The sequence below is a fragment of the Dipodomys merriami genome, unplaced genomic scaffold (genome assembly GCF_024711535.1).
Source record: "Dipodomys merriami isolate MVZ:Mamm:240054 unplaced genomic scaffold, mDipMer1.0.p SCAF_3, whole genome shotgun sequence".
Lineage (NCBI taxonomy): Eukaryota > Metazoa > Chordata > Mammalia > Rodentia > Heteromyidae > Dipodomys > Dipodomys merriami.
In genome coordinates this window covers 14,230,001-14,291,885 of record NW_027204492.1, presented here as the reverse complement: position 1 = coordinate 14,291,885, position 61,885 = coordinate 14,230,001, and the positions used below count along the sequence as shown (strand labels likewise).

General features: G+C 40.4%; 2 protein-coding genes across 4 annotated transcripts in view; one reads left to right on the top strand and one right to left on the bottom strand.

The window, feature by feature from the left end:
• Nucleotides 1-1,783: 1,783 nt before the first annotated feature.
• On the bottom strand, nt 1,784-47,052 carry Mmgt1 (membrane magnesium transporter 1). 2 transcript variants are annotated; one of them, XM_070039666.1, is made up of 5 exons: nt 46,787-47,052; nt 44,334-44,386; nt 6,706-6,892; nt 2,706-2,799; nt 1,784-2,069 (listed from the first exon to the last, which is right to left on the bottom strand). In XM_070039666.1, exons 1-5 carry the CDS (start codon nt 46,863-46,865, stop codon nt 2,057-2,059), a joined length of 426 nt encoding a protein of 141 aa, XP_069895767.1. In that variant the 5' UTR covers nt 46,866-47,052; the 3' UTR covers nt 1,784-2,056. The 2 variants fall into 2 exon arrangements, with proteins under 2 accessions (XP_069895767.1, XP_069895768.1); XM_070039667.1 differs by lacking the exons at nt 1,784-2,069; nt 2,706-2,799; nt 6,706-6,892 and adding exons at nt 35,052-38,328; nt 40,601-40,704 and having other exon boundaries at nt 46,787-47,044.
• A 9,965-nt stretch (nt 47,053-57,017) lies between these two features.
• Nucleotides 57,018-61,885, top strand: part of Slc9a6 (solute carrier family 9 member A6) — a 69,444-nt gene continuing 64,576 nt past the window's right edge. Inside the window, exons 1-2 of one of the 2 annotated variants that reach the window (XM_070039664.1) lie at nt 57,018-57,057; nt 57,199-57,423. In XM_070039664.1, the coding sequence (XP_069895765.1) occupies nt 57,255-57,423 (169 nt within the window). In that variant the 5' untranslated portion in view covers nt 57,018-57,057; nt 57,199-57,254. Of the gene's footprint in view, nt 57,424-61,885 lie in introns of both variants that reach the window. The other variant, XM_070039665.1, reaches the window with a different exon arrangement.

Genomic DNA, 61,885 nt, shown 5'->3' with positions numbered 1-61,885 from the left:
ATTGAGGCTGCCATAGTTACAGCCAACTGTCCAATCCATCACAAGTATAGACATATACACACACTCAACCCTGTGTTTGGTACTATATCCTAGGGTATTTAATGAGATCCAGGTAGTAGGCTGATTTGGTCTGCTTCCATGAGGGAAAAGGCACTTCTGTTTTCAGTTGAATAAATACTCACTGTGGATTTAAATTTTCATTACCATGTTTGGGACAACCATTTGCAGTCTCAGGAAGGAGCATGTCTTCCACAATAGTATCCCACATTACATCACTTCTAAACATGGCACTCTGTCAGAGAATGAAGTACAGTAATAGACTCATGCTAACATTGTGTAACTAACTTGTCATGCTCCCCACTATGCTGAAATGCTATCTCAAACATGGCTTGTTTGAAGCATCACTGTTAGTCTTAGCCTTGTCAGTACTGGGGTCTGACCTAGCTTTATGCTTGCTAGACAGGTACTCTACCACTTGGACTACACCTACAGCTTGTTCTACCTTGTGGCATCAGTGCTCTGGGCTTCATGCAACAATGTAGGAGGGGGAAATGCTCTTTCTTAATATGTGCTATATGGATCTGATTCTTCCATATTCGTTTAACATCTTCAGCAAGAAGGGGTAATTTGGATGACTTTCAACATTATTTGTCCACATCCAGTAGCAAAATTTGCATCCATTCTTAGTAAATTATGGTTTTAATATCACTGGTCATTGTTTCAACAGAGAAATGGATTCAGGGTTTGAGCATGGTGAAATGCTTTTCTCAGATAAGACTGATAGCACAATGAGTGGGCAAAAGTGGCTCTATCATGCCCAGTGATACGTGGAAGTTCAGTAGGAGGATAACACCTAGACAAACTAAGTATTAAAGGATATCTTACAAAGAAAATAACCAAGGCCAATGCTGGGAAGGTGGCTCAAAATTGACTGTAGGCATGACTCAAGTGAAATCCTGAGTACTGTCTCCAAAAGAAAACACCAATAAAGCAAACAAAGACCACCACTCAGTTGGATAAGGCATGTTAATGTATGTCCTTAATGTAACAGTCAGAGGCTGAGGCAAAAAGATGAATTCAGAGCCAGCTTGGGCTCCACAGCACCTTGCATGCAAGCCTGACCTTCCAAGTGGGCCCAAGTCACAAACAACAAACAAAAAACCCAACTGAATCTGTGTGGAAATTGAAAATCTCATCAACAAAATGGTCTACAAGAAAATCTTGCCCAAAGGAAACCGGGAGTCAGTACAAGAGCTGAGCAATAACATGCCTGGAGTGTTTGGAACCCTTCTCTGAACTCTTGACTTTTTTGATAAAGGGAAATTTTAAGCAAGACAATTCAGAAGACATTTCATGATCCAGACTCTTCAGTAGAGTGTGTGAATAATCCCATGGTGCCATGCCAAGCAACTTGTCCTGCTGAAATCTATCTCGGGGCCATGGGGATATGAAATGGATCCTGAGGCCAGTGATGGGCTGCCAGACCTTTCATTACAGCACTTGAGAGCCTAAAGCAAATGCATCATCAGGGTTTCAGGTTAGCTGGGACTACACAGTGAGTTATATGTATCTGGGGGTACACAGGGAAAAACTTGTCTCAAGAAATACTAGCAAAAAAGAATAAAATGAAAATGGACAATCCTAAAAAAGACTGTTATGCATACCACCCTTGACTTTCACATCTACTGCAGAGAACAGGATGGTAATAGGATCAACCAATAACAAAATAACACCCCTGATACAGGTGGAAAACAAAAGAACACAACACAATAAGCTATACATTTAAATCAAACACATAGGTCCAAAGGAGCTTTTATTAATAGAAATTTACAACAAAGGTTTCACTTCTTTTTCTTAACCTCCAGAATGCAATTCTCTTAACTAACACAGGCTAAGAGACTTCAGCATTAACCTGTTACCTTCTCTAACACAGCAAACTACTTCTCCCATCATACTGATCAATTTCATAACAGAACTACATGTTTAAGGCTTCAAATTATCTGTTGAGGTCGTTGTTCAGTTGTTTCAATATCTTCTCAGAGTGCTGAATTAAATCTCAGCATTTGAATCTGAAAATAAAGAGAAGAATAATCAAATAAAATACAACAAAAGAATCAATGACTTAGGAAGCTGTGGAAGACAGAACAGAAAAACACTGCCTATGAATAAGTACTGTGTCCACACTGTAATGTCACACAACCAAGGACAAAGGCTTTCAGCTAAGGATTAATGCTCTGCTCAGCTCAAACTTCAGAGATACCAGAGGGCTGATTGGGCTGGAAAGCTAAGTCAGGCTGAGAAGACACTAATAGAAACATTACTTAACAATGAGTAGAGCAAGCGGGGCACCGGTGGCTCACGCCTGTAATCCTAACTACTCAGGAGGTGGAGATCTGAGGATCTTAGTTCAAAGCCAGCCTGGGGAGGAAAGTTTGTGAGACTTTTATCTACAATAAACCACTAGAAAACCAGAAGTGGTGCTGTGGCTCAAGCGGTAGAACGCTTGCCTTGAGCCGAAGAGCACAAGGACAGCACCCACACCCAGAGTTCAAGCCCCACGACCAACAAAAAAAAAAAAAAACACAAAAAACAAAACAATGAGTAGAGCTAGGGACTGAGGAGAACAGAGCTCTGTACATACCTACTCTTGGCCCTGCCAGGGCTAGGTTACTGAAAAAAAATGGACAGTTTCCATTACCACCCACCTTATTGCTTCCTTGATGGCATTTTCAAAAAGTTCTCTTGTCATTTCTAGAGTTCCCGGTTCTTTATCAAATACTTGAAAGATTTTTTCATATTCTAAAAAGACAAAAAAAAACATATCAGTGGTTCTCAAAAATGAAGAAAGAAGTCAATCTTACTATAGGCCTCCCTCAGTAAGTATGAATCATGACAGAATGTTACGTGTTCTGTGAGTGTATATACAAACATGTTGTTTGTGTGTGTGTGTGTGTGTGTGTGTGTTTTACATCCTTCAGTTCAGATACTGCCCTATATTAATCTGGAAAGTGTAACAATGATCAAATAAGATTAGAATTGCAAGGATGAGAGAAATCTATGAAACATGTTAGTAGCAGTGCAAAAGAACCAAAACAAATTGCATAAACAATGCAAATCTAGCTGGGCACCAGTGGCTCACACCTGTAATCTTAGCTACTCAGGAAGCTGAGATGTGAGGATTGTGGTTTGAAGCCAGCCTGGACAGAAAAGTCCCCATGAGACTTTTATCTCCAGTTAACCAGTCAAAAACTGGAAGTGGCACTGTGGCCATCTCTTATGGCAGTTGGCCAGATACTTTACATGATCACATGGCCATCTTCTCCAGTTCATCATGAGCCATTCTTCCTCTACTTACTTTATCCGAACATCTCAATTTCCTTAGTGAGTTCACATTTTATATTACCTTTGATTTCCTTGTATCCTGCTAACAAGGAATCAAGCACCATAGCTGGTAAAGCTTTGATGTTACTTGGACAGAGGCTGTTGTTCACATCCTCTACATCAACTGTATTACCACCATCTCCACTGCTACTAGGAGAGTGTTCACACACAGAATTCAGTGGACTTGGGGGAACACTGCCTCCTGTCAACCGCATAAGCTTTGATGGAAGATGTTTCCATAAAGAGCCTTCATGTGAGCCCTCACCTTCTTCCATGAGATGCTCATAGCCATGGTGGCTAACAGCAGCAACTGCAAACCAAATGGTGAGCTGTAGGTGGGAGGATTTCATGCCACCTCATGCATCTCAGGGTGCTCCTCATGGGATAATTTATTTCAGAAGATGAGGGCTTACAAGAGAAAACCCTCATGTTTGATAGCTGCCATTAATACACATAATAAAATAAATTCCCCTGATAACCTCTGGCTCCAAGAAACTGCAGAAAGCAAGGTGGACAAAACATCATTAATTATCCTTTCACAAATTCCTGGAATCTGTAATTAACTGTCTCGACAAAATTTTCATGCAGAAAAGATCACATTGTATCTAGATGCCTGTAAATCGTATGATAGCACATAAAATCCCATGGGAGTGATTCAGCTTATGCTACCCTTCTGTGTCAAAGTTGGGTGCTTTTCACTTCAATCTGATGCCTCTATGTCACTTGAACATGTCTGAAGCTTCAGGTACTCTGTAAGAAGCTGGATATCCCTGTCTCTGCTCTGCCATTTCCTCCACATGTGAAGAGCAGAACAAGGCCTTTTGGTGACACCTGTGGAAAGTCTGTTTGGTCTGTAGAAGATGGAGAAACAGGTGTATCCCACTTGGAAGGACTTGGTCTTGAACCTGCATGCTCAAACCCGGGATATCATGGGTGGCAATTGCCAACAGAAGCTTAGTCCCAGAGGAACCTGTGTCCCTCTCTGGCCTTCATAGATAAGGAGATCCAATTGCCTTGAACATCATAAAACTTGGGTTTAAAAGGATAATCTAGTTCTAACCATTTTATGGATGAAGAGTTGGTAGCCAGAAAGAAAAAGTGTGTTGTCCAAGACCATGGAGTCCACATGACTCAAGCTGTCATTCAGGTAGAGCTCAACCCACTGCAAAGGCCACCCTGCCAGGTCCACATTGCTGTTGGCCAAGGGTTTTCACATGGCTGATGAGGGCATTGTACAGGGACAGCTTCCCTTTGCTAGGAATCCTTATGTGAATGAGACAATGGCAACCCTGGAAATAGCATCACAGTCCCAACCACAAAACAGTGGTCTACTCTTTTGTATGGGTATACTGGTACTGGAGCTTGAACTCGAAGCCTGGGAACTGTCCCTTAGCTTTTGCACTCAAGGCTGGTGGTCTACTACTTGAGCCACAGCTCCACTTCCAGCTTTTCATCAATTACTTAGAGAAACACAAAGGCACAACACTTATGTGCCTCTGAGCATATAGAATAATATATCTCAAAATGACCTCCAAGAAATAGAAACGAAGAGTTTTTTCTTTGTTGTTATTTCTGTTTTATTTTCTTTCTAATTGTTCATTTGTCTATATTTGGGAGGGGAAGCACAGAACTCAAGGGGAAAAGAGTGAAAATGTACAGCAGTGGTGCTCACTGGACGCTGTTTTGAAAGTAAACTATACAACTTGCAGGTGGAGATGGGAGGAAGGAACTGGGAGAGAGAAAAGGGATGACATTGTATGAAAGGAAATGTATTCATTACCTGACATATAACTGTAATCCCTCTGTGCATCACCTTTGTAATAACAACAAAGTGAATTAAAAAAAATATTTTGGACATCAGCAGTGAGCAATACCAACAGGTGCTGCCCATGTACCCTTATGAAGTATACACTGTCATGGTGGGTGAAGTCACACAGGAACCACATAGCTGGACTCATGCTGATTAACACTCAAGCAGAGATGTGAAACAAAGCAATGTAGAGAATGTCTACAGCTTTCTGATAGTGGCAATCCCTTCTTAGAGGTATCCTTTAAACAGAGTCCAAGGGGAAATACAACTGGCTTTAGTCAGAATGGGGTAAGGATCACAGGACCAAAAAACAATGCCTACAAAGTGAAGCTCAGAGGCAAAGGGAGAAGGGTGAAGAAAGAATGGTGGTCCAGGAGGTACACAGCTTATTTAGTCTCTGGTGGCAATCAGAGTGCTTAAGACATGAAAGATTGTTTCAGAATAGCCTGGAGTGTCTTGGTCTAAATACTTGCTTATGACATTATGGTTAAAGTTTGAGAGAATACATGTAAAAGAGAAGCAGGAATTAAAAGTAGTTTGATCAGGCTGGGAAGGTGGCTCAATGGTAGAGTGCTTGCCTTGTATGCATGAGGCCCTGGGTTCCATTCCTCAGCACCACAGAAAAAAGCCAGAAGTGGCGCGCTGTGGTTCAAGTGGTAGAGTGCTAGCCTTGAGCTGAAGAGCTGAGGGACAGCGCCCAGGCCCAGAGTTCAGGCCCCACGACTGGACCCCCCCCCCAAAAAAAAAGAAAGTAGTTTGATCAAGAAGTTTTGGAACTAATTGATGATACATCAAGCCAGAGTACACTAGGAAGTATAGAAAAATGCGTGGTTTAGAAATTTTTACAATTGTATTAGAGGAAAATAAAAAGGGAAAGGCAGAAAAAGATCATAATACACATTTACCATTAAGGGGGAAAAAAAGTAGAATTGAAGTCCTAGAAAGTTGCCACAGACGGGTCAGTGGAAAACTGGACAAAAGTCTGCTGAGAAACAAAAAGCTATGTCAGCTTAGACTGTTATTCTTGTCCACAACAAATGTGTGAATGAAGAGGCAGGATCTCCGTGTATGACACCAGGCAGGAGAGCTGGTGATGGGAGAAGGTAAAGTATGAGAAGTTGATCATGGGCTGAAGAGAAATCCATTGCTTCCTGTGTAAAAACTGTCTCTATCCCACCTATAGGAAGTTCTTTATGCTCATAGCAATTCCCAAGACTTTCTTCATTTCAGAGAGGTTCTTTCAGGCTAGGAAATTGGCTCAGTGGTAGAGTGCTTGCCTCGCATGAATGAGGCCCTAGGTTCAATTCCTCAGTACCACATAAGCAGAAAAAAGCCAGAAGTGGCGCTGTGGCTCAAGTGGTAGGGCGCTAGCCTTGAGTTGAAGAGCTGAGGAACAGTGCCCAGGCCCAGAGTTCAGCCTCCATGACCGACAAAAAACAAAAACAAAAAAACAGAGAGGTTCTTTCCCCTTATAGACATGCAGGTATCTGTCCACCCATTAAATATGTAATTACCTTCTTTCTCTTTCTTGGCCAGGGTCTCAGTACGGGATTCTCCCTCATTTGCTAGTTCATTCTTGGATGGAAGAACTTCAGTGCACTTCCTTTTAGGTGGTGGTGGAATAAACATGTCTTCATTTGCTGGGTTCTCTTCAGCTTCAGGTCTTCCCAGATTCTTATTTGCTTCATCAGCCATCGTTTCCTGGAAAATAGCCATGACAATATTCCATTCATGATAACATTCAAGTTTCACAACCTGGAAACAGGACTGAAAGCTTCCAGGTTAAGATGATAAAGGATAAGAAAAGGGCTGGGAATGTGGCTTAGCGCTAGAGTGCTTGCCTACCGTGCATGAAGTACTGGGTTTGATTCCTCTGTACCACATAAATGGAAAAAGCCCGAAGTGGCACTGTGGCTCAAGTGGTAGAGTGCTAGCCTGGGCAAAAGAAGCTCAGAGACAGTGCCCAGGCCCTGAGTTCAAGCTCCAGGACTGGCAAAAAAAGGACAAGAAAAGTTTCTTCCATGTGGCTACATTATTGAACATTCAGCAAATCATAAAGACATGCAAAATATGACAGAGCAAGGCAAGGTGCTTCTCCCAATGTTTGTAATTACTATGTAAGAGAATATAAGATAAATTGGGTGCCTGTGGCTTACACCTGTAACCATACCAACTTAGGAGGCTAAGACCTGAGTATAGTGGTTCAAAGTCAGCCCAGGCAGAAAAGTCCTCGTGAGAGTCTTCTCTCCAACTAACCACTCAAAAATCAGAAGTGGTTCAAGCACTAGCCCTGATTACAAAGAGGCTCAGGGACAGCTCACAGGCCATGAGTTCAAGCTCTACAACTGAGAGGAGAGAGAGAGAGAGAGAGAGAGAGAGACAGAGACAGAGACAGAGACAGAGACAGACAGAGACAGAGACAGAGACAGAGAGGGAGGGAGGGAGAGAGAAACAAGAGAGCAACAAGTGAGAGAGAAACAAGAGAGAGAGAAACAAGAGGGAGAGAGAGAAACAAGAGAGAGAGAGAGAGAGAGAGAGAAACAAGAGAGATAGTCCAAAACTACAGAAAATAGTTTTGTTCAGCCATAAAGAAGAAAGTGATAGCTGGGCACTAGCAGCTCACACTTGTAATCCTAGCTACTCAGGAAGGCTGAGATCTGAGGACTGTGGTTTGAAGGCTGCCCAGCCTTTTGAGTATCGGAGATTACAGGCATTAACCACTGGTGCCTGGTGATGAGTTTATTCTTATTAAAACAAAACATATGAAGGGGGGACCAAGATGGTGACGGAACAGTAGGGAAACGCCACAGCTCTCTCCAACCAAATAGAGAGTTTGAGTTCCAACGTTCCGTTTCTTCAAGAGACCAACAACAGGAAAAAGGCGAATACCCCGAGAAATATAGGAAGTGAAAGCAAGAAAAATACATCAGAACTTACATAAAGATGAAAAAGTGTGAAGACCCTTCCCCTACCCCTTGCTGGTGGCATAGGTCTGTGCCAAACTGTCCAAGTGGCCCAGCCCGGGGCCACTGGGGACCCCTGAGCCACAGTGGCCAATTGCAGAAAAGCAGTGCAAAAGATTCACAAAATGCTGGTGCTGGTGCCAGTGCCAGACCCGGTGATTATAAACAGAGACAGAAACCTCAGAGCTCAGGTTCCGGGAAGATGGCGGAGGAGAAGCTGGAATCTGAACAAGCTCTCGCATAGAAAGCAGCTTTAGAGTTCCAGTGAACAGTCCTAAGCCAGAGAATCACACCAAGTGTGCCATCACAGGACAGAGAGTTAGACAAGAGAGGGGAAGCCAAGGCAAGTGGTCGCCAGCAGCCGCCACGGCGGCAGCGGCGGCGACAGGGTCGCAAGCGGCAGAGACCACAGCCTGGGGCCATACCTGAGCGCTCACACAGAGAGTCCGGGACGAAGGAGCCAGACGCAGCGGCCGAGCGGATTCTACTCAACACCAGCAAGAACCAACAAAGAGCGGACATCTTCACCCTGCAGCTTGCAGACCAGAGACGACCCAGGATCCAAGACTCGGCACCAGAGACGACCCAGGACCCAAGACTCAGCGTGAGTACAAGCCCGACATCCTCACTCCTCAGGGAGCAGAGGAAGGAAGGCCACCCCTCCCCCCCCAGCACCGGTGATCTCCATCTTGGATACCGACAAAGCTCGGAGTTGCTGCTAGCTTCAGCTCAGGCCTTGGAATAAAATGAGTCATTTAGCAGGTCACAAGAACTTAACGCCGAAGTGACCTGCCAGACTCAGCTCCATCCAGGGAAAAGTCACCCAGCACAGGCGCCAGCCTAGCCTCACTGGGTAACCAGAGCCAGAGGCTGCCCCTCCCTCTAGCAGCCACCACAATCAATTGAAAAACAGAAACCCTGAGAATGGCTCCAGGCTGGGCGCTGTGAGTTATCACAAAATAGCCCCAGGGAAAAGCTACTGTTTGCTGAAAGGCCTCAACTCCACCCAGAACCTAGCCTCATCACCACATCCCCCTCTTTTGTGACTCTCAAAGCAGACCACCCTCCCAGAAAACTAACCTGGGAGGGGGATCTCAAAATCTTGGGTAAAGCAGAGCATTTTTCTGCCTCTTCCAACCAACTGACTTAAGAAACCAATCAAGCCACAGGACCTCAAGCTGACCAGAGACTCCAAGAGACTGGTTGCAGACAAAAGGGAGATACAGGATTCTTCCCACTCCTCCCCCCCCAAAAACAAAAAAACAAAAAAAAAAATCAAAAGACTTTTTTTTTTTCTTCTTTTTTTTTTTTTTTTTCTTTTTTTTTTTTTTCTCTTTTTTTTCTTCTTCTTCTTTTCTTTTTTTTGCTTGTTTTTTGTTTTTTGTTACCTTATATATATATATATATATGTATATAAATTTTTTTCCCTTCTAAAACTTTTATCAATCTTTAATTTTTGCCTCTTCTGAAAAAATAATTGTTTTCCAGTAACTTTTTTTTCTCATCTTATAATTTTTATTTCAGAATTACGTGAATGAGAGTTTTCCTTTCTTTTCTTGTCTTCTTTCTCTTTTTCTTTCTTTCTTAATTATCTTTTTGTTTTTTATCTAGCTCTACTGAACTTCTGATCTTTTCTTCTCCCTTAAAGCTTTTCACATCTCCTCAATGTCCCTCCCCTTCTCTGAACATATTCACATTCCTCTCTAAATAGACGGTCTTTTAACCTCTATAATAACATTAATTTTTACGTTTCTATTCTTTTTCTGGTCTCTCTTTATACCCCTTTCCGTCTCTTCTTTTTCTCTCTCTCTCTACTTGCATCCTACCCAACCCATTTCCTGCACTGTGAGTAGGACATAGTTAACTCTCCTTGTGCCTCCCCACACCAATCTATTCCTATTTTTTACCCACATCTCTCACTAATCCTAATAATTTCTGGTTTTCCAAATTCTTTTCTGCGGTTCGAAGTCCTTTAACATATAGTCGTTTGATGTTGAATAGATGTATCTGTTGAACTAGATTGTATCTGTAGACTATTGACTGTACAAATGCAAACTTTGGTTGATGGTTGCCTTAAGATAGTGTTCTAGCACAAAACTGGTGCAATCTTTATCTCAAATGGGCCGAGTAAGCCGGAAAAACACAAGAAAAATGGCAAATTCGGGTATCTCAATTCCCAACCTTGATAATCAGGGATTAGAACATATAAAGAATAACCAAGAGGAGAGTTCCCAAATAGCTCTACAAACACTAATAGCAAACATGATAAATGAGAAGTTTGACAATGTACAAAGGACTCTGTATGAGCGTGATAGGGAGAGAGAGGAGGCATCCCAGAAGTTTATACAGGAATATCATAAGCGTGAGGAAGCTTCTCAAAAACTGATACAGGATTTGCATGAACAACTTGAGAATACTCAAAGAGAAAGGGAGGAATGGCGTGAGCAGGCAGAGAACACTCAAAGAGAACTGCAGGAATCCCACAGAAGGGAGGAAACTAATCAAAGAGTAATTCACGAATTAAGAGACCAGGTAGAGAATACACAAAGATCACTAAAGACATTCATGGAATCCATTAACAAAGAGCTGAAGGAAGTCAGGGAGACCACAAAGGGAATGTTGAATGGAACCCAACAGAAGGAATGGGAGTCCAAAGAAACCATAACCAATCAACTAAGTGATTTGAGAACAAACACTGAACACCAAATTAAGGAAGTAAAGAAATTCATACAAGACCTAAAACAGAGCTTCAACAAAGAACTTGAAGCCATCAAAGCTGACCAAGTAGAAGGAAAAGAGATAAAAAACAAAGTAGAGAGTCTTGACAGCAGGTTAGACCATGCAGAAGATCGAATCTCAGGGATTGAAGACAGCCTAGATATTATAGAGAAAGAACATACAACCATCCAAGACAAGTCCAAGAAATATGATAGGTCTATCCAACACCTGGAGGACACCATCAGAAGGCCCAATTTAAGGATAATGGGTGTAGAGGAGCACCTAGAAACAGAAGTTAATGGTCTAGGAAATTTGTTTAACAGGATCCTAGCAGAGAACTTCCCAAACATACAAAAAGATAGGCCTATTCAGATACAAGAAGCTTTTAGAACCCCAAATAGACCAGACCAGAATAGGACATCCCACCGTCACATTATAATCCACACAGGATCAACCCAGACCAAGGAAAAGATCCTTAAAGCTGTCAAGGAGAAAAGATTAATCACCTATAAAGGGAAACCAATTAGAATTACCTCAGATTTCTCAGCAGAGACAATCAAAGCAAGAAGAGCCTGGAATGACGTATGCCATGCCCTAAAAACAAACAACTATCAACCAAGAATACTGTACCCAGCTAAACTCTCCTTCATAACTGAAGGCCAAATAAAAACCTTCCATAGCAAAGAAAAATTGAAACAATACATCTCCACCAAACCAGCCCTGCAAAAGATTCTTAAAGATGTCCTACACATAGAAAACCAACAAGAACGCAACAAAGGCCAAGAAACTGCACCCAAACTGAGAATCCAAGAACCTTAGGAAGAACCCAGTTTTCACAGCCCCCAAGAAGGTGGATAACATGGCAGGAACTCCCAAATACCTCTCAGTCCTATCTCTTAACGTTAACGGACTGAACTCTCCAATTAAGCGACATAGACTGTCTAGTTGGATTAAAAAACAAGACCCTTCTATCTGCTGCCTGCAGGAGTCACATCTTGCCCGTAAAAACAAACATATTTTCAAGGTTAAAGGCTGGAACAAAATCTACCAAGCAAACGGCCCTCATAAACAGGCGGGAGTTGCAATCCTAATATCAGATAAAATAGACTTCAAATTAAAATTCGTGAGAAGAGATAAAGAAGGTCGCTACATACTAATTAAAGGATCTCTCCTTCAGGAGGATATTACAATTCTAAATATCTATTCGCCAAACAATGGAGCACCCAAATTTATCAAAGAAACACTACTTTCCCTCAAATCCCAGATAGATCCAAAGACATTAATCGTTGGGGATTTTAACACACCACTCTCCCCACTAGATAGATCAACTCGGCAAAAACTCAACAGAGAAACCGCAGATCTAAACAGCTGCATAGATCAACTAGACTTAACAGACATTTACCGAACATTTCACCCAGCAGCATCAGAATACACGTTCTTCTCAGCAGCACATGGAACGTTTTCTAAAATAGACCACATTTTAGGCCACAAAGCAAACTTGTCTAAATTCAGAAACATTGAAGTTATACCTTGCATTCTCTCTGACCACAAGGGAATAAAATTAGAACTCAACACCAAAAGCCACCAAAGAAAGTCCGGTATCACATGGAGGCTGAACAACACACTACTGAATCATGAGTGGGTCATGGAAGAGATTAGAAAGGAAATTCAAATGTTCATGCTATTCAACAAAAATGAACACACAAATTACCAGCTCCTCTGGGACACAGCAAAGGCAGTACTCAGAGGAAAGTTTATAGCTCTGAGCTCCTACATCAACAAATTGGAGAGATCGGAAACTAACAATTTAATGACACATCTAAACCTCCTTGAAAAAGAGCAGCAAGATAAACCCCAATCCAGTAGACGGAAAGAAATAATCAAAATTAAATCAGAATTAAATGAATTAGAATCCAAAAAAACTATAGAAAGAATCAACAAAACAAAGAGTTGGTTCTTCGAAAAACTTAACAAAATCGACAGACCCTTAGCAAACCTTATCAGAAAAAGGAGAGAGCACACCCAAATTAATAAACTCAGAGATGAGAATGGAAACATCACCACGGAAACAACCAAGATTCAGAACATTATAAGGGAATACTTCTCAAAACTTTATGCTAATAAGTTTGAGAACTTGACAGAAATGGACCTTTTCCTAGCAAATATTGACATGCCAAAACTAAACCAAGATGAGTTAAACCAGCTTAACAGGCCCATATCAAGCATTGAAATAGAAACAGCAATAAGAGACCTCCCAGCTAAGAAAAGTCCAGGACCAGATGGTTTTACAGCGGAATTTTACAAGGCCTTCAAAGCAGAGCTCACACCAATACTCCTCCAACTCTTCAATGAAATTGAAAGAGAAAGCTCACTACCAAACACATTCTATGAAGCCATCATAACCCTCATCCCAAAACCAGGCAGGGACTCATCAAAGAAAGAAAACTATAGACCCATTTCTTTGATGAACATTGATGCAAAACTTCTCAACAAAATTTTGGCCAATCGACTTCAACAATTCATCCAAAAAATCATACACCATGATCAAACAGGATTCATTTCAGGGATGCAAAGCTGGTTCAATATACGCAAATCAATTAATATTATTCATCACATCAACAGGAGCAAGAATAAGAACCACATGGTTATCTCAATAGATGCAGAAAAAGCATTTGACAAGATCCAACACCCCTTTATGATGAAGGTTCTGGAAAAATTAGGAATCCATGGAACATTCCTCAATACAATAAAGGCTGTATATGACAAACCTACAGCCAGCATTATACTCAATGGTGAAAAACTAAAGCCATTTCCTCTTAACTCAGGAACAAGACAAGGATGCCCACTCTCTCCACTTCTCTTCAATCTAGTATTAGAATGCCTAGCTACAGCAATAAGGCAAGATGCAGACATAAAGGGGATCCAAATAGGGAAAGAAGAAATAAAACTTTCCCTCTTTGCAGATGACATGATCTTGTATTTAAAGAATCCCATAGACTCCACTCCCAAATTACTCAAGCTGATTCAAAACTTTGGCAAAGTAGCAGGTTATAAAATTAACCCCCCAAAATCAATGGCTTTTCTATATGCCAACAATGAGAAAAGTGTGGCTGAAATTAGGAAAGCAACTCCATTTGTAATAGCCCCACAAAAAATAAAATACCTAGGAATTAACTTAACCAAAGAAGTGAAGGACCTCTATGATGAAAACTTTAAAATCTTGAAAAAGGAAATCAACACAGAACTTAAAAAATGGCAAAACCTCCCATGCTCCTGGATTGGCAAGATTAACATCGTGAAAATGGCAATACTTCCCAAGGCTATCTACAAATTCAACGCGATACCTATCAAAATTCCACCCTCATTCTTCAAGGAAATAGAGGAGGCAATCCAAAAATTCATATGGAACAATAAAAGACCCCGAATAGCAAAAACGCTCCTCAACGGAAAGAACACTGCTGGAGGAATATCAATACCAAATTTCAAACTCTACTATAAAGCCATAGTAATCAAAACAGCTTGGTATTGGCATAAGAACAGACCTCAGGACCAATGGAATAGAATTGAAAACCCAGAAATGAACCTACAGACCTATAGCCATCTAATCTTCGATAAGGAAGCTAAAACAATAGAATGGAAGAAAGACAGCCTCTTCAGTAAATGGTGCTGGCAAAATTGGTTAACTACATGTAGAAAACTAAAGCTAGATCCTTATATATCACCCTGCACCAGAATCAACTCCAAATGGATCAAAGACCTTGAACTCAAAGCAGACACTCTGAAAACATTACAGGATGGAATAGGAGAAACCCTAGGTCTCCTTGGCTCAGGTCGAAATTTTCTGAATAGAGACCCGGAAGCACAACAAATCAAAGAAAGGTTGGACAAATGGGATTGCATAAGATTGCAGAGCTTCTGCAGGGCAAATGACATAGCTGGCAAGATCAATAGAAAGCCCACCGATTGGGAGAAGATCTTTACTAGCCATACAACGGACAAAGGTCTCATATCAAAAATATACTTGGAACTCAAAAAATTAAACCACCCAACAACAAATCCTCAAAGAAACAACTGCCCAATAAATAAGTGGGCGAAAGACTTAAAGAGAAGCTTCTCTGAAGAAGAAAGAAGGATGGCCAATAGACACATGAAGAAATGTTCAACATCCCTAGCCATAAAAGAAATGCAAATCAAAACAACATTGAGATATCACCTCACTCCAGTTAGAACAGCAAAAATCAAGAACTCTAATAACAACAGATGCTGGAGGGGATGTGGACAGAAAGGAACCTTACTTCATTGTTGGTGGGAATGTAAACTTGTTCAACCACTTTGGAAAGCAGTATGGAGGTTCCTCAAAAGACTTCACATAGATCTCCCCTATGATCCAGCAATCCCACTTTTGGGCATTTACCCAAATGTTTACAAACAAGACCACACTAAAGCTACCAGCACAACTATGTTTATTGCAGCATTATTTACCATAGCTAAGATATGGAACCAACCCAGATGCCCCTCAGTAGATGAATGGATCAAGAAAATGTGGTATATATACACAATGGAATTCTATGCCTCCATCAGAAAGAATGACATTTCCCCATTTGTTAGGAAATGGAAAGGTTTGGAAAAAATTATATTAAGTGAAGTAAGCCAGGCCCAAAGAAGCATAGGTCCCATGGTTTCCCTTATTTGCAATATCTAGTATAGGTATGAGTCAAGCGGAAAAGGCCAGATAATGTGATGTTAGGAAAATGAACCCTTAAATATGTATTTTAATGTTTTCGTTTCTTTCATGCATGTATTTCTAATGCATTTATAAGATTATTCCTTTATTGCTTTGTATGTCCCTCCCCCACAGTGTAACCCCCGCTTTCACTATATTTGATATCAGTATATCATGTGGAGGAGATGGGGACAAACAAATCGTTTAAGGATTCAGGTGGACCTGTTGCAACAATGAGAAGTACAAAATGTCATGTCAAAACCAGCTTTACAATTTCGGTGTGGGGGGGGAGGGGGGTATAATTGGGTGGGGGGAGGGGGGTAAAATTGGGTGGGGGGAGGGGGGAGGCAGGGAAGGGAAGTGAAGGGTAAACAAAGGAGGAGGCTGCAATGCTTGGTAAGAAATGTATGCATTATTCTGCCCATGTAATTGTAGCCCCTCTGTACAGTATGTTCTCAAATAAAATAAAATACAATTTAAAAAAAAAAAAAAAAAAAAAAAAAAAAAAAAAGAAACCTCAGAGCTCAGAACCTACACAAAGACCCTTTCCCCCCCTCACCAGCATCATGGCTCTGCATCAAGCTGCTAAAGAGCTGCTGGGGACCCCAAAGCCACAACCGTCCTTTCTTCCACAGTGCCACAGCCACCAGGGACCCCAGAACCACAGCAGTTGGTAGAAGGCCAGCGCAAAAAATGCCCACAGCACTGACCCTGACAGCATAAACAGAGGCAGAGACCATGAAACATAGACCCAGAGCCACCACCACCACCTGGCCCGGCCTACAATCATCCCAAAGGAACACAGAGCGTGGAGGTGACCAGCAACCTACAAAGCACAGAAACAGCAATCTGCTGCAGCACTGCTGGACAGCCCCCAACTAGTTCCAGGATAAGTGAGTACCCCACAGGGGACCCTCCCACCTCCCCCACAGGAGACCAGTGCTGGTGGTAACCCCCAGCCACCTGGGCTACAAGTCCCATTGAAGATGGGAACTGTGCAAGTGCCCCAGCAACCAGTGGAGCACACCCAGCCTGACAGACTTAACCAAGAGGGCCCCTGGAAGGGAGCTTGAATGCTCAAACCAGGAATAGTGCCTGTGGACCATAGCAGCCAGCAGTGGAAGAAGTCAGACCTGCGTGTCCCAGTCAGGAAACCCAATAGACCAGGCCCCACCAGAGCCCAACCAGTGTGGCTTGAGCTGGGAACCATGAGCCTGGGCCAGGCCTAGGGACTGGGAGACTGAGCTGTCTAAACCACTTGTCCTGACTGAAGTCAGGAACTGAGCACATGCCTCAGCAGAGGGTAGAGTGTGTCTGCCCAAAAGAATCTAACAAGAGTGAGCCCTATGAGGATCAGAGTAGCAGCTGGAGGTCGGCCCCTCCCAATCAGAACTGAGACCGGGTAAAGACTCTCTCAGCCAGCCCAGGGCCAAGAGCAAGCTTCATCCATTGATCCAGGAACCAACCCAGAACCAAGCAAAGGCAGCCACCTACTGACCAAAACAGTCAGAGTTTGGGAATCCCTGAATCCTTATGCAAAAATCACAGTAAAGGGCTGGGAAGGTGGCTCAGTGGTACAGCGCTTGCCTTGCATGCATGAGGCTCTGGGTTCGATTCCTCAGCACCACATAAGCAAAAAGAAAAAACCGGAAGTGGTGCTTTGGCTCAAGTGGTAGAGCGCTAGCCTTGAGCTGAAGAGCCGAGGGACAGCGCCCAGGCCCAGAGTTCAGGCCCCACGATCAGACCCCCCCAAAAAAAAATCACAGTGAAAAATTATAAGATTTATCAACAGCCAAGGAAGCAAACCATCCCAAAGGCCAGCAGCCACCCAGGGAAGAAGTCCAGTGAAAGCAAAAAAGAAGTGGAAGACAAATACTACATCCAAGAGATGATAGAGGCAATGATTCAAGAATTAAAGCAAGAAATGGATCTGAAATTTAAAAAACAAAGAAATGACTTATCAAAAGAGATCCAGGATTTCAAAAAAGAGACATTCAAGAATAGATGCAAGCCGGGGGCCTGTGGCTCATACCTGTAATTTGAGCTACTCAGGAGGCTGAGATCTGAGGATCACGATTCAAAGCCAGCAAAGGCAGGAAAGTCTATGAGATTCTTATCTCCAATAAACCACTCAAAATCCGGAAGTGGTGCTGTGGCTCAAGTGGTAGAGCGCTGGCCTTGAGCTGTAGAGCTGAGGGACAGCGCCCAAACCCAGAGTTCAAGCCCTACAGCTGACAAACAAAAATAAACAAAAAAAAACACACACACACAAAAATAAATGCAGTACAAACCTCGCTAAATCACGAGATTAATACTCTGAGAATTGACATAGAAATCATAACTGGGTCAATTTCCTCCATGCAAACCACAATGGAAGCCATAGTTAACAGTGAATGAAATGGAATACAGAAAATCAGGTACTGAAGACAAAATTCGGCAACTGGAAAAAAAAAGTTACAGATATGGAAAAAAACACTCAAAATATGCCAAAGGGAAGTCCAAGAACAAGCATACAGTGCCAAGAAATTAACCTTCATATAAAATGGGGTAGACAAAAGTGAGGAATAACAGAATAAAGGAATGCAACACTTATTCAATAAGATTATCACTGAAAATTTCCTGTTTTTTTTTTTTTTGGTCAGTTGTGGAGCCTGAACTCTGGGATTGGGCATTGTCAGCTCTTCAGCTCAAGGTTAGCACTCTACCACTTGAGCCACAACACCACTTCTGGCCTTTTCTGCTTATGTGGTGCTGAAGAATCGAACCCATGGCCTCATGCTTGTGAAGCAAGCACTCTACCACTGAGCCACCTTCCCAGCCCCTATTTCCCCAGTCTTAAAGGAGAAAAATCTTACCTACATAACAGAAGCATAGAGTACACCTAACAAGCAAGATCTCAAAAGGATCTAGGTACATTATAGTAAAAATGGTAGATCTGAATAATGAAACAATGTTGTACATAGCAAAAGCAAAGAAAGAGCTATACTACAATAGGAAAAAAATCAGAATCAATGCAGATCTCTCCACACAGGCACTGAATGCAAGGAAACCCTGGGAAAGTACCATCTGAACCTTGAGAACAATTAACTACCAACTCACACTGGTACATCCACTGGTAGCATTCACAGTCCACAGAGAAACTAAAATTTTTAATAGTAAAGAAAAACTAAATGAATTCATAATAAGCAGCACTACAAAGAATATTAAGGGATGGATTAGAATCTGAAGAAAGCAATCAAGAACAGGGATACACATCAGACAGATATCACTAGATCAACTAGTAAGCAGAGGAGGAAAGAAAAGAAGAAAAACTTAGGAAAGCAGGAAAATGACAGGAAACACAATTCACCTCCCTATAATTACCATAAATATTAATGGTCTCAATTCACCAATCAAAAGAAAAAGAACTTGGGCTGGGAAGGTGTCTCAGTGGTAGAGCGCTTGCCTTGCATGAATGAGGCACTGGGTTCGATTCCTCAGCACCACATAAGTAGAAAAAAAAAGCCAGAAGTGGTGCTGTGGCTTAAGTGGTAGAGCGCTAGCCTTGAGGTGAAGAGCTGAGGGACAGCGCCCAGGCCCAGAGTTCAGGCCCCACGACCGGACCCAAAAAAAGAACTGAAGATTCGATCAGAAAACAAGATCCATTCATTTGTCTTCAAGAGACCCATCTCATAGCCAATTATAAAAACAAACTCAGTGAAGGGATGGAGGAAGATCTACCATGTAAATACTCCCAGCAAGAAGGCAAGAATCGCCATCCTGATATCTGACAACATAAACTTTTCATTAAAATCAATATAAAAAGTCAAGAACACTACATATTAATACAGGGAACAATCCAAGAAGATGTCACGATTATCAATTTATACTCTCTAAACATTGGTGCACACAAATATGTTAAGCAAATACTCTCATACTTACAGGAAAAAATAGATCCAAATACAATAATACTAGGAGACTTTAATACTGCACTCTCACCAAAGGACAGTTCTACTAACCAGAGGACTGGCAAAGAAACCTCCAAATTAAATTATGCCATATCTCAAGCGGACTTAATTGACATCTACCGATCTTTCCACCCAACAACAACCCAGTACACATTCTTCTCAGCAGCCCATGGAACTTTCTTCAAAACAGATCATATCATAGTTCATACAAGGAATTTAAGCAAATACAAGAGAATCGACATAATCCCCTGTATTCTCTCCAATCATAGTGGAATCAAGCTAGCTCTCAATAACAAAGCATAGTTTAGAAATTACTCAAACATATGGAAATTAAACAGCATACTTCTGAGAAATACTTGGGTCACAGAAGAAATTAAAAAGTTCCTACAATTCAATGAAAATGAATATATATCACAAAGAAACCTGTGGGACATGGCAAAAGCAGTCTTGAGGGGAAAATTTATTGCTCTCAGTGCACACATCAAGAAAACATAGACAAGCCAGGCATCAGTGGCTCACGTCTGTAATCCTAGCTACTCAGGAGGTTGAGATCTAAGGATCACAGTTCAAAGCCAGCCCAGGCAGGAAAGTCCGTGAGACTCTTCAATTAACCACCAGAAAACCAGAAGTGGCGCTGTGGCTCAAGTGGTAGAGAGCTAGCCGTGAGCTGAAGAGCTGAGGGACAGTGTCCCGGCAGAGTTCAAGCCCTATGACCGACAAAAAAAAAAAAAATAGAGACAGACCAAGTAAATAATCTCATGATACAACTAAAACTTCTAGAAAAGCAAGAAAAGTTACTAGATGGAGCTAGATAACCAAAAGAAGAGCTGAAATTAAGGAGATAGAGACCAGGAAAACTATAAATAAAATTAATAAAGCTAAAAGCTTTTTTAAAAAAAATAAATAAAACTTAAAAACCTCTGGCAGGATTAAGTAAAAAAAAAAAAGAAGAGAGGAGACCCAAATCAGTAAGATCAGGGATGCCACGGCGAAAATGATAACAAATACCTGACATCCAAACAATTATAAAGAACTATTTCCAGAGTCTATACTCACTAAGGAAGGAAAACCTAGCAGAAATGTATGGATTTTTGGATTTTGCCCAAACTGAACCAAGAAGAAATAAATCAATTAAATAAACCAATAACTTACAATGAGATAGAGGAAGCAATCAGAAGTCTTCCAACAAGGATAAAGCCCAGGACCAGATGGATTCACTATGAAATTCTATAAGACCTTTAAAGAGGAATTAATACCCATACTCCTGAAGCTCCTCTGAGAAATAGAAATAGAAGGAGCAATTCCAAACTCATTCTATGAAGCCAGTATCACACTCATCCCCAAAACAGGCAAAGACCAAACAAAAAAGAGAACTACAGACCAAGCTCCTCAATAAAATTTTAGCTAACAAAATCCAGAAACATATAAAAAAATCACACATTACGATCAAGTATGCTCAATCCCAAAGATTCAGGGATGGTTTAACATATGTAAATCAATAAATGTAATCCATCATATCAACAGATCCAAGTTCAAGAACCACACGATTATCTTCATTGACACGGAAAAGGCTTTTGATAAAATACAAAACTTGTTTATGTTAAAAGCTCAGAGAAAATAGGAATAGAAGGAAAATTCCTTAAAACAATAGTATAATATTGGCTATTTGTCTGTCATGTATGGCTTTTATTGACAGATGAATAGCCTATATTATACTTAACAGGGAAAAACTATAACCAATTCTCCTAAAAACAGGAACAAGGCAAGGATGTCCACTCTCTCCACTCCTCTTCAATATAGTTCTGGAATCCTTAGCCAGAGCAATAAGGCAAAAAAAAAAGACATTAAAGGGATCCACATAGGGAAGGAAGAAGTTAAACTATCCCTTTTTGCAGATGACATGATATTATACCTTAACAATCCCTCAAACTCCACCCTCAAACCCTTAAAGCTTATAAACCACTTTGGCAAAGAGCAGGATACAAAATTAACCCACAAAAATCAGTTTCCTTTCTTTACAACAACAAGGTACAAGCAGAAAGGGAAATCAAGGAAACAACCCCCATCACAATAACATCGAAAAAATAAAATATCTAGGGTTTAACCTAACCAAAGATATAAAGGGACTATTTAATGAAAACTATAAAAGCCTAAAGAAAGAAATTGTAGAGGACACCAGGAAATGGAAAGACCTTCCATGTTCTTGGATAGGCAGAATTAATATAGTGAAAATGGCCATACTGCCAAAATTTATATACAAATTCAATGCAAGTCCCATTAAAATCCCAATGATGTATTTTACGGAAATAGAGAAAACAATCCAAAAATTGATATGGAACAACAAAAGACCTAGAATAGCCAAAGCAATTCTAGGCAAAAGAAACAACGAGGGAGGGATCATAATACTGGATTTCAAGCTCTACTATAAAGCCAAAATAACAAAGACAGCTTGGTATTGGCACAAAAATAGACCCGAAGACCAATGGAATAGATTAGATGATCCAGAAATAAAACCACATACTTACAGTCAGCTGATATTCAACAAAGGAGCCAAAGACATACAGTGGAAGAAGCTTAGCCTCTTCAACTATTGGTGCTGGGAAAATAGGGCGGCCACATGCAGAAAACTAAAAGTGGACCCAGCCTGTCACCATGAACTAACATCAACTCAAAATGGATTAAAGACCTTAACATCAAATCTGAAACTCTGAAACTACTGTGGGACAGAGTAAGAGACCTACCTGAACTTAAAAGGCACAGGCAGGAATTTCCTGAACAAAATCCCAGGGTCAGAACAAATTGGAGACAGACTTGACAAATGGAACTACTTAAAAAGTTTCTACACATCTCATTGTTGCAGTGTGTCCACTTGTATCCTTATTTAAACAATTTGTTTTTTCCTTTCCCCTCCAAAAATTATACCAACATCAAATACAGTGAAACCAGGGGTTGTACCATGGGGGAGTGATGGGGAGGGACTGGCACGGGGTGGGGGGGGAGGGACGGGGGAGATGGGAAAGGATGGGAAGGGGAAACAAAGGAGGAGGTAACAATGCTTGATAAGAAATGTACCTTGCCCATGTAATTGTAACCCCTCTGTATGGTATTTTCACAATTAAATATATATATATATATATATATATATATATGCATCTTAATATTTTTCTGCATAGCTAAAGACATAGCAACCAAACTAGAAAGACAGCTAACTCATTGGGAAAAGATATTTACCAGCAATATATCAGACATAGGCCTAATATCCACTATATACACGGAACTCAAGAAACTAATGCCTCCCAAATCTAACAAACAAATTACTAAATGGGCAAGGGAACTATAGAGAGACTTCTCAGAAGAAGAGGTTAAAATAACAAAGAAACACATGAGAAAATGTTCATCAGCCATGGCTGTAAAGGAAATGCAAACACTGAAATACCATCTTACCCCAGCCCAGTCAGAATTGCCCATATCCTAAATTCAGCCAATGACAAATGCTGGAGGGGATGCAGAGAAAGAGGACCCTACTGCACTGCTGGTGGGAATGTACACTAATACAACTACTTTGGAAAGCAATCTAGAGGTACCTGAGAAACCTAAATACAGACCACCCCTATCACCCAGCCATACCACTCCTAGGCATCTACCCTGAGCAAAAGGAACCAGGATACAAGGAAACATGCACCTCCATGTTCATTGCAGCACTGTTCACAATAGCCAAGATAAGGAAACAACCCAGATGCCCCACTACAGATGAATGGATCCAAAATTGTGGTACCTGCCAGGTGCTGGTGGCTCACGCCTGTAATCCTAACTACTCAGGAGGCTGAGATCTGAGGATCGAGGTTCAAAGCCAGCCCGGGCAGGAAAGACTGTGAGACTCCTATCTCCAATTAACCACCAGAAAACCAGAAGTGGCGCTGTAGCTCAAGTGGTAGAGTGCTCACCTTGAACTGAAGAGCTGAGGGACAGCGCCCAGGCCCAGAGTTCAAGCTCCACAACCGACCAAAAAAAAAAAAATTGTGGTACCTATATACAACGGAATATTATGCAGCCATTAGAAAGGACAAAATAATAGCATTCACAGGGAAATGGATGGAACTAGAACAAATCATTTTGAGCAAGGTAAGCCAAGAGCAAGGAGACAAATGGCACATAGTCTCCCTGGTGTGTGGATGTTAAATCCAAAATGCAAGGAGATATGACAAAGTAAACAGGACTCGAGAAACAAAGGACCGCCACTCATTTTGTTGTATCATTACTAAATGACCACATGTTCTTGACTAAGTATATGGTACAAACATGTGCATATTTGATGAAAGCTAGGAGGAGGACACAGAATCAGAAGGAAACGGGAAAACATACAACAGAGGGGCAATCAGCTGCACTGGACATTGATGAAAATGAACTAAGCAACTCAAGGGCAGTGATTTGGAGGGAGGGCATGAGAGGGAAAGAGGGAACAGCTGATACTAAACAAAAGGAAAGAAATGTACATATCACCCGATGTGGAAGAAATAGTAGTACTGTCAAAGCTCATAGAATTCACAAACTTTATAGACCACAATAATGACAAATTGCCTCATAAAGGTTAAAATGTGTTTGTGACATTAACTAAGTATCACTATCTCACAATACTGTGAAATTTATGTATTGAATTAATCAAAACAAAAAATTATTTTAAAAAACAAAACATATACTATAATCTAAAATTCCAAGCAGAAATAGAAACCTCTCTCTCTGTCTCTGTCTCTGTCTCTGTCTGTCTGTCTGTCTGTCTGTCTGTCTGTCTGTCTGTCTGTCTGTCTGTCTGTCTGTCTCTCTCTCTCTCTCTCTCTCTCTCTGTCCCCTCCTCTCTATCTCTCTTTCTTTCTCTCTCTGCTAGTCCTGGGGCTCAAACTCTGGGCCCAGGCACTGTCCCTTAGCTCCTTTTTGCTAAAGGGTAGTGCTCTACCACTTGAGCCACAGTGCCACTTCCACCTTTTTCTGTGATTAACTGGAGATAACGTCTCATAGACTTTCTTGCCTGGGCTGGCTTAGAACCACTATCCTCAGATCTCAGCCTCCTAAGTACCTAGGATTACAGGTGTGAACTACCAATGCCTGCCTGACACTTTTCTTTCTAGAAGACTTCTACTAAGGGCTTTAGAAATATATTTAGAAATATTTAGATCTACACTAACTCTTGTAAAATAGTGGGGGAAACGCCTATTTGGCCCCTATATTATAAATTCAATATAAATGAATATGAACATATAAGAAAATTCCAAGCTGGGTATTGGTGACTGTAATCCTAGCCTCCTCTGAGGATCATGGTTTGAAGTCAGCCTGGAAAGTAAAGTCTATAAAGACTCTCATTTCCTATTAACAGGAAAGTCCATAAAATTGATATTTCCTATTAAGTAGCAAAAAGCTGGAGTTGGATCTATGACTCAAGTAGGAGAGTGCAAGCCTTGAGGTAAAAAAGCTTAGGGACAGTGCCCAGGCCTTGAATTCAAGTCCCAGGACAGCAGGAAAAAAAAGAAAATTTCATAATGAGTGATGATATATCTTGAAAATAGAGACAAACATCATTTTTAAAAAGATTAACAAAAAAATCAAAGGGTAGATGTAGAAAAAAAAAACAGCTATTTTTTTCATGCCCAAGTATATAATACTAATTACTCAGGAGGCTGAGTTTGGGAGGATTCCAATTGATGCAGATCTGGGGAAAAAATGTACCTAGGATCCTCAACTCAAACAAAAAATGGCATAGTGTTACCTAACTATGCTCTGTGGTAAAGTAGACTGCTTAAATAAGATGACTAATGCCTAGCATAGGAGAAGTAGAAGGCACATGGCTCAAGGGAAGGCCCTGGGTTCAAACACCAGTATGATCAAAAACAAATAAATAAATAAATACATAAATAGCCAGGTGCTGGTGGCTCATGCCTATAATCCCACCTACTCAGGAAGCTGGGATCTTCTGATTACAGTTCAGAGTCAGCCACCTCCAATAAACCTTAAGAAAACCAGAACTGGTGTTATGGATCAAAGCATAGAGCATTAGCCTTGAGCAAAAGACCTCAGGAACAGTGTCCAGGCCCTGAGTTCAAACCCCACAACCAACAAAATACATACATACATACATACATACATACATACATACATACATACATACATACATAAATAGCCAGGCACTCATGCCTGTAAACCTACCTACTCAGGAGGCTGAGATCTGAAGATTGCAGTTTGAAGCCAACCTGGGCAGAAAAATCCCTGTGAGACTCTTATCTCCAATTAACCACTCAAGTGGCACTGTGGCTGAAGTGGTAGAGCACCAGCCTTGAGCATAAAGAAGCTCAGAGACAGCTCCCAGGCCCTGAGTTCAAGCCTCAAAATTGACAATAAATATATACATACATACAGGGGCTGGGAAGGTGGCTCAGTGGTAGTATGCTTGCTTCCCATGCACGAGGCCCTGGATTTGATTCCTCAGCACCACATAAGCAGAAAAAGCCAAAAATGGTACTGTGGCTCAAGTGATAGAGCGCTAGCCTTGAGCTGAAGAGCTGAGGGACAGCGCCCAGGCCCAGAGTTCAGGCTCCATGACCAACAAAAACAAAAACAAAAACATACATACATACACAACCATATACATGAAGTCATGATCAAGTTGAATGAAGGAGAGCAAGCCTGGATTCACATTCACAGATAAGTCCACTTAACCACATCCACACACACAACATAAATGCAAGGAAAGTAACACTATTCTTTAAAATTTTTCTTATTAGCATACTCAGTTTTTATACTAGTAAGTGGTCTCTGAGAATTTTCCACACATGTATTCCATTCAATCTCACCCCCTCTATTTCTATCCTAACACCACTCTTTAAATTTTTTTGTTATTATAAAGGTCATATACAGAGGAGTTACCATTACATAAGTTAGGTAATGAGTACATTTCTTTTTGGACAATGTCACCCTTCCCCTCATTCTCTCCCAGTTAACACTACCCTTTTTAGGGATGAATTGCGGTTGAACTCAGATTTGTTCTTTAAATAGATCAACAGCTTGGCTAACAGGAAACTGCTTCAAGTTTCTAAAAATAAATTTGGAAGATAATTTTTTTGTTTGTTAGTACTGTGCTTTGAACTGAAAAACTTACATTTGCAGGCCTCTCAACACTCCCTAGCAACCACTTAAGTTGTATTTCTAGCCAGGTTTTGTGCTTGCTATTTTCATGATGGAGTATCCCAGAACTTTCTGCTTCAAAACATAATTGTCCTTATCTTGGTATTTAGAGGAACTATGACAACAGACATGAGCTATTGGCATGGGTTCAAAAGAAAATTTTGGAAAGAAAAATCTATGACAAATGTGAAACAGGTGAATAAGTGAAATACCAAGGAATGTGTTTCCCTAAGAATGTCTCCTCTATAACCATGTTTTGGTGCACTAAAAGCCCAGCATGTCCAGGGAAAGATAAAATTATAAAGGATGGAAAGAATAGTAAATTTTGATTTTTCATACATGAAGAGCCTGTGTAGATACACTACTCAAATTGTGTCATTGAACTCAGGTTGATAAATTATCTTGCCAAGTTTCCAGACCTAGGGGCAGTTAATCATAAACAAGCTGCATTTGTGCATGTAATAACAATCCTTAGAAAACAACGTCTAAATTACCATTAAAAATGAAGCCAAATATTGAAACATTAGTGTGAATGAAATGAAAGCAGTGCTACAGCTCTCTGTGAAATACATAAGCCAGTATGCAGAGAAACAGAAGCCCTGGTGGCAAATGAGGAGGGATATTCTTCTTTCTTAGGGTGGGAAGAATCTTTACTGAATTAACTCTAGTCAGCCCTCCACCCCACCTCAGAATGATTTTAGCAATCTGGTGTGCAATCTCATCATGTTAAATTTATTTGGAGATTGGCAGCCTGAAAATCAATATTACAGAAGTTAAAGGGCTTAGGAAATCCAAACAGGTAACAACAACAACAGATAAATAAAAACAATAGATTATAACTGTAAGGGTTGCTGAAAGGAGACCACCATGCAGTTCAGGCAGAAATGTTTAATGGAAGACCAAACCACTGGCCTGCAGCAGATCTAAGTGTGCAGAGCAGAGAACTAATGGCAGAGATTACATACGGAAAGGCAAGGAAGAGATTTGCCAGCAGTGGATGTGGAAGTGACCTCATTGCCTTTTTTGCTGATTCACAGTCAGGTGATTGACAGTCAGATGATTAATAGTTATAGGTAATTACCAGTTTCGGGTGGTGATTTCTGGTAAGGCTACCTTCTGTCCTTCACAAAGTGGGGGGGGGGGGGGGGAGACAAGGGAGGCTGGTTTCCAGAGCAGACCTAACAATAACTACCAGACATAAGATTGATTGTATAAGGGGAAAAAAGTGCAAATCATAAGGCACCAGAACCAGGACAGACAAACATACTACTGCATCACAACAGAGATACTGGAAACAAGTAGAGAAATATAAAGCAGCTAAATGTGTAACCACCAAGCCAGAAAATCATTGTGACAAGTATGGTCCTTTATGTTAACCTGCTGCATTGCACACCAGGAAAAATGATGCCTTGATTCTTACTTCATGGAAAAAAAAGTATGATACTTTGGGTATTTTCTTCATAGATTAAGGGTAGGCAAAAGTTTTGGAAGAGGGGGAGGGGGGAGGCTGGGAAGGGATGTGAAGGGTAAACCAAAGGAGGAGGCTGCAATGCTTGGTAAGAAATGTATGCATTATCCTGCCCATGTAATTGTAACCCCTCTGTACAGTATGTTCACAAATAAAATTAAATTAAATTAAAAAAAAAGAATATTCAACCTTAAAAAAAAAGTTTTGGAAGATAAAAAACCCTAATCAACAAGTGTACCCTCATTTGGTAAAACAGCATTTCTGTCAAATTAGAGGTCTTTCTTATGATAGTATGAAAGCAAAACAGAAAACTGCTGAAGTTCTACAGAATTCTCTACTTTTTGTAGGTATAAATATAGAATGGGAATCTAGAATCCATGTGAAACCTCAACCATTTTGATTTGACATTAGTGGAGTTCAGATTCAGGGCCTGGTAGTTACTAGGCAGGTGTTCTATCTCTTGAGCCAAGTCACCAATCCTTTATTAGCTTCAGTTATTTTTCAGATAGAGTCTTAGGTTTTAGCTCAGGGTTTGGCTCTCACTGCCGTGAGTCTGTCTAGGTCTCCCCTCCTCACTAAAGTGCCATGTGTACTCTGCCACATCCAATTTATTTGTTTATATGAAGTCTCTGTTATATTTTCCCCAGGTGGCCTGGAATTGCAACCTTTCAGATCTCTGCCTCCTGAGTATGTGGGATTATAGTCTTATACTACCCCACCCTATCCAATTTGTATAATAGAAAATGTCAACAAAACTGATGCAAATGACATTTATAAAAACAGTCCTTCCCCACTGGTTCAGGCTTAGAACCCCAGATTGTGAGTAGGCACAGAGCAAAAGAATCGTGGTTGGAGCCAGCTGGGATAAAAAGTTGGCCTAGACCATATCCCAACCCATGATCATGGGTTGTATCACTTCCCTGAAGGGCATGGTAGGAGGATCTCATTCCTTAGCTGGCCCCAGAAATATGCAAGACCTCTCTGAAAAACAACTAAGGTACAAGCATCAGTAAAGTCTTGGATGTGGCTCAAATGCTAGGGTTTCTGCATGACCAGGCATAGTCTTTGAGGTCCACTTCACCACATACCCCCCCCCCAAAAATCAGACATCAGAGAATTTTAAGTGCAGATGCCGAGTGAGTAATACCTGACTAGGCAATACCTGCCTGCAAGTCAAGAGTGCAACTGGGAGTTCTCCTTGTTGCTGAATCCCTATTAACAAAGAAGTGTCCAGGGCCCTTGCAGAAATGTTAAATAGAGTGTGCAGGGAAAAAGTGGCCATGCAAGCCACCTCGGTGCTGAGCTTGAGATTAGGTTCCAAGCAAGCCACCTGCCCTCTAAGTTACAGTGCCTCATTCAACTGGAAACTTCCACTAAAATGTTGACATGACCTGGAAAGTTGAGTCCCTGGCTCACTTGGCTCTGGGAGAAGAATCATAGTGGTCCTCCTATATGCAGCTGCCCCTATAAAAAGGAGGCGATCTGAACCCCAGCATGCCAAAGAGGTGTGGCCAATATTCAATTTTGACCAGTGCAGTGACCTCAGTGATCAATGGTTAAGACAACCTGCAGTACCAAAATGCAATAGTGGAGGAGAGACCTGCCCAGGAGAGACCAGATGCCAAAACCCTGTGACCAAAACTAGGGGCCTAAGGTCCTGTCAACACCAAAGAGTCCCACTGGGGGTACCATTAGATTAGTAGGCTGTCAAAACTAATGCCCCGAGACCACAGCCCCTCAACCGACACAGCATAACAGGGCCCAGGCAAAAGCTTCTCCCTTACTGAGTGAACATCCGGGTATTGCCATCATAGAACTACCACAAATTCCCCTATGCTGACTAGCAATTTGAGGCAGATATCTTAGGACTGGGTAAGACCTTCCTCCCAGGGAGCAGGTTCTTGCCCCCACTCACCCTCTCAGCTCCTCCACCTTCCCAGAGCTGGAATACTGACCTGGAGACTGTCCACAAGCACTTCCAAAATGGCGGGATAGTGGCACGTCTTGCCTCTGGTGGGACATTCTAGGGCCCGCCTCCTGAGTGGAAATGAGGCTGCACATGCGCATTTTAGGGGTCTGTGGCAGAAGGTATAGGGATGGGTATCTCTTCCAAGTTCAATACATTATTGTTTGAGGATGAAGGGGTCATGGAGTCTAGGCACTGGCCCTGGAGGTTGGGTCTGAGCATACCCAGAACTAGACGTGCAGGAGGTTAGTGGACCAGCAGGAAGTCTGGCTCTCACCACACACTATTGTCTGGCTTTCTATCTAGGAGTTTTCTGTTGTGAAAACTACCACAGATCTAAGGCTGGGATGTAACCAAGTGGTTTTCCATAGGTAAAGCCCTCCATGGTATCTACAGCTGTTGTGTGGGTAGGACCTTTATTTTTTTTATTTTTTTTGGGTGTGGTCGTGGGCCTGAACTCTGGGCCTGGGCGCTGTCCCTCAGCTCTTCAGCTCAAGGCTAGCGCTCGACCACTTGAGCCACAATGCCACTTCCGGCTCCCCCCCACCCCCCGCCGCTTATGTGGTGCTGAGGAATCGAACCCAGGGCCTCATGCATGCAAGGCAAGCACTCTACCACTGAGCCACCTTCCCAGCCCTGGGTAGGACCTTTAAAGGAACCAGAGCCCCTTCTTTTTCCCTCAGTGAGACGAAGGTGTAAAGTGGAGCTGGCAAGATATTCCATCTGCATGCTATATTACTGAAAAGGGGCATTCACAGTGTTTCTTAGGAAAGTTACTGACCCAAATGCGTGGTTTCTTCTTAAGAGGAAATATTAGTCACACTCGCTGTAAAATCAAATAAATGTGAAGCTCCTGGTGTCTCAGCTTCTATTCAATTCTACACTGAGGGATTTCCTGTCTGATAGGTGCTGGCAGGGACCTAACTGTTTGTGGGCAGCTGCTTTTATTCAATAAGGTGGTTTCCCAAGTTCCTATTTCATCATTCTGGAAGTGTTGTTTCCTGTATGACAAAAAATTAAGATTCCACCTCAAAGAAGCTAGGTATTCTTGAGCACATCTGCAGGTCTAGCTACAGGATTGTGGTCTGAGGCCACCCTAGGTAAAATGGAAAGTCTGTATCTAAAAAAAAAAAAAAAAAAAGTAAAATGGATGCAGGCATGGCATATCAGTATCGCTAAAAAAAAAAAAAAGTAAAAGGTACCTTTTTTTTAAAAAAAAAAAGGTAGATTGACTGTGAAGGTGACACTAGAAAGATACAATAATCAATGTCAATCTATTAACTTTGAAGCAGCAGTCATAGAAATTATTTGGGGAACACATGGACAAATCTTAATATAGAATAATATTGGAGGGCTGGCAAGGTGGCTCAGTGGTAGAGCGCTTGCCTTGCAAGCATGAGGCCTTGGGTTCGATTCCTCAGCACCACATAAGCAAAAAGAAAAAAGCCAAAGTGGCGCTGTAGCTCAAGTGGTAGAGCGCTAGCCTTGAGCTGAGGAGCTGAGGGACAGCGCCCAGGCCCAGAGTTCAGGCCCCACGACTGGGTCACCCCCCCCAAAAAAAAAGAATAATATTAGATGATTCATTTTGAGAATGGTATTGTGAATAAAGGAGAATGTCATCACACAGGAGAGGGATGTTGACATACTTAGAGATGTTATAAAAGTTTACAACTCAGCTCAAATAATTAAAGATGGGGGAAGGCATATTTGGAGACAGCAAAGAGCAACAGTGGCAAAATGTTAGGGATAATGAACTATTTCTGTAGAAAATTGAAGAAAATGAATATGATTATGAATTTGGACAAACGTAAGGTTGTCTAGAAAAGGAACATGAAAGAATGACTACAAAATAAACCTGAAACAGGACGAGGTATGAATTAACAATGCCAAGCACGGGAATGTAGGGCTGAAAATGTGGTTTGAGTGGTACAATACTTGTCTTCCACGCTTCAGATCCTGTTTGGTCCCCAGGATTCCAAAACCAACCAAAAATGTATAATGTATAATTTACAATAAATATGAACTTTTTTGCAAGGAATTGCAGGCCCTAGAAATAGATCTCAATTACAGACACACACACACCACACACACACACACACACACACACACACACACACACACACACACACACACGTGCATGTATGTGGTACTTCAATATGAGTGAGACTGTCTCTTCCAATTACTTTGGGAAAAAACTAACAAATGGGTTGGAATAGCCATATACCTATCTGGGTAGGAAAAACACTAATTCCTTACTTTATTTCTACTGTCTAAACACATCTCACATGAACCAAAAATTTAAAGGTTAAAAAGAGAACTGGGTACTAGTGGCTCATGACTATATATTAGCTTCTCAGGAAGCTGATATCTGAGAGTCTCAATGAAATACCCAGTCTAGGCAGAATAGTCAATACTATTATCTCCAATTAACCAGTAAAAAAAAGGTGGACATGTCTGAGTGGCTCAAATGGTAGAGTACCAACTGTGAGCAAAGAAGCAGAGCAAGAGTACAAGGCCCTGAGTTCAAGCTCCAGAACTGGAATTTTTTTAACTTTAAGAAGCAAAATTTTGAAAGTACTGGAAAAATACATTTAATTTACTCTTAAATGTTAAAGTCTTAGGAGTTTATTAGATTTTGCTAGAAAACCACACAGACATCCAGGTACCAAGAACAAAGAAAAGGTTTATTGCCAGCAAAGAGACTGGCAAGGGGGCTGGGGAGGTGGCTCAGTGCTTGCCTTGCATGCCTGAGGCCCTGGGTTCAAGTCCTCAGCACCACATAAGCAAAAAGAAAAAAGCCGGAAGTGGCGCTGTGGCTCAAGTGGTAGAACACTAGCCTTGAGCTGAAGAGCTGAGGGACAGTGCCCAGGCCCAGAGTTCAGGCCCCACAACCGGACCCCCCCCCCCCAAAAAAAAGAGAGACTGGCAAGACCCCTTGTCACAAGAGAGAAGTGAGAAGTGCTGGCTATTGTCTAGGTGAGCTATATAATCTACTGAGGCTAGAAGGGGTTAGGAGGCAGAGAGACCTTGGTGTGGATGTGAGGGCCAGGGGCTTCATCATGGTGGACTAGGCTTTATGGCTGCTGCCCAAATAGTAATAAAGTGTCCTGCAACTGCCCAGACCTGAAGGTCACTCTAAGGGGCTCTTGCTGCCTTATATGGTGGTGGCTGCCCCAAAGTGCCATCCCAAGATAAAGGGGGTTTGGGGGCTGATTATTTACTGCCTTTACTAAATGGGCCTAGAGTTGCCTAAGAAAGAAGAATACTAAGCTATGGGAAGGGGAAGGAGTGTGCTAAGCCATGGGAAGGGAGCTTTCTAAGTAACTCAAAAATCTCAAACTATAAAAACTGGTAAGTTTGCAAAGTAAACAAAAACCCAGAAAAATATTATGAACAAATGACAGTGAACCAATTTTCTTAGCTCATAAAAAAAGGTGAAATCAAAAGGCGAATCATTGAAAAGAGAACATGCCCAAAGAAAATATCAGTAACCAGTAGACATAAAAATCTATTCCATTAAAATGATTAACTTTACAGAAAATATCAGTAACCAATAGTCATAAAAAATCTATTAAAATGCATTAACTTTTCTGAAGCAAGATACTGTTTGTTCACTTTCAGACAATTAAACTGAAACAGTTTAGCACCCAGTAGAGGTGTGGGTCTGGTAATATCACTCTCATACATTATATATGGCAACAAGTTATATGTATGAAAATTTGGCTCCTGAACTGATAATGAAAATACCCTTTGATCCAACATTCCAACAATTATAGTAGGAATTAACTCTGTAAACATCACCTCACTACATGTATGCCCACTGTAATGACTTATTTAGTAAAATACTGAAATAATCCATTAGTATGTTTAAACATTTATAACACATTGGAAAAGCAATCGCTAAAAAGAAAAGAATGAGACTTTTAACTGATAAAGACCTCATAAAATATAAGGAGAAAAAAGCAGCAATGTATGCATGTATTTGTGTGTATATGCATATATATACTGATTTCCATTAATGTAAATTTAAGTACATATTTGCTAGTAAACAAAATTTGTTTCATATAAGAATTACAAGAGAGCCGGACACTGGTGGCTCACGCCTGTGATCCTAGCTACTCAGGAGGCTGAGATAGGAGGATCGTGGTTCAAAGCCAGCCTGGGCAGGAAAGTCCGAAAACTCTTATCTCCAGTAAACCACCAGAAAACTGGAAGTGGCACTGTGGCTCAAGTGGTAGGGCGCTAGCCTTGAGCTGAAGAGCTGAGGGACAGCACCCAGGCCCTGAGTTCAAGCCCCATGACCGACCAAAAAAAAAAAAAAAGAATTACAAGATAGGTTACCACTGAAAGAAGGCAAAAATTTTAATTTCATGCCTTTCTGTAAAGACCTGATCCTTTTTCTACATGTACATATCTTTCAACCTATTAAAAACACTTGATTAGCAGATTATTTTGAGATTCTCCTGGGTAGATTTTTATATTGGGTATTTTTTAACATTATTGGAAGTGCCAATTTTACAAAGTAGAACTCAACCTTGTATTTTCACTAAACGTTAGATTTGCCCCTTGATGCTGTAATCATGATTTTTCTATTCACTATAAAGTGACCTATTTGTCTTGCTATAAAACAAGTTGTGATGTAATGATTAGACACTGATGCTCAAGGACCAATTCTTACATACTAAGGGGCCTTTGGTTATTTATAAATGGCACTATACAATGTATTTTGTTCATAAAAACAAAGTTGCATTAACACTTTACATTAAATATCCATTTAATTTAGTAAAACAGCATCGCACTAGAAAAAATACATTCATAAAATCAGCTCTTACATTTTTCTGGAAACAGAAAAGCAGAAGAAAGGAGATTAAAAGTAAAAAGCAAACAAAAGAAAACACTGCCAAAAACAGGGTGAGACAATTATTTATTTATTAGACAGGGTAAGGTCATTTAAGGAGAGGAAACAGATCCAAAATATGTGTTTAGCTTGGTGTTACAGGCATTGATGCTCACAACAAACAACACTACTCAATACATCATGGAAACAGGCCACATACAACCAGGAAGATGCTGGCATGCCATTCAAAAATAAGCCACAATGCTTAGGAAACAATTATAGGGAGTTACAGAGCATACTAGTCTCCAGTTCACCCACTTGCATTTTGTGCAGCTGGGTCGTTAACTTATAGTTATATTTGACTGGTTCCCTGGTTATTAAGAAATGTGTCTTCCTGTATTCTAGAAAAATTTGACTGGTACATACTTCTGAATGTCACTGAAATTACAGTTCACTGCAGACTTAACTAGCTCACATCACTACATTTTTCAAATATTGTGGGTAATAATGGATTATCTCATAGAACTATGAAGAAAATTCTATATTCAATACATTTAGCACTGTTACAATGTACCTATGGTACATACTTGGAAAAGACAGTACAAATTCTCTAAATTTTAAAAATAATTGGGAGAACTCACCTGGCCCAACATACACAAGCTGTTAGCAAAGGTAAACATACCTGAAAGCTGCTGTTGATTATTTGCCAAATTATTTAGCCTCATTTTAGCAGGATTTTCCTGACTGAGCTTGCAAAGATAGATTTCAATATCCATTCTAGAGACTATCCAAATTTTATATGGTGCAGTATATCATGGATGCTTGATTACAAGAAAAAAAACTATTCAGTATAAAATTAACTGAGAAATATCTATCCTTAAATCCACTTGTCTTTTCTTTCTCTTTTCTTTTGGGCTAGGGATAAACCCAAGGCCCTAAACATACTAGGAAAGTGCTCTATCAGTGAATTATACTCCTGGCCCTTTGACTAATTCCTTTCACAGCAGTGAGTTCTTACGATGAGAACTCATCACTACACAAAGAAAATCCTATTTAAGAAGCCAGTCACAAAAGACTGGAAATGTCTGAATTTATTATATTAAAAGGCCATAAAAATAGATGGATGAGCTGGGTGCCAGTGGCTCATGCCTGTAATCTTAGCTACTCAGGAGGCTGGGATCTGAGGATTGCAGCTCAAAGCCATCCCGGGCAGGAAAGTCAGTGAGACTATCTCCAATAAGCCACCAGAAAACCAGAAGTGGCATTGTGGCTCAAGTGGTAGAGCACTAGCCTTGAGCTGAAGAGCTGAGGGACAGTGCCCAGGCCCAGGGTTCAAGACCTACAACCAACAAAAAAAAAATTAGATGCATGATTGCCTAGGGTGGGAGGTGGGTGGGCATCAAGAAGAAATAAGAGGTGACTGCTACAAAGTACACAGTCTTTTGGGGATTAAGGAAATATCCTAATTTAATAGATATTGTCACACAACTTTATAAACACCCTTTAAATGGGTAGTGAATTACAAGGTATATAATTTATTTTTCAGCAGCAACGTTACGAAAATGTATTAGGAAAAGAAGACAGCCCCAAAAGAGAAGAAAATAAGGGGATCTCCCAAATCAAATCACATGAAAGGAAACAGTTGACAAGCTTAATACAGTCAGCTTGTTTCTCTCACTCTACTTTTTTTTATTATCACTTTAACCCTTGACTTCACATTTTTAATGCACTTCTAAATTATTTCAGGTAATCAACAGATTCCAAACTTTGCTCTCATGAAACAGAAAAGTTGCACAGAATAAAAATCAATGACAAAGTAATAACATCCTTTGGAACTGTGTATTACCAAGTAGAAGAGAGGAAATTCATTTTTAATGGGACAAAATACCATCAGGTGTAAAGGTAACTTGATTGTGATGCCCTGTTTCAAAAAATAAAGTATAATATCTTCAGACCCTTGCCTAAAGTGCATTTCATTTTGATACCTGCATAATAGTTATTCCCTTTACAACTTTACAATTCAAGAAAAGCAACGTTTTTATACTTGTATAATTCAACAAAAGCTAATATTCTCTACCAAGAAAATAATAAGCTTCCTGTGGGGTTTTTTTTTTAGCTCATAGAGAAAGCCAAATTTCCCTAAGAGCAATATTTCTGTTTCTGAAAAAAATTAAACTCTATTCTCATCCTCACTTTCAGCACCATAAAGACACAATTCTGTCAGAAGCTACAAATAAATTTCTCCAGTGACCTTAATTTTCTAAAAACTTAAGCATATGAGTTCCAACTATTTAGATCTAAATTTCCTTTGAGTCTGCCTTTAGATTACTGAAAATATTCCTTCATTTTCACTAGTAAAGTACGAAAAAACTAACAGAATTTGAATAAATGAAACTTGCTAAAGGTAAGTAGTTAGTTTTTCTTAATGACTACTATTCTTTTCCACAGGCAAGATAATGAAATCATTTTTGGTCTATCTTCAACTACTCTTCATTACATAACCTAAACATTTTTGTGGCTAATGGAAGAGAACTCCAATTAGCTTTGCAGCAAGTTGAGCCTATAAAATACATCAGGACAGAATTTTTGACACAAAAATTGCTCACTGCACACAAACTCTCAGAAGTAATCAAACAAGACAGCTGATAGTAGAAAGTATATGGGAATGAGTGGGGTGAGAAGTCATGAATAAAGTAAAAACTGTCAAGTATCTGCTAAAGCTAAAGCAGAGCCACTTTTTAGGGTTGCAAAGTCACCACTTTGGTCTCATCAGGGAAGTTTATTTGATAAGACCATTTAATGTCTCTTGTGTTGCAAAATGCAGTAGTCACACAGTATTTCCTAAAGGATTTCTAAAAACTGTAGTGCAAAAGAAAAAAATCTAAGAAAATAAATAATCACAAAAACTACTATTTTCCATGAAAATGTTTTCAAAACAGTGACTTTTACAAAAGATGTAAATTGGTTTAAATGAAAAAAATTCTCTATATGAAAGATCAAAGATTCATTTCACAGATAATTTATATTCTATTAATGACTGGATAACCAATGTACAAACAAGGGCCATAGACTTCTTAAAACCAGATCTGAAAAAAATCAATATAAATACTGATGAGAGGAGTGTTTTATACCCCAAACTCCACTGTTCAACTGTGTCCTGTTCTGTAATTTAATTTTTAAAAATCTTAACGGCGCAGTGATTCGAGTTTTCGTAACTTCAATGATGTGTTAGAGGACAATGCATCTTGGTTTGAAGAATTTGTTGTATCCGAAGGCCGGAACAGTACTCGACCACGGTGATTAAATACATAAAAGGATGGGTGATTCCTTAAGGTATCAAATGTCCTTAAAAGGAAAAAAAGCATTAATTTTAGATAAACCTTTATGAAAGCCTATTTGAAAATAAGTAGGCTTCTAAATGAACTGTGAATTTGCTATGGGTTATATTTTCAAGAAAGTGTAAATACATGAAATCAGAGTACAACTGATAATCACACAGCACTGCATGTTTTTTACTATAGAAGGAAAATAAAGAAACCTGGGAAGCCAGAATAAAGTTCTTAGATTTCTTTTTCATTCAGTCAATCCTTGTGGGATGCCTACCAATAATAACAGAAATATCAGCTCAAGTTCAATCAACTCTGAAAATCAAACAGCAGTTTAAGCCAATCTTTCAAAAGCCAGTATACTCTATGGAGAGCTCAAACAGTAGAGTCTTTTAGAAAGACAAGGTCAAAGCCCAACAAAATCAGCATCAGAAAATGGGTACATACAAGAGGGGGGGTAGGGCCAAGGGAAGAGGTGTAGACAAAATGAAGAGAGAAACAGAGGGGGGAGAATGCAGTCAAGAATTCATCATATATACCACAAAATTAAGAAAAGTAAGGGAAGGGGTGGATTGCAGGGGGGTGAGAATATTGAAGGTGATGATACCGATCAAGATGCATTATATTCATAAACGTCTTTGTCAAATGGCACCTCCTTTGTACAACTACTTAAATAAAAATTTTTAAGTCAGTACAGACTGCACCTGTGATTATTTTCATTGGCCCTTACTATTCAAGCCATCTGATCATTTTTCCCAAGAATCTTTCAAGTTCAACAACAAAAAAAAATTCCTTTTGGCCCTCTCTACATGCTTATATATTTTGTTATTTTTGACACCATTCTGCTTTATTTCTTGCTTTACTGGCCCCTTGCCTAGAACTTTTGGTAGACGCTTTATAAAAGCAGTGATGACACTGTATTATCCTTTCTTCCTTCTTAGAGCAATCTATATAGTCTAAAAAGAAGTTCACGACATGTCAGTGCATGTACAATCTTTAGTGTTAGGTTTTAAGTATTATTTCCACCCAAGAACAGGAGAACCCTTCCTTTGTTAAAAACTTAAATCTCAAAGTCAGTCTACCTAACCATCCAATCATAACTCCCACATAAAGCAAGGGGGCCTGAAGTGTATCATTTAAAATTATAATAGCTGGGTGCCTGTAATCAGATTAGCTACTCAGGAGGCTGAAATCTGATGATCACGGTTTAAAGCCATCACGGACAGCAAAGGCCATGAGACTCTTATCTCCAGTTAACGACCAGAAAACCAGAAGTGATCCTGTGGCTCAAGTGGTAGAGTGCTCACCTTGAGCTGAAGCATTCAGGAACAGTGCCCAGGCCCAAAATTCAAGCCCCACTACCGACAAAAATAAATTAATATAATAAAATAAAATTATAATAATGAGGTAAAATAAAAGTGGATTTCCACTAACACATAAATGTTTACTGTGAATCCTAAGGAAATACTGTAAACAGCTGTCAGGTCCAGAATCAGAAGGGTGACTAAAGTTCAGAGATGGAACTTAACAAAGCTAAAGTAAAAATACAGGAAAGGAAAACAAACAAAGCTTATGAAGACAGCTTAGAAAAAACATGGGAGCAAAAAAGGGAAGCAGAGTAAGAAGTATTCTTTAACCTAACCATTGTTTTTAAAACACACACACACACACACACACACACACACACACACACACACACACACACACACACACACACACACACACACACACACACACACACACACACACACACACACACACACACACACACACACACACACACACACAGAGCCTGTGGGGAGAGCTTATGTCACAAAACAGAGGAAACAGGAAAAAAAGTTTTCTAAAGATTAAATGTTCTGACAAGAGAATAAAAGTAGAAAGGAAAGGAAGAGAGAGGGAAAGAGGGAAAAAGGAAGAGAGAAGAGGAGACAGGGAAGGGAGAGAGAGAACAGGTAAGGAAGGAGGGAGGGAGGAAGGGAAAAAGGATAGGGCAAAAAGGAGCATGGCTAAAACTTTTAAGGGATTAGCTTTTCATTTATCTATCTCTAACCATCTATCCACCCAATGAATCACTTTAAACTACTAGTAGGTACCATAAGCTAATATTTTAGTTTAATACCAATGATTAGGTGTTCAATTATATCACTACCTCAATATTTTTACCTCATTACTCAAACAGTATACTCAAAATGTAAAATCAAAACCAACCAGAAAACACATATTGTATATTATGTAAGCAAAGCAAATCCCTATAAAATTACATGTCTCTGAAAAGGGAAAAAACTTACTTATTTTTTAGTTCTGAAGTAGCATCCATGTCTTTAAACTCCCCTGCAATATGAACTATACCATAACAGGTAACTGCAAAGGCCAGAAGAGTCTGAAGAACTATCTGTGAGTATAAAGATTAAGATTACCAAATAGCACACAAATAATATACAGAAATTTTACAATACCCTACCCTTATGGGGTCACTAACAAGTAGCCATCTCAATGTCATTCATCAAAGAGCCAATTCTCACTTGAAATGATTTTCACTAGAACACAATAAAATCTCTTAATCATACCAATACTTCTGATGCTTAAATAAGTGAATTTAGCAACAGGCTCAAAGAAGCAACATCAAATTATTAAGAACTCAATTATCAAATTGTAACTGCTTCTTGGAGCAACTACAGATTATTTTCTGTGTGACTGTTTAATATCAGAGTAAACAAAACATTTGGGTACAATTTTTTTAATAAATAAATACAAAGACAGCACTTAACTATCATCAAGCTTAAGAAATTGACTACTTTTGGGGGGGGGTCCAGTCTTGGGGCTTTTTTCTTTTTGCTTATGTGGTGCTGAGGAATCGAACCCAGGGCCTCAGGCATGCAAGGCAAGCGCTCTACCACGGAGCCACCTTTCCAGCCCAAAATTGACTACTTCTAAACCAGGCGCCACGCCTGTAATCCTAGCTCTTCTGAAGGCTGAGGCAGTAAAGTCCTTGAGAATCTTACCTCCAGTTAAGCACCTGAAAAACGGAAGTGGTGCTGTGGCTCAAGTGGTACAGCGCTAGCCTTGAGGTGAAGAGCTCAGAGACAGTGCCCAGACCCAGAGTTCAAACCCCATGACCAACAAAAAAGAAAAGAAATTGACCACTTCTAGTTCCAATTTGTTTTGTTTTCTTTTAGGACAGGGTGTAAGTAACCTGGCTGGTCTAGAACTCACTAAGTAACCCGGACTAGCCTCAAATTCATAATCACCTTTCCTCAGCCTCCCATGTGCTGGAATTACAGGCATGAGACACTCTTAGCTTTCCAGAACCTTTCAAGTCCCACGTGTCTCTGATTCTTTACCTTCCTTCTCAAAGTTAATCATCGTCCCCAGTTGGGCATTAATCCGTTCCTTGTTTTTCTTTACAATCTCCCAATAGTATATGAACTGCTAAAATAGATACTTACTTTTCTTCCCTTTGAACTTTATTTATAATGTACTCAAGTGTACTATATATAACTATCTTAATCATGTTTGAGATTTAGCCTTGTAATAGCATATAATTAGTCTGTTCATCCTCATTATATGAAAATACAAAAATAAAAGTTCACATTTAAAAAAAAAAAAAAGCCCCTGTACCAGTGGTCATGTCTGTAATGCTAGCTACTCAGAGACTGAGACTTGGAAATTTTAGTTTCAAAGCCAGCTTGCTCAGAAAAGTGAGACTCCATCTCCTTTTAACCAGCAAGAAAAGTTAAGACTGTAGGCAAGTATCAAGCAAAAAAGTTGAGCAAGCCCACAAGGCCCTGAGTACAAGCCCTGGTACTGGCATAAAAACAAAAATGCCGAGTATCAATAGCTCACATCTGTAATCTTAGCTACTAAGGAAGCTGAGATCTGATTACACAATTCAAAGCCAGCCTGGACAGGAAGATCCGTAAGACTCTTGTCTCCAGTTAACCACCAAAAATCTGGAAATGGAGATGTGTTCAAGTGGTAGAGTGCTAGCTTTGAATAAAAATGCACAGGAACAGAGCCTAGTCCATGAGTTCAAGGCCAGGACCAGCACAAACAAAACAGAACAAAGCAAAGCAAAACAAAACAATTTATCCATTCTACTGATGCTAGGTCTGAGGCTTGTTTTGTGTTATTTTTACAATATCAGTATCAATATTCTTTTGTATCTCCCAGTAGATAGGAGTGGAAACAATGAATGTGGAATGTGCAGATTTATCAGATAATACCAACCTTGTCAATTCTTTGTCAAAAACTTCTGTTTGGGGCTGGGAAGAAGGTAGCTCAGTAGTAGAGCGCTTGCCTTGCATGCATGAGGCCCTGGGTTCGATTCCTCAGCACCACATAAGCAGAAAAAATAAAAAAGTCGGAAGTGGCGCTGTGGCTCAAGTGGTAGAGCACTAGCCTTGAGCTGAACAGCTGGGAGACAATGCCCAGGCCCAGAGTTCAGGCCCCACGACCAGATTCAAAAAAAACTTCTGTTTTGCAACCAATAATTCAAATATTTGAAATTAACTAATGTGGAATTAAGGCATATTTACTAGATTGTGATTTTTTTAACTTTAAAAAATTTCGGGGGCAGGGGAGGTTGGTAGGGGGGAAGATGGGAAGGGATGGTAAAGGGAAACAAATGAGGAGGCAACAATGTACTCATTACCTTCTCATGTAATTGTAACCCCTCTGTACAGTATTTTCACAATAAATTTTTTTTTTAATTTCCAATTTGTAAGCTGGGCACTGGTGGCTCACATCTATAATCCTAGCTACTCAGGAGGCTGAGATCTGAGGACTTCAGTTCAAAGCAAGCCCAGAAGATTCTTTTTTTTTTTTTAATTGTGAAAATACTGAACAGAGGGGTTACAATTACATGGGCAAGATAATGAGTTCATTTCTTATCAAGCATTGTAGCCTCCTCCTTTGTTTCCCCTTCCCATCCTCCCCCTGCCCCACCCAATCCTCCCCCCCCAATCCTCCCCCTCCCACCAAAGTTGTAAAGTTCGCTTTCAACATAAGGACTTGTACATCTCATTGTTGCAATGGGTCCATCTGTATTCCTATTTAAAAGATTTTCCCCCACCCAGGAGATTCTTATCTCCAACTACTCAGAAAAAGCTGGAAGTGGTGCTGTGGATCAAGTGGTAGAGCACTAGCCTTGAGCACAAAGAGGCTCAGGGACAGTGCCCAAGCACTGAGTTCAAGCCCCAGTACTAGAAAAAAAATCCAATTTGTAATCACATACAAGTAATTTAAAATAAATAGTATATGTATTTATGTGTGTGCACCACAAAGACAAGGGAACAAGGGAACTGGTTTATCTACCACAACTTAATTATAAACAACTATAGTAAAAATGATCCACAAGCTATGATTCTGTCTACAAAGATATGATTCTGTCTAACAAAGATAACAATAAAGCTGGGATCAAGAGGCTCACGCTTGTAATCCTAGCTACTCAGGAAGCTAAGATCTGAGGATCACGGTTCAAAGCCAGCCCAGGCAGGAAAGTCCTTGGGACTCTTATCTCCAATTAAGCACTGTGGCTTAAGGTGGTAGAGCAGAAATATATCAGGGACAATGCCCAGACCCTGAGTTTTAGCTCCATAACTGATAAAAAAAGAAAAAGAAAAAAAGGAAAAAGATTATTGTAGGAAAGTTAGAATTGGTCTTATTTTAGCTTTAAAATATTATAGTGTTTTATTTAGCTTTTTTATCATGTATTTGTAACCATAAACAATGTGCTATTTGCTTTGCTTGTTTTCAACTTTACCCCTCAACAAAAAAATGGAAGTCAAATCATTAGCCTTTTAGTTCCATCTTTTACTGTGGACAGAAGAACTTCTAGAAAGTCTTTCAACAGTTATAAAAGTCAAACCAAATGTTTTTAAGATTTCAAAATTGTTAGGTTTTACCAATAAAGAATAGATGTTATTTTATATTTGAAAAATGTTGAAAAAAACATTAAAAGAATTACCATATTCCAAATGGCTACTTAAAAATATTTTAATGAAATATAAATGACCAACTTACATCTATTGGCAGTGATTCATCTTCCTTTTCTGTTAATCGCATATAAGAACGATCTATAAACCAGAAGCATACCATTAAGGAAATTTTAGTCCATTTTTCCTTTCTTAAAATGCAAGCAAATCAATATACTAAACAAGCAGTGGACTTGTACACTACATGAAGTAATGTAAATTCCAGATTCCTCAAAACCTCTACCTTCTAAGGCAGTCTTACCTCTATGAGCTATTTTATTGTCATCATGACCTGATTTGTAAACAGGGTAAGAATTAAAATAGATGGGCAAGTATGAAGTAGTAGAAATAGCAATGAATGTATTTAGTACAAGCTGGATGCTGGTGACTCATGCCAACAATCCTACCCAGGAGGCTGAGATCTGAGGATCATAGCTGGAACCCAGCCTGGGCAGGAAAGTTTGGAGACTGTTATCTCCAATATACTCAGAAAAAGCTAGAAGTGGCACTGTGGGTCATGTGGTAGAGAGCTAGTCTTGATCACCAAAGCTCAGGGACAGCACTCAGGCCCTGAGTTCAAGCCCCAAGACAGAAAAATAGTACAGAAAGACTAGTAACTTTGAAACTCTTTCTTTCATTGAGTGGTCAAAGAAATTACAACTCTTTAAAAATTAATAAGCATACAGAAAATTTCAATTCTGAAGAGCACTGCCATCACAGTGTGAAATTACAATAACACTGGTATGGAAGCATTTCTCTCAATATAATGCTGGGTAGTGGTGGAATCTAGGGCATCAATTTCTGCCTTTTTATTTTTACTATTTAATTATAACTGTATTGCCACCGTAACCTCAGGAGGCTACAAGGGATAAAGGAAAAGGACCAGGATATGGAAGCTGGTAAATAAACCTTAAACATAAAGCTATTTACCATAAGTTACTGAATCTCATCAAGACTTGTATCTCAGTGACTCTCTAACTCTAACCTTTCAATTTTAGAATGTTAAAATATCAGAGCAAGAGAAGAAGCATGTGTCTTAAAATCAAAGAGGTATGGTATCTTTTCATTGCCTGAACTTCTGCTGCAGTAAAATGGAAATGATGTGAGAATTAATCAACTTACTACATGATTAGTGCACTATTATAACAAAGGTCATTTAAAAAATGAGCATTCCAAAACACCATATAATGCTATCTAATGCCACAATCTGACATGACACAATTAGTATCAAAGATAAAATTAGTCCATTGCCAATGAGCATTACAAAGAGGTCTCACTATAGTGACAAATCCACAAGACAGTCTCACTACTTGACACATAAAAATACTAATCCTAACTGTAGATGAACCTGAACAATCCCTAATTAAACATGCTATGGATTTAAAATACACAAATGGTTTTTATGTGTGAACTGATACTTAAAAGAGAGTATGTAAAAAAAGAGAGATGATGCCTAAAGGTCTATTCTATACATATATAAGGACATGTAAAAAAATAATAAACCAAAAGACACGAAATGAAAGAGGTGGATTTCAGTTATCTCCAAGGACCTCCCTTGCTATATGACTGTATCATTGTACAGTTTACTGGAGAAAATAACAGAGTACTCCAGTGTGTCCTAATCTCCTCCAGGACAATGGTTCAAAAACTAATGTGCATGCAAATCACCTGGGGATCTTATTAAAACGCAGATTCTGATTCAATAGTTCTGAGGTGGGGCCTAAGTGTCTTCTAATAAGCTCCCAGGTGATAATTAAGATACTGGTCTGTTGACCACTCAGAACAGCAAAGCAGAACGGTAGTTTCCATAACCCCGTTTGTCCCAAATAACTGCTCCCTGTGCATCCTTATATACTTTGAACACAACGTCTATGCTATTGTACTATGATTATTCTTTGACTCACTTGTTTCTGCAGTAGCTTATTACTCTTGGCATAGTATTACTGTACATCTAACACGTAAGAACAAAGCAACTTCAACTAATGACCCAACACTGAATTGTATGATGCAGTGTAGCACATAGCTTTTGCCCAAAGTTACACTGATTTAGCCATTAAGTAAATATTTAACAACCAGGCCTCAGATTCCCCATTCAGTGCTCTTTTCCCGTATCACATTCATTCTCGAAGCAATCGGTTGTCTCCTGGAGAGCCCAGAAATGCCCAAAATGTTATCCACCTAGTTGTCGTCAGGCAATAGTCAAAATTGTCAATCACACATATTGTCTAATCGATATGATTTCCTTTGTCCTGGCCTCTCAGACATATAGAAGCCTGTCCCAAACACTGACAGCCAATGATTTCTGAAATCTCGGGTGCCCCACACCTGCCAAACTGCAAATCTTCCACCACGTTTCCTGCACTGCTTTTCTGAATCACCCCAAACCGTAAAGTCTCAAATGACAGATCTCCGGGCACTGGATCCGACAGTCCCTTAAGGGAGCGCCCACACACCTCTCCCAGAGTCCCACACGAGAGCGGTTCCCGTCCTCCAGGCACTTACGCTGCGCAGCGGAAAAGGCAGCGTGGGCGAGAGCAAAGAGGCCGATGCCTACTAGTCCCTTCCACAGAGATGGCGCCATGCTTGCTTAGGAACAGCAGCCCAACAGAGAAGGGCGACTGAGCTGTTCCTTTATCCACAGGCGGGTGTCCACACGTCGCAGAAAGATGGCGTCACTGAGCCCCTGGGCGCGAAGTTAGTGGGTGTAAAAACTGAAGAGACACGAGAAGGCGGAAACGAGAATGCCGGGAAGAAGGGAAAAACCACGGAAAAAGGTCCCCAAGGTTCTCTGAGTCTGCGCAACTAGTTCACTCTTCGAGGGGGTGGAGCTAAACGGGATATCTAAAGAAAGAAGCCAAGCGGGATCAATGGGGACGCTTAGGAGAAGTGCGCTAGCAAATGAGCTTGGGCCGTGAGAAGGGGCGTGGCTGGCGGAGAGACTAGAGGCGGAGCCGGAGGAGGTAGTCTAAGACTGTGGGATCTCGGGTTTGGTTTCTCAATGTTATCTTTTTTGTAAGTTAGTTGGTTGGATCTGGTTTTCCTTCCACTTGTGTCTTTTGTTTTCTATAAGGTCTTTGCTGTGCTTCCGCCGTCAGGGGACTGGCACTGCGGAAGGAAACAAGTTTATTAAAGCGAAAGGGTAGATGGAGCGAGGAGGACTTCAATCTGGAGGTTAAAGTCCTGAACAGTGACAGGAAAGAGATGCTCACTAAATGTTAATCCCCTTCTCCTTACCTTCAAAAGGTCTTGGAGAAAGATTTGTGCCAACTTGTGTAATGCAACGGAACTATTTTGCAGTGAAGACAACCGACATAGATAAACGAAGAAAAGAGAAAGTAAATGGATGCTAACAATGCAATTTCAGCTTGTTTCTGTTTCTGATCAGGATAAAAATGTAATCGCCTCTCCCCATTTTCCTTTGTCCTTATTACCTAATCAACTGTAGATGTTCAGTAGAGACTCTCCCCATGATCTCTTGGCTTTGCTGTCCAGGTGGCAAGTTTACCAGTTCATTCCTCGTAAAGCAAATATATTTCAACGAACTCTAATTATTTCAAATCGACATCCCAATCCCAAATCTTTATCTGGCTTCAGATCTGCATTTCCGACTACCAGCCGGAAATTTATTTTATGTGAATGGTCCCTGTGGCATTTGAAATGTACATAGTCAAAACAATCCTTTTGCCCAAAACTGTGATGGTTTATCCAGTGTCTCCTGGCTCAGAGGCATAGCTTTGTAAACTTCAACCACAAGGTAAATACAACGTATGATCACTTTTTCCCCTTCAGCCAGATTAGAACACTGTTACCTGCATCTATTTGCTCACACTTACTGGCTTATAGATGCCTGCCTTTACCACCCCCTTATAAATTTGCAGCATTCCAATTTATGATCACCTTAGCCTGTTCTGTTTCTAAATAATCTTCTAACCTACTATGTGATTTATTTATTATATTTGTCAGGTTACTATTGTTTACTATCTCTCTTTCCCCTGGAATGAACTTCAACTAGACATATTTTCCTACATAGAATATTGACTGCCATGTGCTAAGGATTTGATAAGGGTATGTTGATTGAAGAATGATAGCTACTCCAAAGGCTGAGAACTGAGGATCATGGTTCAAAATCAGCCTAAGTAGGAAAGTCCATGAGACTCGCCTCCAATTAACAACCCAAAACAAGTGGCGCTGTGCCTTAAATTGTAAAATGCTAGCTTTGAGTAAAAAAGTTCAGGGACAGTGCCCAGGCTTTGAGTTCAAGCCCCAGTACTGGCACAAACAAATTAATTGATTATGGAAATAAAATGAGAAGGATATATTGTTGCTTGAAAGCATAGCTATAGAGAGTCTTTTCACTGTTTTGAATGGAGTTCAAAACTCCCTGTAGACCAGGTGCTACTGGCTCAAACCTGTAATCCTAGCTACTCAGGAGGCTGAACTCTGAGCACTGTGATTCAAAGCCAGCTCAGGCAGGAATGTTTGTGAGACTCTTATCTCCAATTAACCACCAGAAACCCATGACAGACAAAAACAAATCAAATGAACAAAAAAAACTCCGGAATTCTTTTTTGTTATCAGTCATGAGGATTGAACTCTGGGCCTGGGTGCTGTCCCTAAGCTCTTCAGCTCAAGGCTAAGGCTCTACCATTCGAGCCACAACTCCACTTTCAGTTTTCTGGTGGTTAATTGGAGATAAGAGGTCCGTGGACATTCCTGCCTCAGATGGCTTTGAATTGTGATCCCCAGATCTCAGCCTCCTGGGTAGCTATGATTATAGGCATGAACCACTGGCGCCTGGTTCCCGGCTCCCTGTGGAATTTTTATATGTTTGAATTTCTTCAAAGCTTAAAAAATAAAGACCAAAGAAAATAAAGAGAGACGAAATGCAAGATTCAGCATGCTTCCTTGGCTTTACCTACATAATTTCTGTTTTGGACTCGACTGTTCAGACTTTTAGTCATGTTCATTATTTTTATCTGGAATCTCTCCAATTTCTTCTTACAGGTGAAAGAAAAAATTTTATGTCATATATGATCAATGTCAAGTACAGTATAATGTATTCATTACCAATGTCATATTCAGAAAGAAACAGTAGGCATTGTCTGTAGAGTTGGCAAGAAAGTACTTCCTTATCCACCCATTTCCACCCTTCTCCACCCTTGAGAGGTAGCAAGATAGAAAAGATAGAAAATTTTTTTAAAAACTTAAAACTTAAATGCTTACCCATTTACTGAGTACAAGAACACTAGCCTATAAGGAAGGGATGGTAGGGGAAAAACAAAGGAGAAGGTAACAATGCTCAATGGGAAATGTACTCATTACCTTACTCATGTAACTGTAACCCTTCTGTACATTATTTTTACAATAAAAACATTATAAAAAATAACACTAGCCTAGTGTTCATGATTTTCTAGAAAATCATGTAAAAAGCAGGATTTGAGCCCAGCACCTGTGGATCAAGCATGTAATCCCAGCTACTGGGGAGACTGAAGTATGAGGATAGTGGTTGGAAGCCAGCAGGGGCAAGAAAATTCATGAGATTCTTATGTCCAATTAACCACCAAAAAGTAGGATGTGGAGCTGTGGCTCAAGTGCTAGAGGACTAGATTTGAGTTAAAAAGCTCAAGGACAGTCTCAGACCCCAAGACCAGCACACAAAAAAGTGGGATTTTCTTTGTAGATAAAGCTTTGCTATGTTGTCCATGTTGTCCAGGCCAACCTCAAATTCTAGGGTCAAGGGCTGGAAGGTGGCTCAGTGGTAGAATGCTTGCCTTGCATTCATGAGGCTCTGGGTTCAATTCTCAGCACCACATAAGCAGAAAAAGCCAGAAGTACCTGTGGCTCAAGTAGTAGGGTGCTAGCCTTGAGCTGAAGAGCTGAGGGACAGTGCCCAGGTCCAGAATTCAGGCCCTATGACTGACAGAAAAAAATTCTAGGCTCAAGTAATCTATCCTCAGTCCTCTGAGCAGCTGAGGCTACAGATATGCCTCAACATGCCCATGCAGTAGGCTTTTATGAAGCTTATATCTTCATCCTCATAGAGTAGGTCATTCAAATAAGTAACCATGTGTGCATGGTCCTGAGAGTTAGTGTTAATCTCAAAGGTACAAGGTACAACTATAGGGAGCACATTTTTCATGTGCTCTTGGAACAAAAGTCAAAGTTTATGAGAAACAATATTTAAATAACCCAGAAGTGTCACAGAAGTGCCTTTAGTTTCACCAAAGTAAAAACCAGTCTCCATATGCACCATGGATGAAAAAAATATGTGGGCACTACTGAAAGTGGAGATAATGATCTCTAAAGTATTTGCTCATAGATGTTATTTGTGAAGAGTCAACACATTTCCCAGAATGATCTGTTGAGAAGATAAAGCACAGTTGTTCCAGAACTGTCTACAAGTTCATTAAACTTTGTTCCATGCCATTCAACTAGATAAATAATTTCATACACTACTCATCCATGTCTCTCCCATATAGATTCTCTCTCTGATTGCCACAGTCTGTCCTTTCCTACCTAGTTCAAAGATTGACTTTCCCTGGGAATATATTCCTGGCTATTAGATGTATCTATTGTAAGTACTACAGCTTTCTTCAAACTATTTATATTTAGTGCAACATTCTAGAAGTCTACCACCTTCTGGGCAAACTAGCATTTTCAATGTTGAAATTGCACCCTCTTTACTTACCTTTTTCTACAAAATTGATGTGTGCCTGTTGTAAGGAATTCAAACAAAAAAAATACATCCCTCTTAAAACATTAAAGTGCTACCTTGGTATTCTGGGTTTTTTAAATTTTAGTAAATAAGATTGTGGTTACATGATTTGTATCTTTAAGATTTTTCTGGATGGTTTATATTATAGTAGTTTAAAGCACTCGCTGCGTATTGGATTCAGATTAAATCCTGGCTTTTACTTTTGTATCTTTGCTAGATTGGAGAAGTCATTTAATTTCAATGTGTTTCAGTTTCCTCTTCTCTAAAAAGAGGTTAATAATAGTGTTTATTTGATAAAGTGGTGGTCAGAATTGAGTGAGGTTTTATACGTACATGATATTTTATATGTATATGTATACATATGTATATAGAGAATTTCAAAATCTCACATGTGGTAAGACACATGGTAAGACATGCTAACCAGTGTTGCTATTGACTTTTCTAGCTATTTTTCAAACTCAAGAAATCTTACTCCATTAGTTTTTTCTCAAACATCAATTGTTTGTTCCATTTGATTACTTTTATCACTCTGCTCCTTCAGATCTACTAATATTTCTCTTAGGAGTTCATTACCACATCTGTACAAGTAATCATTAAGTTTCTTGAATGAAGTGAGTAAGATTATTTCAGTCTTCTGAAAATATTGTTGAACTTTAACACATTGGGATGGTCTATTCAGCAAATACATTGTGAAAATATTTGCATCCTTTAGGTTCCACTTGTTAGATGTGACCTAATTTTGGTTCGATTTCAGTAGACATTTCTACACTGTTGTCTGAGGTCTTAGCTCTTGCCACCTTCTCTTCTTGGGAATACAGGAGCTTTCACAGCTTTGAGATTATGCGAAAAGCTCCCAGATCTATTGGCAGACCTGATTTCATTCTTAAACTGCCAAGTCAAGTTTCAACTGCCTGTTGTATTATTTATACTTGAATTTCCTACTAGTCTGTTATATCTAATCCAACCTTGGCTTTCTGTTTTCATATTAATGTTGAAAACAGGCCAGTACTCTCCACTGAGAAGCTCAGGTACAACACCTAGGACCTGAATTTAAGCTGTAGGACTGGCACAAAACTGAAACAAAAATGACTGCTTTTTTGAAGTCCTCATTGGTCTCTATTGCTTATCTCTCTGCATTTCTCTTTTCTCCTTTCTACAGACAAATTAATGGGGAAGGTTTCCTTCAGGGAAATGAATGAGTTAAAAGCCCTATGTAGAGATCTTCTACAATATGATCAAAATCCAGGTTTTCTGCCTTTCCTTTAATATATAAATTAGTTAATCCAATGGTTATCAAATACTTCCAAGGAACCAAAGACTGGACTAAACTTATATACACTTTTTGTTCGGTCTGCCCAGGAGAACAGCCCCTCCACCCTCTTCACATGCCTGAAACCAGTAATCACCTGTCAGTCAGTCACCTGAGTGAGTCAGCAAAGTATCCCAGGCTCTGAGGTCATTTCCTCATCCACTGAGCTCATTTCCTGAACCACCCTGGTCAAGTCTCCCTCAGACAGTGAGAGGTTCCCCAGGTATTACATCTGCTCTGGTCCTGCTTCCTGCCTTTCCCTATATAATCTGCCTCAATACAAGTCCCCCATGCACTCTTCATCTCTTTTTCTCTTCTTCCTTCCCTCTGTGTCCACATGCATCCATCTCTTGAGGACCTGCAGTTTGCTCTCCCCCAATAAACTCTTTTTCTGCCTGAACCTGGAAAGGCAGTCTCCTTTCCAGCAAACCTTACACTTTTCAGTTATCAGGTATTTACTGAGCACTTCCTCTGTACTTCTTTCAGTTTATCCTTGAATTGGATCCATGTATCCAGGGGGATTTAATGCCATCTGCAAACATACAGATTTCTTTTGGACTAAATGACATTTGAGCTATCTATTGAGGCACAGATAAGTTTTACTGAGTGCTTCTTTTGATTAAGTCTTGTGCTAGGTATTTCTAGTAAAGAACAAAATTGACACCCAATTCCAGCCCTAGAAGTATTTATGACCTTGTAAAACAAACATGGCAATCATACATATGTTTGATTTAGGACAATGCTTTGATTTAATGATAGTGATTGATTCAGGAGGATTAAGATGGAGATCTGCCAAGGGATTCAGGAACCCTTGGGAAGAGGTCCCTTAATTCAGTCTGAGGGCATGTTGGAAAGTTTGGTGACTTTTAATCTGAGTTTTGGCAGACAGATAAAAGTGAACTTGTTGAGAAAGGGATTGAAGACCTATCCAAGCAGAGGGAATATACAGAAAGGCATATGGATATTGCAGAATCATAAGAAGCATTCAGGGAAGTACAAGGTTCAGCATAGCTGAAGGAGTTCAAAATAGCTGAAGAAAAATATATTGGAGGAGGGGGAAGGACAAGCTATAAGGGTGAAGAGGCAGTGTGGCACAGGCCATGGGGACCATTTATGGGCTAGATTAAGGCATAAGAATTGATATTAGAACATATGACCAGGAGTGAGACAGATATTAACAGATTTGTGCTTTAGAAGCTCCCTCTGGAGAAGAATGTCTGATTTGAGACTAAGGCAGAGGTCATACCTTTTCAGGAAAAGGTCAAGTAATAAGTACTTTAGGCTTTGCAGGTTCCAAAGTCTCTTTCAAAACCTCTCAACTTTGCTCATATAGCAGAAAAACAGCCACAGACAATAAGTAAACAGATGGGTATGGCCATGTCCAGTAAGTTCCTTTATTGGTGGCCACTGAAATTTTGATTTCATATGTTCTTCACAGGTTTCAAATATTCTTCTTGTTTTCTCATTCTTTAAAAAAAATGTCCAAACCATTCTTAGCTTCAGGTCATACTAAAATAGGTGACTGGCTGCATCTGGCCTCCAGGCTATAGTCTGACCTTAAGCAATCCTAGCTTTAGGGAGTGAGAAGGCAAGAATGCAGACAAATCTTTGGAGAAGCTTATCTCTTTAGGGGAAGGGATTAGTAGAGTAGTACTTCACAGAACTGTTGTAGACTCTTGAATGTGTTTATGGGGAACCAGGAAGGCACAGTGGGAAAGGAGCCACTGAAAATGGTGGCTATAGGGTTTAGGGGATGATAATTAGAGTTGATTCTGGCAGGGACAGAAAGGAGAGTCTGGGATTTGGAGTACAGTTTGAGAGAGAAGATTCTGTGTCAGGACTGGGGCTTGAACACTTCCTTTTCCCTTATGCTGGCATTCTACCACTTGAGTCACAGCTCTGCTTCCGAGGGTGGAGCTTCTGAAAGGAGGAGGAAACACTTCATCCATTGAAGGTAGGAAAACTGGGTGGGCACGGATAGTATATTTAAGTTAATGGCACAGTAGGATTTTCCTAGAATGGTTTCAGTTTCCCAGTGAAAAAAGAAGCAAGGCTAGAATTATAAGGAGTTGTTTATCTGAGCTCTGAAATCACTCAAGGTAATGAATGGGCTGGAGGGGTTGGGATGGCCGGAGAAGGAAAGCCACTGAATCTGACGTCCAAGTACTCACAGGGTCTATGGGAGTGATTGGGAAGTCATTAACTTTCAAAAACAAGGGAAGGAGAAGGTACAGATCTTCTATGAAGGGTGGAGGAGTAATGGGTTGAGAAATATGAGTTGAGAGTAAAGTGCCAGCGACTTCAGCCACATCATAGAGGGGATGAGGTGAGTGTGTGTCTGTGGGGGGGACAGTAAGGTTGTGACAAAATATACTAGGTGATCTTGAAATAGCTTATGATGTCTTGGCAAGTGACATGCTGAGAGAAGTACAGGCACTGATAAAGGAGATGGAAAGGCCATAGATGAAACAGTAGTTTGTTCACAAGTAAGGCCATTCCACATAGCATACTGACAAGTACAAGAAGGGAAGGCAACAAGCAGTATCTGAGTTTTGAACTCAGAGCTTCTCACTTTCTAGGCATGTGCTCTATCGCTTGAGCCATATCCCTAGCACTTTTTGATTTAGTATTTGTTGGGTAGGATCTCACATTTTTGCCTATACTGCTCTTGGGCCTTAATCCTCCTACCTCTGCTTTTTACATAGGTGGGATGAAAGGCATGTGACAATAGATGGGTTTGAAAAATACAAACTATAGGGAGCCAGGTCATGGGAATTGCTCTGGCAAGATACCCGCTAGAAAGAAGGCATGGTGGTACACGCAATCCCAGAACACTGGAGCCTGTAACTAGAGGATCAGGTTGTAGTCTGAGTTAGGCAATCCTAGCTTTAGGGAGTGGGAAAGCTAGAATGTAGGCAACTTTTTGGAGAAGCTTATCTTTCTAGGGGAAGAGATAAGTAGTACAATACTTCACAGAAATGTTGTAGACACTTGAAAGTGTCAGCTTGGACTATATAATGAGATTCCCCCCTGGAGTTCTACTGGAAAAAGAAGCTGTTAAAGGAGCATACAAAATTGCTGGGGGCACATGAACAGAGGTGCAGTCTGGGTTTGAATATGTTTTCTAACTGTGAGTATTTGGTTTTGTGAAGCAAAGTAGTTTTGGAATGAATGGTTAGACCTAAAGCCACAGGTGTGCTATTTCTGCAGGCTTTGTGGGAGCTTAAGGACAGGTTGGGGAGGGGCAATGGGAAGACCAAGAAGGCTCTTACTAGCTGGAGTTACCTCTCTGATGCCCAGCAAGAGCAGGCAGCTGTGAGATTTCTCGGAAAGGTACATAGATCCAGTTATTAATAGGGGAGAATGGAGAATGGGCATATTCATTGTCTATGACAGTTTGTGACCTGTTGGGGAGTGGAATACTATTTTAAAGCTTTTTTTTGGTTTTCATTTCCTGGAGTTCATCTTGATAAATATTATTTTTTATGATCAGATGCACATAGGCCTTGAGACTTTTGTGTTCTGGGAAGTAAATTTACTGAGGCAGGATGTTTCTGCCTAAGGGCTGTTTGTTTTGCTAGGGAGGTTGCTGGACCTGAGATAAAAATCTTTTTAAGACTGATAAGTTCTAGACAGGATGATAGGAATTGGATTGAAAGTCATACTAAAGGTGGCGTGAAGACTTGAGGAAGAGTATTCACTGCAGGAAAAGATGCTTCAATTCAATACATTTCTAATTTGGGAGGGCTGAGGAGCCTCTGCATGATATATTCTAATGTGTGTGCCAAAGATAGAGGCTTGAAGGGAGAGTGGCAGGCCAGAGCTTGAGATTTGTAGTTCATACATGTAGAAATAAAAGTCTAGAGAAAATAAAGTTCACACAAACTAACAAGCCATCTAAGTATGGAAAAATAGGACTCCCATCCCACTCTTCTCCACTGCAAAGTTCAAGTATGGGGGCAAAAGCTGTGTAAATTCTACTGTGTGAAGTTGAAAACAAAGAAAATAGGCTTTCTGGAAAGCAGAGGAGAAGTAGGGGTCAAAGATGACTGCTTATTTGGGGACTTTTAGTTTAAGACACCATTAAAAAGAGGGAAGACCACAATAAAGCTTTTTCTTTAGGGAGGGGATTGTTTTTGAGCTTTGGTCAATTTGAGCACAAACTGGTTGAATCTCCTTTTCAAGGTTGGTATGTTTTTTTTGTGTGTGTGCAAATATTTACAGATGACAGGTATGAAGTGTTAATGTGTAAAGAAAACTGCATATAGAGCCACACCCATGATAGATCCAGGCTTTTCAGTCAATTGTTTATGAACTATTCTTGGTTGTTTTGTTTTCCAATGAGGACACAACAGGGAGAATCTGATTTATATTTCAGATGTGAGGACTGAGACCACTCCCTAAGGAGAACAACTTCTTAGGCTGTTAAGAGACCCTGGGGGACAATATTAGGATGGGTTATGAAAGATCGGTTCTCCTGAGAGCTCTAAAAATACCCAGACCAATCTGCCACTGTTTCATTACACTGAGTTAACATTGTTGCAGCAGCAGAAAGTGGGCTGAATTCGACGGTCTTTCCCTGGTTGGTGGGCTGGCAGAAGGGCAGAGGAATCTGGGAGAGCTAGAGGAGATGCGGTTCCTTTAAGAGTGTCAGAGGCGGCGGCGGTGGCGGCGGGTGCACCGACGGCTTCTGGCCCCGCCCCTTTCCCGTGAGCCCTCGGGGAGTGGTCCGACCGCGAGTGGCTGCTGGTGAGGAGGGGGTGGAGGGCAGGGGTGGGGGGGAAATAGACATGGCTCTGGCTCGACGCTGCTGGTTGCCGTTTCCTCAGCGCTGTGGCGTCGGGCGTCGGGCCCGCCCGTTCTTGAGGCCCCTCTGGTTGCTCCTCGCAGTGGGTGTCTTTGGCTGGGCTGGAGCTTCGGACGGCGCCGGCGGAGCGACGAGAGCCATGGACGAAGAGATTGTGTCGGAGAAGCAAGCAGAAGAGAGCCACCGGCAGGACAGTGCTAACCTACTCATCTTCATCCTGCTGCTCACCCTCACCATTCTGACGATCTGGCTCTTCAAGCACCGCCGGGCCCGCTTCCTGCATGAAACTGGCCTGGCTATGATTTATGGCAAGTGCTTCAGACCCCTCTTCACCCCCTGGTACTGTCCGATTGTCTGCCTGCCACCGCTTCACCTCTTCCTGGCCCTGCTCGGCCTACATTTGGTTGCCCTTCGTTTTATTTGCCTCGCCTTACCCATCCCACTTGTTTCTCTGCCTCACTCCCCTTTATTAATTATGCCCTCCCCCATTTCTCCACCTCTTTCCCTCCTCGGCCTCACCCTCTCATTTCTCCGCGATTCCTCACCTTTTTCCTTTGCCTCTGGCCCCACCCCCTTTCTCTCTGCACCGGGGTTCCTTCTTTGCCTACTGTAATTGGGACCGGAACGGACATTGAGGATGGGAAGAGAGTGGGTGCGGTATCTCGGATTGGACTGGAGCTGGGGGGTAAAGGGAAGACATCACTGCTTTTTATTTCTCTTGGGTATCAATTTGTTTAAGGTTCACGGAAACTGCAGTACTCTTCTACTGTCCAGCATCTGGCATTCTTTTGGAACCAGCCAGAGTCGACCTTTACTCATCACCAAGCTTTTGCTATGCCTTGTCCTTTCCAGGGTGAAAATGAAAACCTTATTCCTGTAGAACCCAAGCAAACGAAAAACCTGCACGTGAAATAGACCACAGAAGGTGCAGAGTATTTGAAATGACTGATGTACTGTACTGTGCCTGTGATAATCTGATTTGGATATGTCTAATTGACCCTTCCAAGTCAGGCTTATGGAAATAAGGATGAGGAAGAGTTATGGTTCTTCCAGCAACATGGCCTGGTACCATATGATAATGTGAACAATTCAGCCAAGCAATTGACAAGCATCAAGCATATGATGTATGTGTGACTGGATTTTGACATGAGGTTATTGGCTGATTTTGGAGTCCACAGCTTGGATTCTTGTGTATCAATATGATTTCTTCTTGAGGTTATTTATTTCTATTTTTTCAGTGGCAGGGTGAGAAAGGTAAACCAAAGATCAGCACAGGCATTTTGAGCCATACTTGAGGTGAAAAGAAGCTACATATTGCTGTCTGTCTTGCTCAGTATGTGAGGACATGCTGATGAGGGAAGACAAATCATCCTGTCTGTGCAGTTCCGTGGAGCAGTCTTAAATTGTTGAACTTGCTGAGGTTTTTCTCTGAGACATGCAGATAGGTAGGCGAAGCTTTGGCACAAAAAGGCAGTTCTTCTTCTGGTCCCATCCCCCACTCCTTTCCAATAAATCCAGACTTCTAAAATGTTTATGGATCTCAGGAAAATTCATGAGCTTGAGCTTCTTTACCATTTGTAAGGTAATACAATTCTAAGCCTGTGTGTAAAATATCTTTGCTCACCATTAGTTCCTGGTTTTCAGACATATTAGGAGGTTCTTTTATTTCTTTATTTTGCATTTCATTTATAGTGTTCCCAAAAGCAAATTGTCTAGATAAGGTATACATTTGTTTCTTTGGTGGTTTGTGATTTGTTTACTATTGCCAACAAACATTTACTGACTCATCTACTATGTATTATGCACATAAAATACAAAGAAGTATAGGAATCCTGCCTCATGGAACTTATAAATAATTGTTAAAATGGTACTGTAGATTGAGTTAAATATAATTGAGTATTATGGTGGTTTAATAAGGTAACTGATTGCAGATACCTCTTTCCTATGGAGAGATAATGTGATGTGATATTAAAGGTACAAAGCTGTAGACCAGAGGTCAGCAATTTTTTTCTGCAAAGGGGCAGATACTAGAGCTTCTGGATTTTATATACCATATAGATTTTCATGTCTACATTTTATTTTATTTTGATAATCTTTTAATAATGTAAAAAAAATGTTCTTTGCTCCGGCCATGTAAGAACAAAGGGCTGTAGTGCAAGTCCCTATAGATCTGGACCTGGATTCCTGTGCCAATAGCTATGTGTGATTTTAGGCAAGTATTTTCTTCTTTTTCTCTTGTCTATATTGGGGATACTGATTTTAGGATTATTGTGAAGACGGAAGTGTTTTCAGCCTAGTACTTAACTCCTAAGTAAATGCTCAATAAACAATAGCATTACTGTTATTACTGCTGCAACAGCATTTTGTCAGGTTAGGCTCAGAACAATTCTTTTAACTGCTCAATCAACTGAACTGTCAAAACAACATTAAAAAAAATCAAATAGACACTTTGAATTGCCCTGAAAAAAACTTGTTCTTTGGTAGCTGATACCATAAACTTCCTCTAACTCACGAACCAAAGTAGAAAGATAGAATCACTGATTGCATTTCCTCAAGTTTCTGATATAAAAAGTGAGTGAGTACCTTAGTGTTAGTGTTCTGTGAAGGAAAAGAAAGGGCATCTCTTGTTGAATATAAACTGCAAGAATGCAAATCTTGAGCTCATCTGGGGTTGACTTGGCATTTTTAAAAAATGGTTTTATTTATTTTTAACAAAGATAAAACCTCTTGTTTCCATTTCCTGGAGTTCATTTTGATAAAAATTATTTTATATGGTCAGAGGTGATTTAGCATTCTTTTGCTTGTCCAATGAGCAAAGGAGATTGTGGACTAAACGGCCTCCTAACTCCCAAGCACTTTGAAACTAGATGAGATTGAGCCAAAGTTTTATTACCATAGAAATTGAAGTTTGATAATTACTGTCATTCTCTTTTTCTTAATAACTGTCCCATCACAGCCATTTTGTTACTATATTATTTTTAGGAGCTTTGTTTTTCAGTTTGACTTCCAGGTGAAAAAAATGCCTACACATCCAAGACTAAGCCTATCAGGGATGTTGGCTTAGCTGCTAACTACTCTTAGAAAAATGCTAAAATGAACTTTTCCTTTATCCTTTTCTGTGCTAGTCCTGGCTCAGGTCTTGGTCACTGTCCCTCAGCTTTTGTGCTCAAGGCTAGCTCTTTACCACTTGAGCCACAGCTCCACTTCTGGCTTTTCCTGTGATTAATTGGAGATGTGTCTCACAAACATTTCTGTCAGGCTGGCTTCAAACCATGACCCTCAGATCTCAGCCTCCTGAGTAGGAAGGATTATAGGCATGAGCTACCTGCACCTGGCTTCCTTAAGGTTAAAAACTTTACTTGTTAATATGATCCACTTCTAGATTGCATTATAGAATAATTGTCCCAGTCACAAACACAATCTCAGTGCACCCACATGTTTTGTTTATTCGGTGTTGGTTAAAAAAATTGAGGTGGTTTAGTCTGACAAGTGATAATTCAGTGCAGTATGTTTACAGATAGAATAAAAGAGAACATATAGAAGTAGTATATTTTACCTTAAGGTTTGGGAATCTTGCTTAGTTAAGTTGTAGGCTTAACTAATGTGATTCATCAATAACCATTTGTTAAGTAAATGTCTGTAATATATGGGCTATGATAGAAAATACAGGAATGAGATATAGTTCCTGCCACCAAGTAGATACAATCTTGTGGCTTAGTAGATGGTATTTATTCCAAAGCATTACAAAGTATTAGACATTGTGCTAGGCACTTTACAGTATTACTTCATTTAAACATAACAGTCCTGTGAAGTAGACATTCTTGTTTTTTCCATTTTATTTTATTTTATTTTTTCAGCAGGAAGAGGCAAATCCCGTGTAAGGAGCTGAAGGGTTGTTACAGGTTCTGTTCTGAGATTGTATGCTTCTGATGTGGCTCCCATACAACCCTTGAGGATCATGAGACCTCCAAGTATCTCTTCAAGGGCCTAATCACTTTTCCACTGTAAAGTCACATAGGTTGTAACAATTTAGGCAGGAGCCAAGCTCAGTCAGTCAGACTCAAAAGTCATTCTTTAGCACCTAAAACATAACTGACGTCAATAAAAACCTTGACTTTCTCGACTATCTTGAAATTAAGTTAGCTTTTATGGCAGAATGTTATTCTTCAAGCAAGTAAGATATGTTTGCACACAGACGCTTTTAATCTGTAGGAATTGTTATCAATTCTGACCACATTTGTTGCCTATGATGTTCCTTTCATTTATTTGACTGTAAGTGTAACTGCCAGGAAGACTGACTGAGCTGATGTTCATGAGAAAACCAGTTTCCACTAACTGGAAGACTCAGACAATAGTGAGGCTTCGGGTGAGGCTGAGTTCCTGTGTCTTGAGTTTCTAGAATGAGTTGGTTATCAGTGTGAGGGAAGGGTAGATGTCTCTTTTTAAAATATATATATGGTTTTGTTGTTACTAAGCTGGTGTGCCCAGGGGTTGCCACTTCGTAAGTCAAGTAATGAGTACATTTCTTTTTTGTTGGTTTGCTTTTTTTTTTTTTTTTTTAAACTCGGGGCCTGGGCACTATCCCTGAGCTCGTTTGTTCAAGGCTGATGCTCTACCACTTTGAACTACAGCTCTATTTCTGGTTTTCTGGTGGTTAGTTGGATATGGAAGTTTCATGGACTTTCCTGCCCTGGCTAGCTTTAAGTCTCGATCTTCAGATCTCAGCCTACTGAGTAGCTAGGATTGCAGGCATGAGTTGCCAGTGCCCAG

Coding starts and splice junctions, on each gene's coding strand:
- Mmgt1 (XM_070039666.1), bottom strand. CDS start 46,865: ATGGCGCCATCTCTGTGGAAGGGACTAGTAGGCATCGGCCTCTTTGCT. Junction 44,387..46,786: donor TGCCTTTTCCGCTGCGCAGC/GTAAGTGCCTGG, acceptor TCTGGTTTATAG/ATCGTTCTTATATGCGATTA. Junction 6,893..44,333: donor ATGAATCACTGCCAATAGAT/GTAAGTTGGTCA, acceptor GCTATTTTCCAG/GAAACGATGGCTGATGAAGC.